At 44.9% G+C, this 64365-nt stretch overlaps 5 protein-coding genes across 8 annotated transcripts in view; all 5 read right to left on the bottom strand.

The window, feature by feature from the left end:
* The window catches only part of si:dkeyp-69b9.3 (myocardin), an 8612-nt gene extending 2512 nt beyond the window's left edge, over positions 1–6100 (bottom strand). The window contains exons 1-9 of the mRNA XM_061081541.1: positions 6046–6100; positions 3855–3908; positions 2953–3008; positions 2357–2423; positions 1545–1670; positions 1238–1434; positions 951–1091; positions 240–390; positions 1–150 (exon numbers count right to left, since the gene is read on the bottom strand). The exon at positions 1–150 is cut by the window's left edge and continues 31 nt beyond it. Of these exons, the coding sequence (XP_060937524.1) occupies positions 1–150; positions 240–390; positions 951–1091; positions 1238–1434; positions 1545–1670; positions 2357–2423; positions 2953–3008; positions 3855–3908; positions 6046–6100 (997 nt within the window). The remainder of the gene's footprint in view (positions 151–239; positions 391–950; positions 1092–1237; positions 1435–1544; positions 1671–2356; positions 2424–2952; positions 3009–3854; positions 3909–6045) is intronic.
* Positions 6101–18598: 12498 nt separating this feature from the next.
* Positions 18599–26961, bottom strand: ntd5 (ntl-dependent gene 5). The gene is made up of 8 exons (XM_061081784.1): positions 26888–26961; positions 25429–25563; positions 24758–24949; positions 20949–21072; positions 20419–20495; positions 19661–19843; positions 19281–19478; positions 18599–19102 (listed from the first exon to the last, which is right to left on the bottom strand). The coding sequence occupies exons 1-8, from the start codon at positions 26952–26954 to the stop codon at positions 18972–18974; spliced, it is 1107 nt and encodes a 368-aa protein (XP_060937767.1). The 5' UTR covers positions 26955–26961; the 3' UTR covers positions 18599–18971.
* An 829-nt stretch (positions 26962–27790) lies between these two features.
* Positions 27791–36717, bottom strand: dbpb (D site albumin promoter binding protein b). Of its 2 annotated transcripts, none has more exons than XM_061081980.1 (4): positions 36526–36717; positions 35344–35817; positions 31321–31580; positions 27791–30150 (listed from the first exon to the last, which is right to left on the bottom strand). In XM_061081980.1, the coding sequence occupies exons 1-4, from the start codon at positions 36713–36715 to the stop codon at positions 29935–29937; spliced, it is 1140 nt and encodes a 379-aa protein (XP_060937963.1). In that variant the 5' UTR covers positions 36716–36717; the 3' UTR covers positions 27791–29934. The 2 variants fall into 2 exon arrangements, with proteins under 2 accessions (XP_060937963.1, XP_060937962.1); XM_061081979.1 differs by having other exon boundaries at positions 31282–31580.
* Positions 36718–39288: 2571 nt separating this feature from the next.
* On the bottom strand, positions 39289–48685 carry si:dkeyp-69b9.6 (zinc finger protein 628). Of its 3 annotated transcripts, XM_061081978.1 has the most exons (4): positions 48253–48676; positions 47729–47846; positions 45269–45922; positions 39289–43153 (listed from the first exon to the last, which is right to left on the bottom strand). In XM_061081978.1, exons 3-4 carry the CDS (start codon positions 45483–45485, stop codon positions 40779–40781), a joined length of 2592 nt encoding a protein of 863 aa, XP_060937961.1. In that variant the 5' UTR covers positions 45486–45922; positions 47729–47846; positions 48253–48676; the 3' UTR covers positions 39289–40778. The 3 variants fall into 3 exon arrangements, with proteins under 3 accessions (XP_060937961.1, XP_060937960.1, XP_060937959.1); XM_061081977.1 differs by having other exon boundaries at positions 39289–45922; positions 47729–47843; positions 48253–48685; XM_061081976.1 differs by having other exon boundaries at positions 39289–45922; positions 48253–48685.
* An 8932-nt stretch (positions 48686–57617) lies between these two features.
* On the bottom strand, positions 57618–61347 carry LOC133014783 (protein shisa-7). The gene is made up of 5 exons (XM_061082048.1): positions 60581–61347; positions 59667–59821; positions 59205–59270; positions 58733–58918; positions 57618–58561 (listed from the first exon to the last, which is right to left on the bottom strand). Exons 1-5 carry the CDS (start codon positions 61345–61347, stop codon positions 57618–57620), a joined length of 2118 nt encoding a protein of 705 aa, XP_060938031.1.
* Between the last annotated feature and the right edge of the window lie 3018 nt (positions 61348–64365).

Raw genomic sequence — 64365 nt, forward strand, 5'->3', positions numbered from 1 at the left:
GCTGCTGCTGGTGATGTTGTTGTTGCTGCTGCTGCTGCTGGTTCTGGAGGATTTGAAGCTGGAGGATGACCTGCTGCTGCTTCAAGAGGTGGGAATAGGCGGGGTCTAAAGACTGGGTAGGGGTAGTGCTCTTCTGTTTGGCTCCTCCCGCTGAAGAAATTGATTTGATTTAGTGTTGATTTTAAACAATAAAATGCTTCTGATTGATTTTTTAGAAAAAAAAAGAAACAAACGGATACCTCCAGTGCCAGCAGCTCCTCTCTGGTCCGGAGGAATGTACTGGTGATACTTGAGTTTCCTCATTTTGGGTTTGGTGTCCCTCGGTTTCCGTGGGCGGGGGAGGTGGTTGAAGTGCAGGGAGGAGCAGGTCGGGCTGGGAGGCTGAGCTGTCTGTCGAGATGCACATTTCCCACACGTCCTTACATTGCAACTATACTGTGGTTGTGGCGAGTCATTTAAAGAACAGCGAATAAAACATCATGGAGGAATGTCAAGTCGCTTTTACGTTGTTTGACAATATTTGCCGCGTGTCAAGGTTAAACATGAAACGTAACAATGCCTCACAAAGCTCCTGATGACAGCACACGCTGCTGGTGTATGAATGCGTTAACCTATGGGGCAAATACTGAGCTACCCCAGAAGTGCAAAGTGACAGTAATGAATGCAGAGCAGCTTACAGCACAATGTGTTTGACAAAACAGAGGAGTGACCATCCTGTCGGGTTAAAGACCTCTACACGGCTCGATTATTTTTTATGTTGTATACCTGCTGTGAAAGGCTGTTACCATGACAAGCACATGGTTTTCTCAACGAAAAGGACATAATTCTGCATTTATTTGCCATTCATTTTCATTTTGAAAACAGAAGTGGTCCTTATACATTTTAATTAGCAGCTGAAGCACGTTTTTTTTTTTCTGTGACATCATTATCATGCACTAACCCCACATTACCTTTGGCAGCAGGGGGGTGGTCTGAGAGGTCAGAAACATCCCATTTGGTCTCCCAGTTGTTGCCATGGAGTTTGATTCACCCAGCGTTACAGTCATAGGTTGTCTGATGCCCTCGGTTGCCGGGAGCAACGTCAAACCAGACTAAAGGCAAAATATAATAAGACTATCAGAGTTGGCGTACGACCCCATATACACGCATCATTCACTTTTAATGTGTATATCAGAGGTTGTTTATCAGACTTTCTTTCTTTTCACATCCATCTCAAACCTCGACCCTGTTTCCTCACCTGAGCGTGAGCGGGGCTGTGGTTAAGGGGCGGGCCCACAGCTGAGAAGTCACTCAGTAATTGGTCGCCTGGGAGCCCCGGTAGAGAAGAGTAGGCCGGTGATTGGTGAACGCCATGTTGCCCAGGGGGCGAGGAGGAGGCGCAGGAGGAGATGTCATCTTCGAAGACATCAGCGGAGAGAGGGAAGGAGGCCGAACCTGAGGAGATGAAAAGTGAAAGGAGGTAAGGTCAGAGGAGGAGATTGGGTAGGTGGAGAATGTGTGTGTGTGTGTGTGTGAGAGTGTGTGTTGTCAGTGTGTTGACTCACGGTTCTCCAGGGGCAGCGTGTGTTGGTGCTGTTGCTCCACAGGTCCAGGCTGACATTGGATCCTCTCGGTGAGGTCCTGCGCGTGGCGAGCCTTCTTCTGCCTGTGGGCGCCACACACACTCCTCTCTACTGGGGGGGGAGGGAGGGAGGGAGGGAGGGATGGTGGAGTTAGGCAGGAAGAAGGGGGACAGATGGGAGATCAGTGGATGAGAGATTGGAGAGAGAGAGAGGCAACAGGATTGCAGAACATATGTGATGTGAGCATGCACAACATTGTTGCCACGGGCGATCAGTCCCAAAATCAAACCAACAGAGGCATCAAAAAATAGTAAACACTCCAGTCTACAGGGAGATGCTCAGTATTCCCCCGGATACAAACACATCCACATGGTATTTTTGAAAAGGGCAGAGAAGGACATTTTGGGAGATCAGACGGTTGTGTTATTAGAATAACAGTCTTTTCAAATTAAAAACGAGGTTAGAGGGTGGGGAGATAAAGAGGGAAAGTGAGATGACACAGTGAGATGTCAGCGCCGGAGGAAAAAAGATGACTGATCTCCGGATGGGCGGGTTTATCACATGCCGTCAATCACTGATATGTTTGAAGGCAGCTTTTAAAAAAATCAAAGTGCAGCAAGGTCATATTTCTGTTTAACTGACAGCTGATGAAACAGCGCCATATTTACACAAATCATTTCCTCGCACAACAATGGAGAGGAAATCAGCTCAGAAGTAACACAACGCTGACAGAGAGGAGGGAGACGAGGGTAAAACCGGACCCAGTAACATTTGGGTATAGATGGAGTATCTACCTTGTGTGGTTTTAGTGTTCAGACCACTAGGGGGCAACTTCTGAGTGGTACCATCTTCATTTAGACGCTGCAGCAGGAAACATCAGGTCAGAGCAAAAGCGAAAGATTAGACAGCAGGTCACTGAGGGTAAATAAAACTATACCTCGGTGTCAGTGTGAATGAAATACTAGAACACCAGGGTTTACTGATATTCACCAGTGAAACTATTATAGAGGTTGTAAGTATATATTTTGTGTTTATAAATGTATTGTATAATTACATTCCATTCACCATTCACCATCAGTATACATTGTTCATTTCTTAATAACTTACTTACAGACGATATTGATAAGTGCAGCTAAAGATTTATTCTCATTCTGTCCGATCAAATCAATCCACTCATCCTAATTCTATTCACATATTATGTGTATTGGTTTATAATGTATGTGTCGATGCGTAGATTTATTTAAATATTTGATTTAATTAATTATTAATTAACACATATTTTATTTATTTAATTTGCCAATAAAAATTTACAAATTTAAACAATCAATTAATGCTTTAAAATCAGTATTTGATGCATAGTGTGAAATCTGATGGTTGGGATGAAACTCACCAGAGCTTCACTCTGGTCTTTCTCTGTTTTTGGAGTTGGAGCAGTCGGTTTCAATCCTATGAAGACAAAGAAGACGTGGTTATGAGATGAATTCTAAATAACGAGGACATTTTCTAAAAACTGATTTCTCATTTTGCTATTTCTTTAGACAGCGTCAGCCGAGTGGGGCAGAATCGCAGCTGCACCAACAAATCTCTCTCTCAGCCTTTTAAACTCCAGCTCCTCCACGTTACAGCGTGGAGCCTGGCAGCCGCTCTCTCATGTCGGCAGGTATCAGAACGTGCAGCTCTTCTTGTGCAGCCTCTTTCAGCCTCAGACAGCCCAGTGGGACCTGGAGCCAGGTGCTGTGCCTCGCAACAAAGTAGCTGGGATTGCTTTTCATATTACTACGATATGGACTAAAATGTTAAACAATTCCACTCAGATGCAGAGGAATATAAAGGAATTTGAGCTTATGGTACAATTTATCAACTCTGTTATTGAATGATATTTGGGTACATATATTTACTTGTGATGAAATTGCCGATATATCAGTTTCATTCAAATTAAATAATGCAAGACTTGTTATAGTGCATCTCTACAATCATGATAGCTGCTTTGTGTGAGGCCCTTTTGCAGACTTGGCACTGGGCATATTTTGCATATCATGTATATTTTAGGTCATTGTGTTGTTGGATTTAAATCTATAGTTATTGCTGCCGTTGTTCAACAAGTGTTTCTGTGTAAATCACTCCAGAAGTGTATTCAAAGGAGGTAAAAGCCGGTAAATATGTGCACAGACATTGAGTGATCAATAGTCAATCATCTTTCGGTGAGAGAGGTGACTTCATTCGTATGAAATCCAACATGCAGTCATAGTGTGGATGGATCAATCACAATGTTAATGACACACATGGACTAACCAGAGTCTGCATTGATTTCACTCTGCCTCCGGTTCTGAATCCTCAACTGCAGCACTGAAAGAGAGAGAGATCAAAAAATGATGAAATATTACAGTGAGTTAGTTTATTTCCCTTCACAGGACAAATAATCTGAGACAAAAAAAATCCTGCTGACATCACAAGGTACGTGTGAGCAACAGCAGGCAACTCGGTCACTGTTAAATGATACCGCCTTGGAACTGATATCACCCCATACTTTGCGGTGCTTGTAGATTATGTATCTTCTCGCATGTCTGCAAACATCTACACTTGACCACACGTCTACGCACACATGTTAATTCAGCACGCACACACCAACAGGTGAAGTGAGGTAGGCCTGGGCCCGGACCGCCCAGTGCTTCCCTCAGTGCATGATACATTTGGTTTTGAGTTTTGAGACCTGAGAGACATGACGAGGGCAGGGGGGAGAGAGGGGTGGCGCTGTGCAGGGGGGTTGAGGGCAGCAACTATTTATCTCTCAGTATGTCTATTTCTGTTGGTCCCATCCCCCCTTCAGCTGTCCCACTCTCTCCACAAGCGTCTCATGCATCCCCTACTCCTCACGTCATCCTCATTTGTGCTGCTAACCGCACTCTTCCTGCTCTGCTGCTTCTCTGACAACTCAAAACATCTCACAAATCTGGGTTTAACAGCAGATTTGCACACTGGGCTCCGTCCGCTTAAGACATCAGAGAAGCAGTGCTTGTCAGAGGGAAGTTTTCTGTTTGGTCTCACTGTGTGTGTGTGCATGCTTGTCTGCCAACGACATGTTTGATATTTAAATTGGAGTTATAGGAAATACATCATTTTGTTTGTTTATTTCTAATTTCCGTGATGAATAATGGCCTTTTAAGTAGTTGAAGTTAAACAATTCTTTGGTTGAACTTCTTGCAGTTCAAACACATAAAAGCTGAAAAGGTTGGGAATCATGACTTCAACTTAAACAATTTTGAATTTGAACCAAGTCACATCCGAGGTCAACAATGAGATTGTTCAACTTTAAACACTGAATAAAAACTAAGACAAACTGTATCATTAACAATATCCAAAGTACATACGTTGGTTTGATAGTCTATACTCTCAGCCTGATATATATTCCTCGTGCTCAACTTCGTACATACATGTTTTCAAACCGAGCAGCTGCCGCAGAGAATCATGTTTTCCAGCAGGTGTTTGTTCACCTAAGGGACAGTCTCCATGTCATTTCCTCGCCTTTCTATTTTACTAGACGTTTGCGACAGCTGCCCGGAACCACAACAGTAGCCACTGCAACTGCTGAAGGTTGCACTCTGCAGTTCTAGGGACAGTTGTTTAATTGTGTATCAAAGTATCATGGCTGTGTCCTGAAGTTGTTGTCTTTCAGCTTAGTGAACTTCTTTTGTACACGTACAACTCAGGGATATAATTTAGAGTCGATGTCAGCTGTCGTTTCCCCCAGTGCGCTCACTTCTCATGTCACCTTCAATGATAACCTTTTAGACTGTAATCTTATATCTGCAACCTACTTTTACATTTCAAATCAAATCCACATAAGACCCATTTTACTCTGCATCAAATCTGAGAAGAGATCAAATAATCACTAATGAGTTTATTTCTTTGAAGGTCTTGCATGAACACTGTTTTCTGGCAAATGCACAACAACTTCAGATGTAGTGTGCATGACAGTTTTCTGTATTTGTGTTGTGTTCTTTTTTCATTGGGTTAAAGAAATTTAACTTCTGGTTACTACTGTTAAATTCCTAATAAAGCTCACTGATGATCTTTTGAAAAACTTTACAGCTGAGTGTCCCATATTAATGTTTTGATATTAAAATGAATACATTTCCTGGTAAAGGCCCATTGTTGTTTTTTAACAACCAACCAGCCTGTGTTTTGGTCAAAGTGCGACACAGTAACATGCAGAGATCTCTGCTGTCCTCTCGTCTATTAAAGACATCGCTGTCGGTGAGAAAAAAAAACACTAAATCCATTCACCATGATCAATACCTTCACTCTATTGACCACATGATGGACATGGTGACTGACCTGCCAATAACTTATCGTAAACAGTTCACCTCCATATATTGATGCTAATGTTGCCAATTATGCCCGAGATGTAAAGCCGGTGTTTTAGGTGAAATAGATCCTCCTCCGTGTTGATCTGGTGGAGTGGAGCCTCGGCCAGGGTCCTCACCTGAGCGGAACTTGTTCCTGATGAGAAGTGACCTCTCGGCGGCCAGCAGTGTCATGGTCGAGGGGAGGCTGCTGCAGGGGGAAGCCTGGGAGAAAGAGGAAATTCCTGGTGTCACTCGACCAGGAGGAATGAACCCTCCTCTCCTTCTGTCTCTCTCTCTGCTGGGGGACACATCAGGGGGAGCAGAGGGAGCGGGACAACGAGAGAGACAGATGCTTGTTATCCACTGATAGACACAAACCAATATTGATAGAGGCACACAAAGCGCAGCCGAGATGGATTGGGGGGGGGGAAACAGAGACGTAAAGCCTCTCAGACCTACAGGCAGACTGAGCACTGCAGTGAGAGCTGCTCTGGCAACAGCAGGCCTCCCCACAGACGGCCTGTCATAATCACACAGAGAGTCACAGAGGCCCACCCACAGAGACGGAGCTAACGACACAGAGAATTAAACAGACAAGGAGGCTTTTACAGAGACGGAGCGAGGAGCCAGAGGAACGGGAGGATGAGGAAAGTCAAGCTCGCATGAGGGACGGAGACAGAAGCCTCAGCAGATGCTCGGGCACCAGAGCTGGAGGACGTTGATCTTGACGGACAAAACCCGAAGCATCGCTGCACCACACATGTCCCTCACAAAGCAGAAAGAGCTGGGAATCTACATAAGCTGCATTAGTGCACACACACACACAACTTATTAACAATATTGATTTGAACAGGCCGGCCACAGAAGACCCAGAGGAAGCCTGTTTGAAGGGAATGGACAAACACACACAGACACACACACACACACACACGTGATGTGGAATAGCTGAGGTGATGCATACTAAATCACCAGAGTGCTCGTCCTATTCCCACTCCCATAAAGGCACACACCTGACTTATTTACAATATGAAGAGAGCAAGAGGAGGCCACTCACTCATTAATGCAGTCAAATAACAAGCAAGTGATTGAGATGTCTCGTCTGGCAGAGGCATAACTTCACAGCACTCAGAGTACTGACAACACAGGGAGAATAAAAGCAAGAAGAATGAAAGAGAATACTTACAGGAAAAGAGAGAATTGAGTCCCCCGAGGGAAATTGAAGTGGATTTAAGATTAAATTGAGGAGAGGTGCGAGATGGAGGAAGAGAGGGAAAGAGAGAGAGAGAACTTCGTAGTGCGTTTAATGACGATTTCTTCCTTTCATGTTCTTTTCATATCCTTTTTTTTTCTGCCTTTCTTTCGCCCCCCCTCTCAGTCTTTTGGTGTTCCTAAAGGAGCAGAAGGACCTGTGGTTCCTGCGTCCCCCTTATGATAGAGACTCACCCTCTCTACCTCTGCCTCGCACTCTCTGCCCCTCTCCCCCATCCGCCCCAAAGCATCCTGGATCCTTGCTGCCAACTGTGAGCGACTGTCAAACTCTCCCCCTCCCCCTGCATGGCCTCATCTCCCCCTCCTCTCCCCTACAGCAGCCATTCACTCCCCAGCCCCCCCCCCCCCCCCCCCCCCCCGACATACTGACTGACTGACTGATCCCCAGGCAGGTTCAGACAATAAGTGCTTTTCTTTGTGTTTGTTAAGTGTCAAAAGTATTCACAGATGAAGTTAGTGCGGCTGCTTAATGTGAGCGGCTGAGCTGCCACGCAATGTGACGGATAGAGAAGTGAAGGCAGGATAAAGAGATGGTTTATTACGAGGCAGCGAGAAAAAGCCCCGGAGTGTTTTGGATTCGCATCAAATCAAGTACTGCAGCAGGACTGCAGGCTCGTATATGCTGCTGTCAGGATACCTTTGGGTCAGACCTCTTAAAGTGATTTAGTGGTGTTTGCGTGCACGTACGCATGCGTGTGTGTGTGTGTGTGTGTGTGTGTGTGTGTGTGTGTGTGCGTATGAGTGTGACCTCACAGAGTGTCACAGGTCACTAAACCTGTGTGCATCAGCATAAAGTTTACAGTATGTATCAGAGCTGGAGTTTCACTTCGCTGTTCAGGCGTCCAAAACAACCTGGGTGAACATGGAGGAGAGTGTTTGTGTGTGCATGCTCTTTAACATGCGTGTGCGTGTGTGTGTGCATGTCTGTATGTGTGCATGTCTGTGTGTGTGCATGACTGTGTGTTTGTGTGTGTGTGTGTTTGCCTGTAGGCTACAGTGGGAAAGTGGGGGAAGTGAGGTTGTAGCTGGAGCACCTGTTCCGTGGATTTGACAGACAGGCCGGTGTGTGCTGGTTCAGCAGGTCGTAGAGAGGGGGGAGACACGGAGGGGTGGTAGAGAGGGTGAGACAGAGGAGACGGCAGAAAAGTTGGGGCGCAAACACTTGGGGGGGGGGGGGGCGGGTAAGTGTTTACGATGATGAGGACATGAAGAGGGCCAGAGCCGATTGGATGGGGGAAAAAAAGGAGGCCGCTGCCATTTTATCTGATGTGCAAAGAAAAAGACGGCGACGTGGAGATCCACTAATCTGAGGACGCAGCAGCAGAGATAGCGCTGCGTGGGCCAATTACAGTTGCCATGGAACAAAAATGGAACAACTAATGGAACACCAAATGAATGGGAACCTTCACTTAATACATGGTTAGAGACAGACGGCACTTTCAGGTGCCATTTACACAGCATGACTGTTTGTCGTGATTATAAAAGTGTCACCTTTGACAGCTTTTCCCACCCCTGCATTTCACACACACACACACACACACACACACACACACACGCACACATACACACACACACACGCACACATACACACACACACAAACACATACATTGACACCATGGCACATTATTGAAGGAAAGGTGATGTAATTGCTTTTTCCTCTGCTTCCCTGCACCACATCTACACCCTCTCCTCCACAGCCGGGACTCCCTTTCTGATTAACACCTGTTATCCTTCTTTCTCCACAACCCTCCCTCTCTCTCTCTCTCTCTCTCTTTCTCTCTCTCTCTCTGACACACACACACATATGCACACACACTCTCCATAGTGTTAATCCTGCTCTGTGTCTGGTGAGTGAGGAGGCCTGCACGCTGTCAACCTTCCCCTTCGAGATGTATCATATTTCTCTGTGTAATTCTGGGAACAGTAATCTTTTCATATAGGACCTCGACTTCACAAGAATCGCCGGCTAAATAGCTTAATATAGCTCGGAATGACAACACACTCCATGTGTCTGCATAGGCGATTTCATATTTATGGCTCTTTGACTGCAGAGTTTGAATGCGGCTCTCCTGTCTCCTGCTCTCCACCCTGGTCTGTGTATCCCTCCACCATTTGAGAGACAGCACAGAGAGAGAGCCAGGGCCACACAGCACATCATAGGTGTGAGTGTGCCCTCACATGGCGGGAACGTGAAACAACAAGCCATGCATGATGGACCTAGGGGAAAACAAGAAAAAGCTTTCAGGGTTAGTTTAGCTTCCCATCGTTTGGGCTCCTGTGGCAGTGATGGGACGACTGTGATGCAACAAAGCGGATACACAACACAAACATATCAAAGCACTGAACGTATCAGAGCGAATAAAAAGCAAAAACATACCAGTACAACACACTTCATTACATGTGCTGCCTCTCCCTGTTGGTTCATCACTGGGTCCTTTTCTCACCTCTCTCTCCTCTCCTCCTATACCTTTATCACTTCAATCACTTGGCCGTGTGCCTTGTGCCACTCAGAAGGCCCGCTGCCCGCTCTGCTTAACACAACTACACACACACACACACACACACACAAACACACACACACACATACACATACACACACAGCAGAGATTTCTGTCCGTCATCCATCTGTCTGTCAGTCACTACACTTTGAAGCTCTGAGCAGTCTGGATAGATCCCAACACTACACCCTGCACACACACACACACACACACACACACACACACACACACACACACACACACACACACACACACTGTACTGTACACACACACATCTCCAGCTGGACTGCTGATCCCACACATTTGGCCGGCTGAATATTCATCATGCACTGAGGACCTTGTAGCTCAGCGATGCAGCGGCCCACTGGTATTAATTAGGGGACCGGAACCTGTTATATGAGGATTTATTCTGCTTTTTTTTTTCTTGACAGCATCACTTTGATTTAATGACTGAACCCTCAGAGTGACCTTAACAATGTGTAAGTGGCTCCACAACGAGCCTCTACAAGAATGATAAGAGCAGGGGAGAGTTCACCATCTTACAGGGTACTGTTATTATGAATACAAATCCTTATGGTGTTATATGTCGTTTTAAAGATGGATAACTATCAACCAGATTTGAATGTTTGTTATTAGCTCTTTGTTTGTGAAAACACAGAGCATGTTTGATTAATAGTAACATGACTTTATTTATTTATCATGGAGAAACAAGAAGAGAACAAGTTCCTGTTCTCACATCTCTGACTGAGGAACTAACAATGTTTTCAATGTGTAATAATGGAATAAATGGGCTTTTAATATAAACGGCACAAAATCAAATTGGGATAAACTCACTTTACAAGTACAACTATTTTTATTATAATTTGTAGCTGTATAAATAGTAAAACAATATATTTTACACCTGTGAACTGTTCTGTTTCAATATATTATCCCTAAAAGGTTTTATGGGCACCTGGGTCATTTGTCTTGTATGTTGGGATCCACCTCATGTATTTGCAACCTGGCCCATAATGGTCCAGAACACAATGGTTCACATTCATTCTCAACAAGTCCATCTAAAAATAATATTTCTAAGTAAGACTTGGTCCTGAGGAGGTGTCTCTGTAGAGACGTGAGACAAAGGACAAAACTGTTCTTTCACTGTGCATGCAATGACTTCTGAAGTTCTGCTGAAGCGAACACGGGGTTGAACTTCCTTTCTTTTTGTTTCCGCTGACACCGTTTCCTCGTTAACTTGTGGCAGAGGGGAAGTAAAACAATGAGGGAGTAATGACTTGTTTTTTTCTTCTGCTGAAGCCTGGTATTAGCTCTACATGAACTTTTGGATGATTACTTACATTAACATCACAATAGGATCTGATTCTGAAGACACATTATAGTCACCAATATCACCTTCATATGAACATGTGAGTATTGACAGACCTGAAGACCTGTGTGGCCACCCTGCAGTAAATAGCATAGCTCATAACACTCTCTTACACTTCTCTCCTTCCACCGACCCTCTGGAGAAGTGAGGTTTTCTAACTAAAACACAATGGAGCTCAGTGCAGGCCTTTCACCCGAAGTGCCACAGTGTCGCTATCAGCACAATAGCCGGAGCAGGAAAAAGCAACGGGTCGGCCACGAGGACTCAGGTAGGTCATTTGAGCAATACAGTATTTAATAACTTATCTCAAGCTGCTTAGCTCTGTTAGGCTCTGTGGCTTAAATGGAGCAGAAAATTGAGAGAGTGCAAAAAACACAGGACCGTCTTACAAACTCAATTACTCCCTGGAGTCAGGCCAAGTAGTCGGCTTGCACACCCCAGCAGATATATATCGAGTATCGTCTTTTTTTAACTTTCTTCTTCTTCTTCTTCTTCTTCTTCACATAGATCTATGTCAAGTCTCTGCTTAGGTGATTAATGGAGAAAAAAGAAAATATACTCGGATAATCAACTTGAATTAGCAGAGAGATGAGGACGCTAGCGGTCATTACTGAGATATTCTTTATAGGAGAGTGAAACCTTTCTATTAAAAGCCAGATTACACATGTTAAGATTATTTTACCTGATGTATGACCACAACACCGATGTGGGAGGAGACTGAAATGAAAAATATTGATTCAGTGACAGTTTACAGTCAAAATTTAATTGAAATAAGTTAAACAGAATTCACATAAAACAAAACAATCTGAATATAGTGTTTACGTTGGAATTACGCAAACATTTGGTCAGACTCTTACTTGATATGGATTAAATACAACAACACAAGAGAAAAGCATCTTCATCCACAAAAAAAACAAAAAAACAAGTGAATGCTGAGTTCCAATAAATCAAGTGCAAATGACTCACAGTGTCTCTGACGGTAAGAAAGATAGATTACATCTCTCACATTAGATAGTGCAGCTCTTACAAATAGATCTCTTTGTACTGTATTTACACGTAGAGCAGATAATAGTTTAGGGAGTAAATAAATCACCCTTCTTCTCTGAGCACTTCAGGGTTTCATGTTGGATTGTATGGGAATGCAACTTCAAGGGGGCATGTGAGAAAACCAGTTCCTCTTTTTAACTCACATAAAAACTATGATTTCAAGCATGAACCTTCCCTTTTTTATATATGCAACTTTTTTTCATGTTAACTCAAAATCAGGTATGACTTTGAAAGCTGCGTTTTTGGCCCATTAAATGGAATAGGAATAATATACATTCATATAAATAAATCACTATTAAAAAACGTTGAAATAAATAGTGTTAGTGCTTCTGTCTTTGAAAGTGAATAGATAAGGAAAGTTTAGTGTCTTTAAGTTTCCATTTCAGACTCGGAGTTCTCCAAGTTGGACACCGTGGAGCTGTACCACTCGGCGCTCTCCTCTTCCTCCTGCACTCCTGCAACGCCGCCGCCGCCTCCGCCCCTGTCCCTTCTCTCGTTCAGCATCTCCATGGCTACTTGGTGGTACGGGTGTTTGCGCTTGGTGTGCCGCCGCAGCGTGTTGCGCTCGGCGAAGCGCGTGTGGCAAAGTTGGCACTGGTAGGGTTTCTCTCCAGTGTGGACCCGTTGGTGGCGCTGGAGCTCGCCAGCCTCCCTGAAGCGTTTGGCACAGATGGGGCACACAAAGTTCCTCTGGCCTGTGTGGATGTGCTTGTGTCTCTGTTGAAGAAAACAGCAATTTGCCATTAAATATTTTCACATTTCATAACTTATTAAAGTGGTTAAAATCATCTTTATAGACTACTTCTGCATGAAAGGTGATGCTACTGATGTTAGGATGAACCTACAGAAAACTATGGTACATGGACTGTATGTATTTACCACTTTTCCAGACTTATGGACCAAACCGCACCAAAATGCAGCCATTTCTCTACCAAATATCTTTAAACATGCACAGCCAACAGGGCAACTTGGGGTTCAATATCTTGCCCGAAGACACAGGGAATCAAACTACCGACCTTCTGGTTGGTAGACGACCCTCTCTACCTCCTAAGCCACAGCACTTCCAATGTTTAGGTTCCCTCTAACCTGCTCTGATACCAGGCAGCTATTTGCACCAGTTAAACTCTAAAAACCCACTGAATGTAACCTGCTCAGCATCAAACTTTCTCCAAACAACTGCTCCTGTCGCTCTGTATCTACTGAATGTGTAAATTAAAGTTATTATTAACAAATTAAAAAACAACTGATTACCACAACACTCAGTGGAAGGATGTGATATGAGTCTGGGAATGACTTTTGGTTGCAGATCCATTTTGTTTAACATTATGAGATTTCTCTATATTATTATTGATTTCTTAGAGAATAATCCATGAATGCTGGTAAAGATTAATCAGAGATGTTTTGTGGACTCACATCTTTGAGTGTGTGCACTTTAGTTCAGATCAGAATAAAGTGGTTCCTGAAGGGGAGTGTTGGGTCTTGGCAGAGGTTTGTGTATCGATCAGTTGATAGAAAACAAATCAAGTGTTTGGATATCATAACAGTGTAATTGGTCATTTTTCTAATTGAAAAGTCAAATACTTAAAGGTCCTAGTTTCTAAAATATCAATGTCTTCAGTTTTTTCTTTGCTTTATATTATTTTAAACTTAATATTCGGGAGTTTTAATGTTTGGCTTAGAAGATTCAGAATATCTACGTTTTCAGACTGGGAAAAAGTGAATAACTGTTTAATTTTGAAACCCCTTGGTAGAATAATCAATAATGGAAATAATCATTCATTCTCAGCGTGTTTCTGCAGCTCCAGAATGGCCAGAAGAAATCAGCTCCTCTTATTGCAATAATAATTTGAGACATCTGTTCAAGTGACGTCTGTTATTATTACCTGCAGATGGCTGGAGCGTTTGAAGGCTTTGCCGCACTGCTGGCAAACGTGAGGCTTCTTCTGCGAGTGCGTGATGGCGTGGCGCTCCAGGTCGGAGAGGTAAAAGAAGACGCGCGGGCACAGCTGGCAGTACAACACCCGGCGGGCCGCCAGAGAGTTGGGCGACGCCGCTGGAGAGAGAGGATCCAGCGGGTCGAGCAGATCCGTGGGGAGCATGGGTCCGACGGGCGGGGAGGGAGGAGCGGCCATGTTTGAGAAGTAAAGGTGGTCGTCCAGAGGTAAATGTTCCGAGTGCAGGTCGCGGGGGTCGAATCTGGACTCCGAGGCCGGGGATTGAGCGTCTGCCTCGGAGCTGGGCAGAGCTGAGGGGTCAAAGGTCATACTGGCAGACGGCAGGTGAGGAGAGGCTTCTGCAAAAGTTGATGGCTTGTCGTTTTCATTTGAGATTCCTGCGGCAGATATGGCTTCAGTTCCAGGGTTTGACTCAGCGGAGGTGGTCTGAGCACGGAGAGGGGGGGCCGTGCTGTTGTGGTCACTCTGGGGAGCAGGAGAGGACGAAGGGTCAGCAAGGGCCGACCCAGAGTTTACATGAGTCGCTCCTGACAGGACGACAGGGGGGTCACCGGGGCCCAGTCTGATGACAGGGTGGGACAGCGTGCTCAGAGGGGACCCCAGCGAGCCCACCTGACCACAGGCCAACGGGAGGGAGAGCGGCGCCGATGCTGCGGTGATCTGAGACAGCTGACCCGTCGAGGGGTCCAGGACAGCGATGGGGGTGGAGGTAGAGTCGCCCGACAAGGAGGTCACAGAGGAGAGGAGAAGGAACACGGGGGTGGAAGCACCGGGTGAGGTCTGAGCGCCGGAGAGGGGAAGCGAGAGACCCAAGGGAGCGGAGGAGAGCTGAGGAGAGGAGGAGGAGGACAGGAGGAGGATAGGAGCATGGGTTGAAGGGTTAGTGAGGATCTGGATTTGCTGACTGGGGACAGAAATCCCAGGAGGAGGGGACAGAGCAGCATCGGCCTCCTGGATCGCTTTCATGTTTGAGTCTGAGGCCTGTGAGGGATCCGAGTTCAGAAACAAACTCGTGAGGGCGTCTGGAGCGTTTTTCGGATCAGCACCAAGTGACGCTGACTCGGTTCCAGGGGCCGTATCAGAAAGTGCATTATCGAAACTTTGGCTGAGGCTCGGCTCTGCTAACTCCGACGACTCCTTTCCTTCCACCTCCGCTGAACGAGCCTGATCCGAGCTGGGATCCTCCGGCGTGGAAGCATCGACCTGCGGCACTTTCACTCCATCGGGACTGAGAGTGTACGGGATTCCCTGCTCGTCTATGAGAAGAAGGTCGTCAATGTCACAGTCTATCGAGGGGAGGGAGGCAAAGACAGAGGAAGAAAAGAAATGGGGAGACAGAAGAGAGTCTTCAAGTGTCTCTGTGTGGTGATCGTCCTCTTCTACTACGTCTCTGTCTCCGTCTCCATCGTACTCATCTACCTCCATCACCAGCGAGGTCTCACAGCCAGAATCCTCCAGACAGCCCCCACACCTCCTCTGCAGACCCTCTCCATACTTGGGTAAACTCAGGTCCAGTGGTTCCGTCTGTTCCTCCGTCCCCACCTCGCCGAACGTCTCATACGTCTCCAAGTGCAATTTTTGCAAAATCAAAGGAATATTTTTCTCAATTTCTCCCTCTGTAGTTTCATCTTTCATCATCTTCCAACTCTGTGTTTTATCTATTAGAGCTGCAGACAAATCCAAAACATCTCCCTCTCTGCACATTTTATTCCCTCTCTCGGCTTCCGTCTCGTGGAATGATTCTTCCTCATGTTCCTCTGCCTTTTGACGAGCACCTTCCTTGAGTCCAGCTCCATGTTTGACGTCAGGTATTCGGATCTCTCCTCTGTGTCTCCCTGCTCCTGATGAGGCCAGAACAGGCCTCCTGAAGTGTGTGCGAGCAAAGTCTTTGGTCCGGCTGATGGCGGAGTTGGTGATTGGCCTCTCGCACCGTGGGGGGACGACAATTTGGATCCTGATTGGCTGGCTCCGCAGAGCAGGCACTCCGGTCTTGACTGTAATTGGCCGCCTGAGCCCACCGATCTTCCTTGTTTCCTGAGAGGCTGGCTTGGAGTTCCCGCCCCCCTCCGGCTTTCTCCCATTGACTGGAGGAGCATCCTGTGTGAGGATGGTCACCGCTGCTGTGACCGGGCCTGGCTGGAGGTTACCTGGTACAGTACCCAGGGAGGGTTTGTCCTCTGAGTCCCAGCAGCCGCCTGTCACTGCCTCTGGTCCCCCTGCACACCGGCTGCCATTTTGGGCATCCAGACTGCCACTGGTCAGGACTGAAGCCAACTGAGAATCCATTTTGGGGCATACCTATTTCTATCTCTGTGAAGTGGGGAGGGGGATAGAATAATGAATTAGAAATTTAGAGTTGCAGAATGAGGAGAAAACATTTCATGAATGGCAAAGGAAGTAAACACATATCCTGTGATATCTGCCTTTTAGGGGTCAAGTGAGCAAACAGCCAATATCATCACTGTTTTTTTTTTTTTTAAATATTAAAACCACAGATTAAACTCCTTTATCTCTAACTGACTCACATGACACCTCCCTCCTCCTTCTCCTCCTCCTCCACCTCCTCTTCCTCCTCAACACGAGATGCTCCTGGTAATTGTGCTGTTACCCTGCATGATCCAAAATTACATCTCGGCTAAATTGTGAGCGATCGATCCACAGAAAGGCACCGGAGCGCAGGAGGGTCCGAGGGATGCGAGCGAGGCGACATTTCCTCCCTCGCACTTCCACCGCGATCCACATGCGATCCTAATAACAAAACGCGTCATTCTAAAAATATTATTAATTTTCCGTTAACATTTCCAGGCTGGTTTAGTTTTTTTTTGTTCAGTCTATGGGGATAAAGCGACGAGCACTGGACGAGACGCCATTACGCACGGTCCTAGGTCCGAACCGCCCGTGTGGCCGCTGTGCGCCCTGACAGCTCTCGGACCCGGGACATCTCTAACCGCAGGAGGAGCAGCAGGAGGAGCAGGAGGAGCAGGAGGAGGAGAACCGTGTTTGTTTGCAGACAACGCTTCCCCCTCCTCAGCTTCCTCGAACCCGCAGCTTCCTCGAACCCGCAGCCAGCCATTTTAAGAGCCGAGGGTCCGAGGCACCGGGAGCGCAGCCCGGCGGTTCCGGGACCAACTTCCCCCCGGAGCGCTGTCATCTCTCCCCGGCCCCACGCTGCTGCCAGAGCCGGGGCAGGACGCTCTGGATCCCGGTTCAAAAAAACTGTATACATCTGAACTGTACTCCACCCTCGCTGCATGCACAGGGACTGGCTTACCCGAGCTGCGGAGGCTTCCGGAGGACCAAATATGACTGTGCAGTGTAAAGGGTGATGCTGCGAATGCAGAGGGAGGGAGGGGTCAAGGGGAGTTGCTATGGTGTCGCAGCCTACCGGGTCCGAGCAGTGGCCATGTTCAGCCTATGAGTATGGTTGAACCTGCAGCCTGCACACTGAGAGTCTGTGTGTGTCAGTGTGTGTATGTGTGTGTGTGTGTGTGTGTCACAGGGAGGATGGAGAGAACAGGGACTCACACAGCATGTGCACTACATGAAAGAAAAGGAAACTGTTTACACACAATTTTTTTTTATTTTAAATAATTTCAACTTACAAGCCCGAAGACTTGATGCATCAGGCTGAAGAGGTCAAATCACACATCACAGGGTCACACTGAGTACATGGAGGTGTCATGGAGGAGGATGTATGTGCATTAAGCCACAGAAAAGAAACTGTTTTGACATTATTTTTTACCTCAAATCATTCAAACCTTGAGACTTCATCAGGCTGAACAGAGAGATTAAAATAGATACATGTATTTGTCCCAAACAAGCACACTGAGTGAGTATATGGGAGGGACATTTAACCTCTGCTTTTAACCCATCTGGTGCAGGACACACAGAGCAGTGAGCAGCCATGTACGGCGCCCGGGGAGCAGATGTTGGGGGAGTAAGGTGCCTTGCTCAAGGGCACTAGACTGGGTAGGGAGAATCCTCTTGGATTTTTGGACAGATCAATCCAGGTTCGTCTTTTTGATGTTTCTCCGTGGAGTCGAACCAGAGACGAACCGGAGACCTTTTCTGCCCATAGTCCAAGTTTCTGCCACTAGTCCACCGCCTCTCCCATATACTCACTCAGTACATGAAGGTATCATAACTGCTGGGGCCTGTATCATGGAAGCCTGTGATTGCATCTGTACCCTGAGTGAAGGTTGTAGTCCCGCCTGCAGTGAGATAGTGAGCAGGGGACGTGAGCATGATACCGGCCGAGTGGCCACATTCAGCCTGTGAGTATCGAACCTGCGGCCTCAGAGTCACAGAGACCAGGCAGGTGGAGAAAAAAGAACAACCCTAACAATTTTTGAAACTAACGATTTAGTAGCACTTAAATGGCACTTACTTAAAGCATTTTGTAGTTTTGCTTTATTTTTGAAGAACTTGTACTTTCTGGATTCTTGTTGTTCTTGGTTTGTACCCTCGGGGTTGAATGCACTTATTGTAAGTCGCTTTGGATAAAAGCGTCAGCTAAATGAAATGTAATGTAATGTAAAGACACATGCACTTGAAGTCATACAGATTTATACGCAATCAATAATAAAAAAAAAAGGAAACCGGTTCTACATTGTTTTTATTTCAAATCATTTAATCTTACAAGCCCTAAGACTTGATGCGTCAGGTTGAACCAGGAGAGAAATCGCGAAGTGAGATATCACAGAGTCATAAGGTTACATGAACATAACTGCTATAGCACACACTATTGTACTATATATACATAATCATCATGGAGGTCTATGATTGCATCTGGAGGAGGATGACAGATATACTGTAGGGTTATAATCCCACCTGCACACCAGCGTCCAGCCGACCATGATCGTCGAAGCAGCAGGATGGTGGAGCTCTCTGAAGGAGAACAGCTGCTGGTGGGAGTTCGGGGGGGGGTTTAGTGTTGAGTGTCGGCTGGTGGGCCGGGGTCAGAAGTGAGAGGTCGTCCCTCCACGTCAGCAGGCTGACACTCTTCGATCTCCGAGATGAGCCGATGAGGGAAGAGTTTGAACTGCAGCCATGTGGGCTCTGGAAAAAACAGAGGGAACGTGCAGGAGTGATGCAGAAGTCTCCAAATGTCAATAATGTGAATCAGAGCCTCCTAATGTTCCTCTGACTCACACAGTGAAACAGATCATAGTGTTCCGTGTGTGTGTGTGTGTGTGTGTGTGTGTGTGTGTGTGTGTGTGTTTGAGTGTGTGTTTACCCAGGTAGCATGCTGGTGGCTCCAGCTTTCCGTCGAAGCACGTTTGGATGGCAGTGAAGCTGCACGGCTGGGAAAAACGTTTGCAGTAGAACGCCACCTTTTCTCCGTGAGGCACCATGGCGTCTGTCACGTCAAAGGGCCAACGCTTCACTCCACCGATCATCACACGGCTCCTCTCAGCAGGGATGAGACAGCGAGCTGAGAGAAGGATCAACAAGGCACCAGAGTATGAATCCTTAAATTATCTTCACACATGCATATTTATATGTTTTCCAGGCATGTTCACGTGTGTCTTATTGTCACATTGGATGTATCACAGGGAGTTATAAGGCTGGTTTCTATGTGCTCAAACAAACCCCACCACCCTCCACCACTCTCACCTCTGCAGTAAGGGGGCGACGCGCTCCAGCTGCCGTTGGACAGGCAGGTGACCTTCTGGGGTCCGTCCAGGAGGAAGTTTTTCTTGCAGAGGTAGTGAATGTCAAAGCCGACCTCATATTCAGTCTTCTGCACGGCCACCACGTAGCCATGCTCCACGTCGCGCAGAGGCTGACAGTACACCGCTGAAAGAGTGTGTGGGAGGGGAGCAGATTACCAGGAAATCCACTCGTATTTCAAAAAATATGAATATGATTAACACTGGATATTTTTACCTGCATCTGACATTGACTTTAGAGTTGAACTACAGATGTAATTGCATTTTTTAACCCTTGTCATTCAGCCAGGGTCAGTTTTATTTCTCTTAGTCTGATTCGAGTTGAAAGAATTTACCAGTGAAGACTAGGCCATGTAATACCAGGATTAACCACAAGATGGCAGAAAAAGACTGCCAAAGAGAGCAGAGCATTTTGAAAGTGGACTTGCAGGGAGTGTGTGTGTGCTTCTGTCTGTCTCCATTGATTCACCCTTTCTCGCATATATGAACACACAATCACACACTTGCACACACACAAATACACACACAACGATGGGAAAGAACTCTTCAGTTTATGCTAAATGACTGACTCACACCTCACCTTCTCCTGCTAACCTTGGGAGATGCACGAAGTCACACAGAGTGCAAGGTCGATGCAACACACGCCTCTCTCACAAAAACACACACATTATTGTGCAGTGCAGCATGCTCCTGCACACTTACTTTTGCAGATGGGATGAGGATACTGCCAGGTCTGATTGTCCTGACAGAAATTTTCACTGCTCCCCACTATATCGGCTCTGCAGGACAGAAGAGAGAGAGTCAAGACGACAGACGTACAGTACTGACGGCTAAGAGAAAAAGTGATGGAGGAAATAAACTATACATTATTCTTTTTTTCTCTCTCTCTCTCTTTCTTTCAAACTGTCGAACTGTTGTGCGTGCACGGTTCTGACTGACACATCCACTCAGGCTCATCTTAGCCTGTGAGATGAGTCAGTGTGTAAAAGGGAGTCAATACACGATTAGACTGTAATGACCTAGTTAGTTCAGTGTTGAGACTGTCAGCTGGGAGATCAAAATGAATTCCCTGCCATTCATCGCTCGACACCCATCGTTACCCAACAACACCTCTCCTGCGTTCAAGGCTTCCCGTCATCTCACTTCCTCCATTTCTGCCTTCGTGCCATTTCAGGTTTTCAGAGCCTTTGCCCACGCTCGCTCACATTCTCCTCCCAGCAGCCCCCTCTCACCCAGACAAGCAGCTGTAGCGGATGGAGGTTCCTACGGTGGCGTCGCCCTGGATGCTGAAGGTGTCGATGACCTCCTCGGGCAGAGGGCAGGTCTGGGCAGCAGCAGGTTCGGCCGACTGACTCTCTGAAGGTCAGAGAGGAAAAAGCGGTTAGAGACGAGGATGAAGACAGATGAGCAGAGGTGGAGGAAGTGTTCAGATTCTTTATCTACATGAAAGAAGCAATAAAACTCTACATCATACTCAGATTCATGGATTAAAAATGCAACACAAGGAAGAGAATGCAGTAGAAAAAGCAGAGTGTCCTTGATGCAAGTGTTACACAAAAACTAACAACTGATGTTGACCTAGAAATGGGTAAGAAGCATTTGACTGTGTAGTTGCACAACGTGGACTAATTTTGCAATTAAGTATTTATCAATTGGGCTCTTTAGTGCATAACACAGAAAATTCTCTCAATTTATTTTTTGTTTGTGAATTAATGATTTCTAAAGTACTTAGTTGTCTACAAGCTGCTAACAGAGTCAAGTGGGGATATTTATATATATATATATATATTCCTCTCAAATTATTTTGATTGCATCTTTATTAAATAAGAAAATCTGAAAAGCCAGAGATGGGATGTCACTACTACTAAATGTATTAATTCTGTAGTTACAGTTAAAGTTCGAGGTACTAGTACTTTACTCAATGCAATAATAATTATACAATAAGATGCATTTGTTTACTTGTAAATACTACTACCACAATACTATGTGAATTAAATGCATCCGTATTTACAAATAACCCAATAGTTATATAGTAGATATAACATCTGCAGAACTTTTTCTTGCATTGAGTAACATTCTGCACTGCTTGGGCCAATTAAAGTAAATAGATGACTTACTAACTCAAATACTTGTTTTTTATTTCGATTACTACTTGCTGGATACCTACATGTTCCACCTCTTCTCTTCCTAAACTTGTCAGTTTGAATAGTTTTTGTTCCAATGATAGATAGATCGAAACTATTTAAAGTACATAAAGTCAACTTTGACCAGCTGGTGCACTAAGCAGATCAGAGACCAGTGAAGAAACAGTGAGGGAGGATGGAAAGATAGAAACATCCATCCATGCTACCTCGTATGACTTGTGCTACACTCAAGGTTTCTATTCTAGTGACCCACAGAGGCGTTTCACCCCAAATGTTGTTATTTAAGTTGAAAAAACCCTTCTTAGGTAATAAATCAAAGTTCGACGAGCCACAGAAACGCTGCCCAACACCTCTCCAAGCTCACAGCTATATATCTGTGATTGTGTAACACCTAGCGCTGTTCATCCCTGGAAGTTTGAGTACCTCACGCTCGTGGATATATAAATATCAAGAGTGGTGCTTGGAGAGAGGCTGCAGCGACCCGAGCTGCATCAAGCGCAGGGTTTTTTGAGCTCAACGCGGATTTGAAAGGCAGAGACAGCACTTGCCTGAGGGCTGTCTTAGGTATCTGAGGCCGACATATAAGAATGTAAAGGGACCTATGGGAGAGGGAGAGTTACGGGTCTGTTTGGCTGCAGATGAGAGCCTGAAGCCAGGTTCTGTTTTCACATACCGCCCCTCTCCTGCCTCATACTGCTGCCACCCACACAGGCTGCAGCACCAAACTGCTACCGAGAAGAACAGGTATATTAAATTCACCTTTTCCGAAAAAATTTGACAAATTGTGATTTTGAATGAGCCGCAGCGTTAAATCCATCAGATTGAGATGGAGACAGACGATGCAAAGGACCAACCAGGCGTCGTATAAACCCCCCTTTTGCTGTTTTTACTCTGTTTTACTCAGGCAAATACACACACCGACATATCTACACACCACTAACACTGAATAGCCCAGAGCTGCGTGCCTGTCCTTGGCTCTCATTGTAGAGAGAGACCTTATCAGAGGCCTCAGATGGAAGAGGATGAGAGGAGAGAGAGAGATGAGAGGAAAAGAGGATGAGAGGAGAGAGCAGCGGAGAACAGGGAACAGAAAGGCCTGGAGCAGCATGAGCAAGAAAGCTCTCTGACTCTCCTGACTGTGATCTGTCGCCCACACACACACACACACACACACACACACACACACACACACACACACACACACAAACACACACACGCACACAAACATAAACTCTGTGACACATGTGCAGTCCGCCCCCCCACACATACACATCTAATGTACACAGAAAAAACCTGCCTCCCTACCTCTCTCTCTCTCTCTCTCTAACAAACACATTTTGGTACACACACACACACACACACACACACAGCAGACACACACTCACACTGGCACACACACACAGCAGACACACACTCACACTCACACAGTGTGCACGCAGCTCTGTGCCACTTTGACAGTGATCCGCCGCCCACTGCCTCTCATCAGGCATGAAGGAGCTCGACTCACACTCTAACACATATGCAGGAGGACGCACAATACGAAACGCTCTCACACGTTCAAAACCCACCTACCTTCTGCCCGTCTCCCAGCAGGTGCATACTCTACGAGGGAGCTGAGAATCGTATCCCCTGGTTCACATCTTGGAATAGATACAGAAAGAATCTCCAGGGTGAGACCAGGACCCAGCTGGGCCGAGGACTCGTAGGGAAACAGCCTCACCGGGGCCCCAGTTGTGAGATGAAAGCACCAGGATTTAGATTCAGAGCAGCAATAAACTCTCAGGTGCTGCACGTTCATGAGATCTGTCTTTATCCTTTCATATTATTGATGGTTTTAGTTCATGTGCTGCTGTGCAACGTTATGGCACAGTGGTGAGTGTAATAAGGCTGCACAGCAAGAGCACAAATAATGCCTTCACAGTGTCCCTCTATATTTAGTGAGACGGAAAATTAAAATAATTCACCACTCCAGTATCTCAGGGCACAGTGGTTGGTCGTTAATAAACATAAATCATAGCGATCGCTCCTGTATTTTTTGGGGGAGAGAATTTACTTCAGCTGCTCGTGAGTTTGTCTGGATTTGTTCACAGCTCCACTCTGACTCGGTGGCCTAAACGAGTTCATAATTTACATGTCCTACATATTACATTCTGGGTTAATTAAGAGATGGCAAAAGTTGTATAAGCACATGAAACTTTTAGGCTTTAGCAGTTTGTGGCGTTGGATTTTTGTTTTAACTCTGATCAAGAGGATGCAGTTCACCATGGTTACATTGGGTTGGCTGTAATTTGGGTTTCTGTTGTATTTTATTGGTTTCTATAGTGTTGTATAAGATATATAGTATAGTTTATTTTCTTCACTCTTGGATAACAGCACACAAGAGAAGAGCGAAATAATGCACCACACAATAACACCTCAAACTGTGTCCAAAAAGACGGACAAACACACATAAAATCGTTTTGTGACATGTAGTGCACATACAAACATGTAATACACATGTGCATATCCATCTACGTGCACATGCGTGTGCGTTCGGCTTTCGTCGCCTCTATAAACTTAGCTACAGCTCAGGAGTAAAACCCTCTGACAGCCAATATGAACAACTACAGCTCTGGTTGCTATGGTGACGAGGAGAATAGGTCCCAGTTGTGCAATGTCTCAGTCGGAACAGTCACAGAGGGGTTTCGTTTCTGAATATCACTCTGTCGCTCTCTGCCTCTCCGTCTCTGAAGAGCTTTGTTTATTCCCTGACCATCGCTGACCTCCACATGCTGCTTTCGTTAAATAAAAGACAATATATTGAATCCGTTCCTCCAGATGTTCATTGCCTCCATGTTATGAGGATGAAGCGGAGTGAGCAACGTTTTTTTTTTTTTTTCTGATGAACTCAAACCCACCTGTGCAGACGGGCTCATCCCCGCTCCACTGTCGGTCACCCTGACAACGGCGAATAGTGGCATCCAAGCCATTGGGCAACGAGAATCCAGGCGTGCAGCGCACTTCAAGCAGGGCCGAGAAGGAGTGAGTGGGTGAGAGGAGGTGGGCCGCCGAGTTCTCACTGGAGGCCAGAGGCCAGGGACAAGTACGACCTGAGGAGAAAAGAGAGGATCCGGAGAGAGGAGAGTGAGAGAGAGAGAGAGAGCAGGAGGAAGGGAACAAAACATTTGTTTGTTGTTCTTTGTACAGCAGAAATGAAATGGTTTGCTCTAAACCACTTTAAAAGAGCACTAATGAGGTTGTATAACTAGGCTGGATCCATGCACAGTGCCCCTTTTTACAGTGTGCAGGCATAATAAAAAGCTTGTGTTCAGCGTTGGCATAGGGCATGTTTTCAGCTCCGATTTTTGTACATGACCGAGGCTTTTATTTTATTTTCCAGGAAACACACACACACCCACACAGACACAGATGTATGTTGGCACAGCTGTGTATACACACACACACACACACACACACTCTCACACATACACACACACACACCACCACACACACACACAGTGCTAATGACTGAGCCCCACTGTGGCATTCACAGTGACAATTGAGGGCACACATGCATACAAATAGTTACCTGGAGCCACACAGCTGAGGCCACACTGGCCGTCACACAGACACTGGCGCTTGCTGCCACAGTCTTTGTCGTCTTTGCAGTGCCGAGGACACGTCCTCCCTCTCTCGTCTCCCAGAAGTCTCTCCGGACACGACCCTGTTGTGATACCACACACACACACTGTCACACCGCCGCGGCAACTGTCCCTCTGTTTACCTCTGTTCTACACCATTTGTGGCCCCTTGTAAAAGTTGTAAACACACAGGGCCGTGATGGGATTTTATTGCCATTTCTGCTTTGCTTTGTGTCAGAGGGAAAGCAAAGTCAGTGTGGGTGGCCCGGGCAAACAGTTGCCACCCAGGTTGCCAGATGAGTAAGTTTAGATGGCAGCCCTTCAAATTTCAGTCTTTCTGTGGAGTGTTCAGTGAGTTCATGTTAAAGCTTCATTCTGTGGATTGTCATTAATTCATTTTCCCAGTGGAGAAAAAGTCTGACATGAAACTCACATTTGAACAGGATCTATCTACGGGGATACTCCAGTACTTACAGCCCCTCCTCATTTCCTTTACTCCACCATATGGGCTCCATCACACATTATAAACCCAGAGCCTCCACATTATACAATAATATCGACACACCCTAAATGTCCAGAACATTTGAGGGGGGAGAGGAAGGGGTCCCCCATATTTCATCTCTGAGAATGAAAACATGTGTGTTACTGTATTCACTCGGCCCACAGCACATGTGACCACAAACACATACGTAATGCGCCCATGCACGCACGATCTTCCCAGAACAGCACGGACACACAGTGTACAGTGCACAGTGTACGGAATATTAGAAATGTAATTTGTTATTGCAAATCTGAAATGAGGATATGGGAGATCTAGAATCTCCTTTGACGGTGTGTGAAGGGTCAGTGATGATCCAACACAACACAATGCATTCACCACAATACCTTAGAAACATTTACCATCACTTTGTGCAAACACGATTTGCATTTTGAGGGAAAATGACATGATTTGAATCAAAATAAAACAAGGATAAAGATGATGATAAATACATTGACTTACTTGACATGAGTAACCCTTCAGGACTGTATGCTGCTGCCAAATATTCATCTTTCATTTGTCTTAATTCACCATCAACATTATTGACTCAACTGAGAACTTTTCAATATGTGCACGAGGAGCAAAAGTACACACAGTGCACTTCATAGTCTCATTCTTAATTAATGCTAATGATTAAGTGCATCTATTTGATTAATTGCATGGTCCCAGGCCCAGTCTGCACCTTTACACCTTCATTAATCAATCTCAACCACAGCAGAAGTCGAGGTGGAAAAGTTCAACCGGTCAATAATGACGTAGAATTAATATGTGATCATTCCCCTTTGCATTCCCAGGTCCCGCTGTGTTTGCTCTGTATGCAGGGGTCAGTGTGAGTGATAAGAGTGATGTGGAGAGTCGGGGGGGCTCACCTGGAGTCTGCAGGGACACGGTTCCAGCCAGAGCCCACAGGGAGAGCAGCAGCAGAGCACAGTCCATCCTCAGAGCCAGGCCTCGGACGATATGAGGGAGGGACGCACAGACACTGCATTTTTAAGGAAAGGGGGGAACAAAGGGTGGGAGAGAGTACAAGGGTTGGGGGGGGGGGGGGAGTCACGGAGGGGGCAAGGCAGAGAGGAGGGGGTGTGTGTCGGGGGTGTGCGAGTGAGTGTGGGGAGGGGGGGCACAGGCCAGGAGCACACAACATCTGGTTCGTGTTGAGGAGTAGAGGAGTTAGGAAAATTCCAGTCTGCAGGACCTTTCACCCATTTCTGTTGGGAGAGCAGATGGGTGGGGGGCATAAACATGGCTGTTGACCCAACAACAATAATAATAAAAAAAACAGCAGCAAACAAACGAAAGATAAATGTGAGTGGAGTAAAGGAAGTGGATTTTTACCTGACGTCGTGTTTCTCCTCCAAACAGGCAGCTTGGTGTGACTTGTGTTATCATGATAAAGAGCAGACAGACTCTTATTGGCTCTTCAGAACAAAATGTTCTCTGATATTCATCTGCACTGAAGAATAAATCCCCATAAACAGGAAGTTGTAATTTAGGAAGGTATAAAATGCCCATTAAGTGTTCGAGAGGAGGAAACGCTGCTGCTGTGGGGCAAGAATGCACATTTGGAAGTGTTTGACTATAAAAGGAATGTATGGAGTGTAAACAAAACAGGGAGGAAATCAAAACAAGTCGTTCAGCGCGTACTACAGTCTGGTTATTAAGTAGCAGAGCGGAAATTTGACTGTAGAAAACTGGCTTTGATTTAAGATTCAAGCCACCCGAGCAACTCAAACCTTAAATACATGGAACACATGAGAGAAGCAGAGCAGTAGTGCATGAGAACAATCTTTTATTGGTGTTTTTTGGGAAATCTCAACTACATCCAAATAACCAGCGCCGAGTGGACTGGGCACCATGGACACCACTGATGCAGCAGGGCAGTTGTAGTTCAATTAAGAGTCACTAGATTCATCAGCCGCATCTGTGAGGATATTAGAGACTAGAATCCTGCCGGGAGAGCAAACAATCACTGATTGAGGGTGATAAAGGCTGAAATAAACCAACACGGAGCATATTGACAGTGTGCATAGTCCATACACCGCTGAGGAACAGAAGAGGACGTCGTCGAGGGGAAAAGAAAGTCTGCAATGAGCATCATGTTCAAGTTATTGAGCCTCTTTTTTTGAAATCCAAGGAGGAACAGGTGGCAGTAGTGTCCGTAGCAGAAGAGCGTCTGCAGGTCTGAGACGGGATGGAAATAACAGAGTGAGGGTTTCTCTTCTTTTTATCCAATGGAATAGTCTTTCTGAGGAACAATGAATATCAAAGACGTTTCAAGGTGCAACAGATCACGTTCATCCAACGAAAGAAAATAATTCAGTAATATAGAACAGCAATAATAAGAGGGATAATCATCATAATCATAACAATAATAATAGCAGTAATGGTACCTACTCACCATGGTCATTAAGGGGATTAAAATCACACTCTATTACTAGTCATCCCTCCCCCACGAACATAACATAGTGTACCATGGCCCTGTGCAGGTGATGTGGGTACACAGAGACGTTCATAGATACAGTATAAAGTAAGCAGTAATAATAGGAGTAAACAGTAAGGAAGGAGCAGTATTGAAAAAAGCACTACATAGCAACAAGCTTTGTGAATCAACATAGGAAATTTTGGCTTTTATTTCTCCCAGAAATCTGAGAAATTAACACCATTCCACTCGACGGGTGTTCTCGACCCATCTCCTGGAATACATCACATACACAAAATAGTATAGGCCTATCCAATATACACATCATTCCTCCCCCCTGCAATAATGCTAATTATAGTGTGTTCATAAAGTACGGTAAAGTAACGATGTGCGTTTTACTGGGAAGGTTGGATTACTATTTCAGAATACATTACAACACTGAGATTTGAGCTTTCTCTATGTACTGTCCAGGTACAAGGGAGACACCGGGACCGATTGTTTCCTGGAGGAGTTGACAGTGAACGGGGGAGGCAGCAGACAGAAAGAGAGCCTCTGGGTTTGTCCATACAGACAAATAGATATGCGGATCGGGAGGAGCAGATTTGCCCTGGGCTTCACGACAAGAGTGAAACACCAGGGAGGAGTTAAAAAGCACTCCGCTGGGATCGAGGAGATAAAAGATACAAGTATGGACTCGTGAAAGATGCACCGATCTCACATATACGGCCGAGGTATCAGGAATTTATGTGGGTGAAGTAAAGTCAATTCAAAAAGGTGAACACACATGACCGGACAAGACATGTGTTAGGATAATGCGGAGCCGTTTACATGCGTCTCTCATTCTGCCGCTCTCTCTCCCCCCCCTGCACGCCCATTCCCAGTGACAGAAACAGAACAGGAATAACCATAGAAATTAAGTGCTTGAGTAAAATCCACAAAAATGTCAAACTATACGATTCTGAGATAATTTTGCTCTCTATATTACAATTTGTTACATGCGTCCTCGCCACTGCTGCTGCATCCTGACTACAAGAATCAAGTTGAAAAATAACCATCGATGGCTGACCACCTGTGAAAACAGCTTCTGACTGGTCTATCATAAAAAGAGATTTACCATAGCTTCCCTCCCGTCTCTATGTCCCAGTCGTGTAGAAAATATACAAAATTATTCTCCAAATTTGCTCTCCCTCTAATTTTTCATAAGTATTATAAAAATATACAATTCTCCAATAACAAAACTCTTAAAAGTCACATCTGTCATCTGTTAAATTATTCTCTCCATCCATGACTTTTAAGAGCTGACACCTCAACAAGACACCTGAGCTTCAATACACAAACCTTCTCCTCGTCTTATACATTCATCATCATCATAATCATCATCATCTTCCTCATCATCATTATCCTGACCCCATTCTGTCCATCGTGCAACCCCCCCAAAAATTCAGTCTTGAATCCAGCTTATATTCCTCCTCTTCCTGATTTCGCTCCGGGCCTTCATCACTGATCAGCGAGGCGGTTCTCGTATTTACTGAGGATGTTGCGGCAGCGACCAAGTTCCTTCCGCATCTCGGCCACTTCTTGTCGGAGCGTGGCGTTCTCTCTCTCCAGGTAGGCGGCGCGCACGGTGATCTGGTTCTCTTTGAGACGGCGAGCGTCTCGGGAGCGCTTTGCCGCTTCGTTGTTTTTGTAGCGCCTGGTCCAGTACTTCTCATCCTGGAAGGGGAACAGACAAGACAGCACGTTGGGTATTTCAGCATCTGTCAGAGATCAGATCCAGTAACCAAGCTTGATGAGGTAGAACTGTGTCAATAGAAGGATCAATGAGAACTCAGAGTACTCCTGTTACTGGTAATGTGGGTGTTTGGCCATGAATGAGCGTGGGACATGTTCCTTTCACAAACCTCCTCCTCTGCACTGACTTTATGTCCGAGAGTAACTACAACATGCAAACAGCCTACATGGCTCACATCCCACTGCTGAGGAAACTGAACACAGCTTCAACACTGTTGGGTTGACTGTTGATTAATTCACACTTTTACGACTAATGTAAATGATCCAGTTTTTGAAAGCCTCTAAATAACTCTATATTCATTTTAACTGTTTTCTAAATTCTACTTTGTTGATCTAGTATTTATTGCTATTCTGCTTTCTTTGATTGCTAAAGATTTTATTGTAGAGGAAGGAAAATGATACTTAAATAAATCTTTACTTTCAGTGGTTGGTCAGTGATCTGAAACAGTGAGTCTAAATCCACCATCTTAGATAATATTATTTCAGATCGCTGGATGACCAGTGAATTAATGTATGTAAGTCGCCTTCGCTAACCCTGCAACATGTATGTATGTGTATATACAATATCTATCCATCTATCTAGCTAGGTAGCTACATCTTTCTGTTTATTTCATGTGTGTTTATTATTGCTATGCATTTGTTGTGCATTTGTAGCAAAGCAATTTCCCTGCAGGGATCAATAACCTGTTAGTCATTCTGATTATGATCAAGCTCTTACGTGAATGTGTGTAGTTTCCCTTTTGCTCAGTAAAACGTACCTAAGAATCTGCACAGCAACAATTAGTCCAGAAACCTGTCATGCAACTATCCAATCGCAAAATGCCAAAAGATTTTGGTTAAAGCTTCTCAAGTGACTGGATTTGCTGCTTTTACAGCATTTAGTTATATTATTCTATATTAAATATGTCTGGGTTTTGGACTGTTAACCACCCTTTGCTCTGATAAATTGGGATTAGCATTATGTGTTGCTTTCTGATTACATTCTGGGTTTAGACTCCTCACTTGTGCCTTCAAATGACCTGGTCCTGACCTCAGATTACTTTTGCTCCTCACCCGTGCACAGAATTCTTTTGGTGAGAGGAGATCATTCACCTTCATGTTATCAGGCACCAGGATCTTGCGGGCCTTCTTGATCATTGGCTGTGGTTTGAGCTCCTCTTCGCTGAAGGAGTGCCTCCGGGGGTCGTAGTTATGCTGGCTGGGGCTGCTGGACATAGCCATGTCCGAAGTGTCAGCATCAAACATTCCAGCCCCATCCGGTCCACTGCCGTCGGGCGTCAGCAGAGGTGGACAGGAGGACGAGGAGGAGGAGCAGGGTGACTCACACGACTCGTTCATACTCGTTTGACTCCCTGGAATTACAAGGAAGATATTTGTGTTTTAAATGCTTGTGACTGGACTACATTTAAGACAGATATTGATTCTACTGTCAAACATTAAAGGAGCTGATTACAACAGGCCAGTGTGATAATGACAGGAACACATGCAGCAGTTCACCAAGTTGACCACCAGGTGGAGGCAGAGAGCTGTGGTGTTAGTTGTTGTAAATAACAAAAACTCATTCAATCAGCTTCCATGGCCTGCACGGATTTCAAGAAGACAATTTCAAGCAAGAGTAATCAATCAAAAACAGAGGTATTATGCAGTTACTTCTACTTTTTTTAAATATTATTCTGTAACACGAATAACATCTGTTGAAAATATCTAATGTTCCTTAGGCCTTCCATACTATCTCCACATGCCATTGATATACAATGGAAAAAGTTCACTGTATATGATTTATTACAAACATAAGGACTGGCCATAATGGAAAATCCAAATCAAAACCATTGTTATGGATCATTCATTCTGCATAAGGTCATACTGCCTGTTGGAGAAAAGCAGAACTTTAGTCTTTATGTACCTGAGGATTTTGTGCAATCTCCTTAGCCAACGTCCAGAACCGAAAAACCAATACAGAAATCTAAAAGCGGACGTGTTATGTAACTTTGCACCCCTCCCCTCAAAACCAGTTTCTTTAAGTGGGGCCAATGTAGGGTTACACCTAACCCCACCCCCTTTAAAGGGATAGTTCACTGAAAAAGGAAAATTCACTCATTATCTTCTCACCACTGTGCCGATGATGTGGGGGGGTGGGTGAAGCGTTGAGTCAACAAAATACTTCTGGAGTCTCAGGGGTAAACTTTGTTAGAGCAGAATCCAATATAATTTTAGTCAATGGTGACCTAGACATCCGATGTAATAAAACAACAGAAAAACCATGACATGCCTCCATACTGCTCCTGTGGTATCATCCAAGTGTCTGAAAGCTCTGACATTCATATTCGACTCCATAAGAGGTCATTTACACTGTGTTTTAAGCCTAAAAGTCCACTGTAAGTAAATAAGCTAGGGGGCGTTAGCATGTCAGACGTTCCATGAATGCGTCTCGTAGGAAAATATCAGTGGACTTTTAGGCTAAAAACTTGAGTAAATGACCTTGTTTCAAATCGAATATGAATGTCGGGGCTTGTGGACACTTGGACGACAACACACGAGGAGTATGGAGGCATGTTGTGTTTTTTCTGTTGTTTTACCCCTTAAACTCCAGAAGTGTTTTGTGGACTTAGTGCTGAGTAGATGAGTGAATTTTCATTTTTCAGTGAACTATCCCTTTAAGGTTCTATGCACATCAATGGGGGGACTTCTCTTCCCTTGAGAGGAAAAACACTCCCCTAAATCCTTCCTATAGGATGTGTACACCAACAGACCAATCAGCATCTCTCCTACTAATATAAACATATTCAACAGAATAAAATCAATCAACACTTTAGACTTAATTTAAAAGTTATCTCAACTTATGAAATCACAATATATGGGGAAAACAGAGCACATTGATTTAAGCTCAGGAATAGATGAAGACATGACAGGATATTAACACCACAACCCAGAACAATGACCACAGAAGTGCATCAAAACCATCTAATCGAAACCCGAAGACGTTCTTCTCCTCAAAGATGATAATTAAATTAGACTGACGATGTGGAAACCCCATAAGCAATATAAAAGGAGCATAATAAGTCCTCAAGTAGTAGGAGGAGCAGGCCGTTTTTTGGTTGGAAAAACCAAACCCAGCCCCTCTATCTATGATACTGTACATGTTGGCACCTTCTAAACATGTTATCTGAAGAGCCATAAGCAGCGATCACATGGGTAAAGGCTGTGTAAGGACCAGGTAATATGAGGGCATGTTCTCACACCAGCTGCTCATGACAGTGCAAACTGTTCCTACATGATGTTCCTCTGCTCCACAGCGACAGTGCCACCTTAACACTAACAAACAAGCAGGAGGGCATCTCCAAGAGGAAGTCAAGCGTCCTCCATACAACCAAATATAATGTTAAAATTTGGTTTGGATGGAAAGAAAATATTTATATTCTCTGCCTGTGACTAAACCAGGAGGTTTAAATTATTCATCCCTCCTTAAACCCACCAACCACCTGGTGCAGTGTTTTGCTGGAATGAGAACGGGCAAACCCTGAGCGCCTAGCGGAACATGGCGGCCCCTCTCTCCGCTTTTTTGGAAAGATCTGGAACGCAGACCTGCAAAGTGGATTTGGTGCAATTTTGTCCACATGTCTTCAACCTTCAGAGAGCTTGAGGGTTTTTCCCGCCCGAGAGAAACGGTCCAATATGTTTTTGCATACCTTCCAGGACTCGTACAACAGCATTCCAAGAAGAAGGGAAGCCCGTGAGAAAGTCAATTGTTTCCCTAGTCTATCTTAAGTACTTATTATATTTAAATGAGTTCAGATGTTGTTTGGTTTAATATTTATGAATCAGATGTTGTTTTGACGCCTCTATAATACTACAGCTTCTCTTGTCTTATATCGTGGGAGATGAGAATTACAACATTGGCAAAATCGCCTCAGCCCAAAACGTATAGACCCAACAGTATTTTGTTTTTAAACAGCACAATCGTTTTATGAAAATACAAGACTTGATATAAAATGGGTTTTAATCTGAATGCATGGGCCCTTATCATGTAATATAAAGTCATTATCAGAACACGCACTTTGTCACGGACGGGCTGATTTGAAGGTTCTGCATCAGTATCCCACACAGTGTAAAAAACTCCTCTTGATATCAGTGCGCTTCATGTCATTCAATGGGGATCAAATGTTCGGTTTGAAGTCCAGCAGCACAGTGGAACTCTTCCTGTTGCTTCAGTGTGTCTCCTCCCCCCCCGTGGACTCCTCCTACATGTCTGGTGGCCCTGCCTCTAGTCCTCTCACTCCAGTACTCGCTGCACGTGTACTGACGCGTGCACATGGCTGTGGCGTGTGAAGTGGGGAGAGATTTAAAGACACGCAACCGCAAACACTCCACACGCGCACACACACACACACACACACACACACACACACAATCTCTCTCTCTCTCTCTCCTCTCGCTCTCTCTCTCTCTTAGTGCTGCTCCTGTGACCCTGCTGCACATAAATAATTGGCTGGGAGTGAATGCTGATTGTGTTGTGCACTGCAGAACACTGATCACATGCCAAACTGAGACCAAACCTCCTCGTCAACCCCGACGAAATTGACTCATCAAATAGCTCAGGGCTTAGGCTGCACGTTTCTGTCCTTCACCTCTCTCTCAGTCTTGTTTCTCCACATTTCCCCGATACCAACTTTGAACCCAGCGCCCTGCTGCAAAGTGAAAAGTACATTTCGGTCGGTGTTTAACAGCCCTTCGTGAACTCTGTGTTTTCTCTGTCAGGTTGACTTTGCGTCTAGAGCCATGTGACTGTATCTGCTTGCCTTCAGGTTGACCCCACAGCACAGAAAAAGAATGCTTTGTCAACATGGCAGAATAACCTCAAAGAGGAGTTGAAGTTGTGAATAAATAGCCCATGGGAACAATTCAAACACCACATAACCTTGGTTGCATCTCAACCAATACTGCATTGTAGGGTCTACTGGTGTCATATCAGTGGCAGGGGACTATTTGTCTCTTGCGGCTTGTCGACCTCCATGATACTGTTGTTGTGAGTTAAAACCTTGAAGAATGACATGTCCTTGTTTATCTTTTTGCCCCCTGGTTCAAATGTTTATCTATTCCCTGGAGATCAAAACTCACCATGCAGACAGTCGGTTCCTCCTGCGAGGCTCTGCGGCTGGGCCACCTCCAAGCCAATGAGCGATGGAGAGGAAGAGGGCGAAGAAGACGAGGAGCAAGCCGGGGACGATGGCGGTAGGCACTGGGAACTTTGGCTGGGCACGGCGGACGGGGAGCTCTGCGAGGGGATCTTGGCCGAACTGGAGCTGTTGTTGTTATGCATGGCGCCCATTCCGTTTTCGGTGAGGAACTCCTCCAAGTCCATGTACTGCAGCTGGAAGAGGCCCCCATCTGCCGGCAGTGTGCGATCCCAAAGGAGAGGCCCCAGGAACTGGTTGAAAGGTCCTCCTCCATTTCCACCACTACCACCACTACCAGCACCACCACCAGCACTACCAGCAGCAGCACCACCACCAACGCCATTACTGTTATTACTGCTGACTATTCCACTGTTGTTCCTCGGGGAGTCCTCATCCAGATCCGGTCGGTCTTTATCTGCCAGAGAGAAGAGCCATGGTTAGATCAGGGTGAAGATGAAGACAAACAGCTTTTGGTGTGGTTTCATCTCTAAGTACACAAAGTTCCTCTGGTAAATGGATGCTAACACCAACTCTATAGTCAGACAGAACTAAATGAGGCAGCATGTGTACTCATAAGATGCACTTCTGCAAAATCTGCCTCTCTTTCTATCTCCCATTCACACTCACAGATGGACCAGATGGCAGCTGAATTGCGGCATTAAGGGGGAGCTGAAACCAATTTGTTGCCATAACATATAAGTAAGCTCCTCGGCAAATCTCACAATGGCTGAAGATAAGTTTCTGGCCAGGACGCATGCCTGCACAGAACTCCAGCTGAACCAAAACATGTTATCGCTCTGTGTAATCTGGATCTTAATTTGAGAATCGCTGCAGGGATTATAATCCAGGTGACTACTCAGGAGGATCACGGGGGAGTCATCACGAACGTTGTGGGATGGTTGAATCATTTTTGTGTAAAAATATGCACCAGGAAATATGACAAATGCTATTTGTTACATAAAGTGCTACATGTTTGTATTACAGTAGCAGTGGGTGGGAACGGAGAGGAGTATGACTTATTCAGGCTCTGCCATCGGGTTTATAGTGGAGATGGAGTGTGTCAGGTGACCGTGGTGCACGTTCAACATCAACAACAATGTCAACAACTCGTCGGCTTTCTCACCTTTTGCATCGCTGGGGTTTTTTAAACGCTGCTCCCCCTTCATGGGGTGCTGCAGGAGGGACTTGAGCCCGGCCATGGGGTTGAGGTGGCCCCCTGTGATGGAGCCTGCAGGCTGGGTGCAACTTCCAAACTGTGGGCTGGCTCCGGCTGGGAGGTCGGGGGTGGGGGGCTGAGCGAGCTGCCTGGACATCCTGGACCAGACGGGGGCGCAGAGAGACACCCGAGGGGGGGGTGGGGGGGTCACTTGGAAGGGGGCGCGGGTATCCGAGTGGAGCACCTACCAATGGGACCAGTAGGCTGCTGGATGACTCTGCATGTGTTTGCAAGGAGGGGTGAGGGAGGGGAGAAAGGGGGAGAGAGACACACGTAGTTTTGAGAAGTGTTCATTCGGAATAGAGCAACCATTGTACTGTACAAGTCTACGAGCGGTGCACCCATGACAGTTTTATGACACTTTGAAAACTTCAATGAAATCGTACGCAACTTTTTTTTACCTTTGCTCCTGTGGTTGCGAGTTCCTTATGTGCACGCAGGAATATTCTCATCGAAGTATTCCATCGCAGCCTTGGAGTTGTTTCAAAGTGTGCAGGGGGGGCTCGGGGCTGTTATTCCCGGGAGGAGGAGGAGCAGAGTGGGAGGAACAGCCACACCATCCGAGGAGAAACACTCTCTCCACACAAAATAAACAGCACTTCTTGCAAAAAGACGTGAAAAATGTCACCGAGAGAAGGAGAGGGAGAAAAATGTCTCAATTCAAAAAACTTGTCCAAATGTCCAAAGCTCAAAAAAAAAAAACAAGACTCCGCAAGAGAAATGGAGGTGAAGAGAAGTGAAGGCTCCGTCAGAGCAAAACACCGAGAGAGGCTCGGTGTGCACGGAACAACGCGCACACGCACACGCACGCACACGGCGGCTGAGCTGGTCAGATGACAAGCTGTCTGCTCGGTGCTGTTCTGCTGTCCGTGCGTCGGGAGGAGGAGGAGGAGGAAGAGGAGGAGGAAGAGGAGGGGGGGGGGTCGTTTCCTCTTTCTCTCTGTCTGTACTCTCGTGCACCCGGTGGATCCGGTCACGGGCGCACGGGCTCGGGGGTCTGTGTGTGCACGCTCCACCGTGTCCTCTCTCTCTCTCTCTCTCTCTCTCCCTCTCTCTCTCTCTTCTCCCTCTCTCTCACTCTCTCTCTCTCCCTCTCTCTCTCTCTCTCTCTCTCTGCCTCCCCTCACGCACGCGCGCGCGCTCGCTCGCTCCCTCAGCTGGAACGGACACGGGCGGCTCACGTGACGTCACGCCTCTCTCGCGGATGGGAGCCAGCGGAGCGGCGGGAGGGGGGCGTGGCTCCCGGGGCTCCGGTGCACATTATTTATGAGACAACCCCCCCCCCCCCTCTCCCTCCCTCCCTCCCGTGCCACATGTCGAGGAGCGGCAGCTGTTTGTTTTGTCTGACAGGTATGGGGGGGGGCCACGTGTACCGGCCCCCCCTCATAACCCGCCCCTGTCATCCCCGTGACTGACGTGTTTACGTTGAGGCTTTCTGCCCCCCCGCTATAAGAGCCTGCTGCTGGCTTCCTGTGAGAACCGGGCGGCGCTGCTCGGCTCTTCCACTCTCCTCCCTGTAATCCACAGAACACGTGACGCGCTGTTCCATCAGGCCGCGGCACGTGGCCTCCCGGCGCACAATAGCTGCTGCCGCTCACGTGTGTCAGGCACGCGGGGAGCGGCCCTCCCATTGGCCGCCGCGGGATCGAGGCTCCGCCCACGACGCGCGGCGATTGGGCAAAAATAGGTCGCACCGCCCCGCCCCCTCGGGCTGTCTCCGTGCATGCCCCCCCTGCCGCGTGAGGGAAGTTCGAAACACAGGAAGCGCGCGTGCTGTCTGCTCCTCCGGCGGCGTACAGGTGCACAAGCGCGTGCACGACACCGTGCGCGCCGCAGGAATTCACCTCCTCGTCTCGCGTGCAGGAGCTGACACGTAAAGAGCTGCGGCCTCCCCCCCGCTGCAGAGGGTCGTGGGGGGATATTAACACCAAACATGAATGTTATTATATCTGTGCTGTCAACAAGGCTACACACACACACACATGGGTTTATGTTTTATTAGACTGTAATTATCAACCCCTCAAGCAGCTGTAAGTATAACTCATCATAGTTGATGAGTGTAAAGCAGAGAGACGACTTGTGGCTTTAATATCACTAGAACACATCTTATACACCATGTTGTTACTTGTGTTCTGACTGAATCATAACATTGTGGTTGAAGTCACTCGTGAAAGTATCAAAAACTCAAATGCAGCCGTATTCTCCATCATGAACCCCCTGAACTGGAATCACAGGGCGAGATTAGACTCACAAATAATCTGATTTTCTAATCCAATTAATTTATACTTTTCAAATACAATTGAAAAAATGACATGTTTTGCCTTTCATTCTTTAATCACAAGACTGTTTGCGTAGCTAAATTTAACCGCACATTAATTACTCACTGGTGCTCAAGCATTTCTTTTGCTTTGTGCCCTTAGTGTTGTGAACAGCAGCAGTCACACAGTTCATACTCTCTCTCTCTCCCTTCCACTCCCTGTCAGAGCAGAATCCATGTGACTGCCTCACCAGGCCGAGAGTACAGTACGATGAGGTGCTTACTGCCACCTGGTGGGGCTAGGAGGGAACTTGTACACAGTTATTTATCCCAAGCAGTGATGTGAAATATTGTGAATCTAAATGATTGAAAATTGTGAAATTATCTTGGAGAAATCTGGCCAATAACAGGGATGCCTTGAATGAAATTTATTAGTATATCAACTACATCCTGAAATCCATTTAATCCACAGAGTGATATGAAATTCACATAGGACATTAAGCTATATATAGCATTGTAAAACTTCAATACTGACTTTGGTAACAGTTACATCTTACGTGTGTTAGGTGACTAGCAGTTTTGTATCATATTCTGGAGTTGCAGTAGGTGACTTTGAATCAGAAAAGAAAGGAAAACAAATGATTACACTTAAGGTTTATTCATTGCTGAAATATAATCAACTACTAACTTCTCAGTAAATAATGTGATAGAAATCTACTAAAAACTATTATTTTTCTTTAGAAGAAAAAAAAAACAAAGGCTTGACAGGGGTATGACAATTTCATATGTGAATAAAGTGACAAAATGTACTTAAAACTTATTTTTCTTTAGAAGAAAAAAAAACAAGGCTTGACAGTAATAATATGATTGCAACTCAGCAAAAAAGTAAAAAGGTAAAAGGGGTTAAGTATAAGATTGGTATGAAAACTGATTGGGTTACACACAAATACATGGAATATTACTTTTGTTTCTATCATGATAGGTCCATGTCTTAACACGCCGTGAAGTACAGTAGAAATAATCATTGCTAAAAAGAGCATACAAATAACATGAGATAAACATGTGTTACAGTCCACTTGTTTAACCAGTTCTCAATCTCTTGGTATAAAAGCTAGGAATATCTCAAACAAATGCAGTAAAGTGAACATAATAAGCAAGGCGTTAATAAGTTTCTTCATTTTGGCAGGAGAGGGATCCTTGTAATGCTAATTACCAGCAAATTTGACATTTTATCTATATGTGATTAAATCACTAGGGAATATAGAGTAACTTTCAAATCAAGTTTTACACTACAAACTTTCGGGGATATACTGAATAAACCATCACATACTGTAGGAGTGATTTTACAACCTCAGCAAAAAACTTGACCAGAGAACAAACATGCACTGACAAACTATTAACAAAGGTCTTTGTCTCCATGTCCCTAATCCTAATAAATGCACTTTACATTAAAAAAATTCCTCAGAGCCTCTACGTGAACAACAACAAGACAGAGTACACAGCAGAGACGTTTATCATACAGCAAAATGTAGCAGGGATTCTAGTTATGGGAAAGATAGATACATTAGCAGGTCATTTCAACTAAACTTGTCTAGTAACTGCACAGTGTCAGCCAAGCATAGTGTCAATGCACTTAAGGGGTTAATGATCCTATGCAAACAGTCACGTCTTTAAAGACATCTTCCAATATAAACTGGAAGAATATCTGGTGATATTTTATTGGATGCTCTACAGTAGTTGTTAACACACTCATTCTAAAAGTCAGCAGAAAACATGTCAACAGAGACACGAGGCATATTCTCCTCAAGGCAGTGGATGCCTTTTCATGTCCCTTTTTTTCTCACCTTCCTATTTTAAACCTGAAATATCCCTCTTATATGCCAATATTCAGATGCTAACTTGTTCAGTATCTGTACGGTTCCTGTAGGAGTGGCATCTCCTCCTGACCCTGGAAGGCCTCTCTCTCTCCTGGTCTTTTTGAAAGCCTAAGCATCTTATCATCAGCTCGCTGCAGTCCTTTAGCCCTGCGGCGGCAGGACACCTTGTGCCTGTGGAGAAGTGTAGCATTCCAGAAGCGAGCAGAGCAGCGTCGACAGGAGAAAGTCCCTTTGGCACGATGGGAGGCCCGATGGACGAAGGCCGCCAAGGGCGTGTGAGACTGTTTCCCACATACACTGCAGCTCAGTCGCTCCTGAGTGGTCGAGACTTTTTGTGAATGTTTAACTGCCATGTGGACTAGGAGTCCCGCTTTGCGGGAAAACACAGAATTGGGGCATATAGGACAGCCAAAACGTTTCACAGGGACTTTGAGAGATGACAGGATCTGCACCTTCATCCCCCCAGTGTTGACAAGCTTGTACCCACCACCACCTGATCCTTCTCCACGCCTAATTGTCAAACGAAGAGAGCCTTGCTTTTTATTCAACTTTCCTCTTATTGTACAACTTATCTTTCTCTTCTTTTTGCTTCCATCATATCTGTCTAAATCTTGGGAATCCCATTTATTTTCCCTCCAATCTCTCCTGTCGGACTTTTTTTTTTTCTTCTTGAATCGTCTCATATCGTCATGTGATAACTGGTTGCTGCAGTCAAGGTGTTGGTGGGACTGGGTGTCTGACTGATGATGGAGATGATGGTGGGAGTGATGATGATGGTGATGCAGATGATGATGTTCAGTAGAGGGCAGTTCCGTAAGGGGCTGGAACGGGGCTGTGGTGTGAAGGGTACGGCTACGGGATCCAGCTGGGTATATGTGCTCTCCTTTCACCCCAGCTGGGGAATGTGGGTGGTGGGGGGGCATGATTGTGGAGTTTGGAGGCAGAGGCTGCGAATAAGATGGAGCATTTGAGGCTGAAGGCTGGGCTGCTGCAGCATCATAAAAGAGGGGGGAGTAACCACCGGGAGGTTGTGGGGGTGCCTGTTGGTGGCTATGAGTCACAACACTGAGACTCTGCCCTCCATGACCCTCTGTGGGAGGAGCCAGCTGTAGCAGGACATTGGTGGCAGCTTCGCTCTCTGATGTTGACTGATTAACATCACTCCCACCTCGGTTGTCTCCAGACCCACTACTGCCTTCTTGTGGGTTGGATGTGTCCGCCCGGGTCATCCCATGCTGTGACTGCCTGTGTCTTGTGAGGCTATTGGAGTAGGCAAATGCTTTCCCACATACCTCACAGCAGAAGAGCTTTTCACCCCCGCCTTCATGAACCGTCTGGTGGTGAGCAGTCAGATGGAAATGATGGCGGAAAGACTTCCAACATATAGCACAGGTGTACAGTCGAGGTGGAGGCGGGGCTTGTGGTTGGGGTGGGGGTGGAGGCTGTGGCAGGGGGTTGGTGTCTTGAGGCTTGACATCTTGAGAGTAGGAGTAATAGGAGGAGGTGCTTGGTGCTTGGTTCTGGCTCCTTTCCTGGCCCACGCTACATTGAGGGTTTGGGTTAAAGCTGTTGAGGTTCTCCGGAGCTGGTGTGGTGGGCACCTCTTCCAGCTCCCCTTTCTGGTGGAGCTTGCTGTGCCTCCTGAGGCTCTGGGAGTAACCAAACTCTTTCCCACAAATGCTGCATTTGTAATTCTTTGCCCCAGAGTGGACTGTTTGATGCTTGCTAAGGTGAAACGCCTCTCTGAAGTACTTTCCACAAACAGTGCAGTGATGGGGCTTTTCTCCAGTGTGGATGCGGTCGTGCCTGCGTAAGGTCTCACGGCGTGCGAATCCCTTACCACAGACACTGCAGAGGTGAGTGCGTGGGAGCCCACTGGGCCCCATTCTGGGGGTGTACTGCCTACGTTTGGGGGGCTGTCCACCAGCTGCAGGATCTTTCTTAGCTCTGGGTTTACGCGGACGTTTTGGTTTGGAAGGAGGATTCTGTGGGTTGCTGCTCATAGCCTCCTGGCTCCCACCACCTCTGAAATTCTTATCCATACCAGAGGTGGATGAAGGTGAGCCCAAAGGACCTAAACCAAGACCACCTAGCAGACCTCCTATGATGTCTCCCCTATCATCCCCTCTATTTCCACTGTTACTAGCTGCTGTAATCGCAGAGATTGCATTATTGACAGAGCTAGTGACATCATCCTCTGAGTCATCCAGTAGAGAAGAAAGGGGCAGGTGGGGCTGTTGCTGAGGATGGTGGTGCTGGCTGTGGCTCTGTGAATGTGGATGCAGTGTTGGGGCCAAGGGTGCCTTTCTCAGAGCTGGGCCCGGCATCCCACTTCCACAGGGGGAGGCACCAGAGTAGCATGGAGATGGATTACCTTGAGAACGGTGGTCATCATGGTAGCCTGTGTAACGATTCCGAGAGTAGTCAGTGGGGTATTTACCATCTGTTCTGTCCCTTTCATTTGAATTCCCTCCCCTTCCAGACTGAAACAGACCATCACATCCTAAACTTGATTTTGGCTCTCCTTCCCCCACAATGATAACACCATCTTCTTCCTCAGTTTTCCCATAAATAACCCCTCTATTGCTCTGATAAGTCCCCCCTCCTCCATTACCTCCTCCACCTCCTCCCCCAACTCTCTCTTCACCATCAGCTCCTGTCTTGCCGCCCCGTTGTTTAGGTCCCCTACCGGGCTTGCCGCAGGTGCCTGAGGCAGCATGGTTGAGAAGAGATGTGCTCTCACGGAAGGCACGGCCACAGGCGGGACATCGGAAAGGCTTTTCCTCATGTATCTTCTCATGGCGTGTCAGTGACTCTCTACGATTAAAAGCCCGAGAGCACGTGGAGCAGCCATATGGGCGGGCTGAAGAGTGTAAAACTCCATGTTGCAGGAGGTGCCCTTTTTTCTTAAAGGCTTTGCTACAATCAGGGCAATGGAATACTTTGTCTGGGCTAGAACAAGAATCGGATGAGGGTTGGATAGTTTCTTGGGTCGAATGGGGAAGGCTTGGGTCAGACTGTGTTTCATCCTGTGCTTTAATGTGAATAGGGTTTGGCCCAGTATTGGTACTAGTGCTAGAACCTGCTGTGGTTGGCTCATGCATGCGTAAGTGCCTGCGAAGGCTTGAAAGGTGAGGAAAGCTTTTGGCACACTCCCCACAGCTATAAAGGGGCTCTGTGTCTGACTCTGTGGGGTTGGGCTGCAATAAGCTCTGGTTATCAGATTTAGAATGGTGAGAATCATTAGTAACCAGTACTGAGGCAGCAGTGGAAGAGGGTGCAGAGGAGGAGGAGGAGGAAACTACGGATGAGGATGAAGATGATGAAGCAAGAAGGGATGATGGGTCTCCACCCATATTTGACATACCAACCCCACTCCCAATTAAAGCTGGTGGCTGACCATGACTTAGTCCTCCATTACTACTAGCACTGGGATTACTGTGGCTGCTGTGCCCATGGCTGCTGCTGCTATTACTATTGTTTTCAGATTTTCTCTGTGGCAAATAACCAGCCATAGCTTTCTTTCTTCTACTGCTGTGGCTACCACTGCTACTACTTCCACCTCCAGTACTTTCCCCTTTACCATCGTCTTTACATAAGGATAAATGAAGGGGGAGATGGAGGGGCAAACCTGCTTCCTGCTGCATTAGAGAAGCTATCTGATTTGAAGAAAGTACAGGGATGCCCTGAAAGTCAAAGCCACTGAGTGATGAGGGTTGGGGGCCAGGGTGAAGCGGGTGGTGAGGATGAGAATGAGAGTGAGGGTGAGAAAGGGTGTGAGGTGGGAGCTGCTGCTGCTGCAGGGGAGGCTGCTGTGGTGTGTGCTGTGGGTGGCTAGAAGAGTGGCTATGCAAGTGAGAGGAATGCAAAGCAGGAGGCGGAGCGAGACTAGTACTAGGCTCCCCACCAGTCTGACTTAAACCAATGCCTAAGTGATTATGTGTTCCCTGTTGAACAAGAAATTGCTCTAAACTAGCATTAGCAGGGACCCCAGACAGGAAATACTGATTAGCAGCTAACATGCAACTAAATTGTTGGTGAAGGCTCCGTGCATCAGACTGGGCCCCAACTAACTGGTGTCCCAAAGAGCTGACTGCACTGCTGCTAGAGGGGTTATTAGAGGTGGCCACAGAGGTTGAAGGAGAAGGAGAGGAGGAGGAGGGACCAGGTGATGCTTGGGGGACAGAGAGGCCAGGATGCAGAGGAGGAGGGGGTGGAGGTGCTGATGTTACTAATCCTCCTAATCCCCCAGCACTCCCACTACTGCTACTTCCCCCAGCAAAGTGCTCAAAGCGGCCTACACTTGGGTGTAACTGCTCCTGTGCTAGTGCTGCCTCAGACGGGTGGAAAGAGCGCAGGAACTGTGGGTAGACTGAAGAATGGCTTGAGCTGCTGCTGCTCATCTTGCTTGACTTTGAACGAGAGCTTTGAGATGAAGAAGGCTGTTGTTGTAAAGGTGGGGGAGGAGGGGCACTCATCTTGGCAAAAATGGAGGCAGAATCAGAAAAGGCGTTACCTCTAGACCCCTGCAGGGGGCCCAAGCCAAGTCCAGACAGAAGGGCTCCAGAAGACTCAGCCTGCTGATGCTGCTGCTGCTGGAGTTGATGCTGGTGAAGTTGAACTTGCTGTTGATGCTGAAGTTGTCGATCTAAACCAAGGCCTTTGAACTGGTGGGCCTGGTGCCCACTTAACATCTCTATAATGTCCAAATTATACTTTCCAAATTGGAACATTTCCCACTCACTGGCACATGGGGGTGCAGGGGCCAAACCTCCAGCACTAGGAGCGGCAAACAATGATCCCACCACTGACTGGTGAAAGACAAACTTTACCCAAAGGTTGAGTTTTGCTACTTTTTCAGAACGACTTGAATGTCACCTCAAATCTAAAATTCCTTTCTCCAGATTGTTTACTTCTGGTGCTGCTACTCCCACTTGATCATCCACGGCCCGCACTCTACTTCCAAAACGAGTGGGGTAGCCAGGAAGATGAGTTTATGATCAAAGGGTAAAGTGTCTTTTTTACAAGTAGACAAGTTCCACCTAATTTCAAAATTGCTTAGAATAGCTCTATTGAGAAGCAGTTCTTGTTGCCTTTGAGTTACAGCGTTGACATTTTCCTTCATTTATGCAAGTTTCCTCATCCGTGTTCAGCGGAGAAGCTCTTAAAGCTGAAAGAAAACAAAATTCAAACAGACACGACAGTCATAGAGGGGAACAGTGCTATGAGTCATAATACTTTACTTACTATGCATTCAACAGCAGGTTAGAGGCTAATAAGTGATTGTACTGGGTTTTTATATATTCAATTTCATACTACAAATATTTTACATTCAACGTTTTTTATGACTAGATCTATTCTGCTATTTGCCTACCTCATACTTCTTATTGTCTTGAGCCAGTTCATATATTTATGTTGGGTGAAGACATACAAATCTCAGCAATTCCAATTTGAATCTTTTATATTAACTTACCATGATATCAGACCTGTTGCCAATTCTTTTTTTATCAGTACTATGGAGGCAAAAGTTATTTTCAACATTCTTATTGTTTATACATATAGCTCTTAATGGCAGGTTTCGGTGCTTGTATTCTGCCAGTACCAAATATTTATTAGATGAGACTAAGGCAAAACACAATGAGGCATGGCAGTGTTTGATGAAAAACCACATTATAGAGCAGAAGTTTCACTTTTGGTAAATTGCAGGTGTATCTGTACGTGGCTGCTAATTTGGATTATGCCCACACTACTTAAACCGGTGGAATCCCTGCTACATTTGACCACTTGCACTGTCACACTTGTGGATAACATGACTTCTAGTTATTACTTCAGGGAAGTTCACTATTTTCCTACTGTACATTATGTGATAACAGAAAGGTGAAAAAAATGCCTTTGCCAACTTTAAGCCGTTTAAATACCACTTCTCAAACTAAAATCTGTCTTTCAAATAACATAAGGTTAAAAAAAGACTGGCTACATTGCAGCCTGGCTTTTGAATTTTCTTTAAAAAATACTTTAGTGGCTTTTATAGTTTAACTGATTTACATTTTGACAAAACCAATTATCACAATGGTAGAGACTAGAAACATCTAGCTTCCCTTCTCATATTTCTGCATACCTCAAATTGGAACAATGTCAGTCCCTTATCCAGGTTTTCCATTTCAGCATAAACACATTCATTAGTCATTAGTGTTTAACTTGACGTCAGGAAGAAGCAAATGCAGGTCGACCTGTCCAGCAAAAAAATGTTAATTATGTTCATACGATGCTTAGGCTAAATGTTTTTTGGAACCCTCAACTGCACCATATAGGCGCCTTTGACTTTTCTCCATTCTTTTTTTAGTTTTGTTCAGTTATTACTAGACAGACCAACACGGTACAATATTGAGCCCATTATAAAACTGTCAGTTTCCTTTTTAGCGTAGAATCGGTGGACATAGAATGAAAATCTCTGTTCTTTTGTTTCATAGATGTCTTCAAAGGGCTATTTGCAGTGGGCATAATGGCGGGTAAATACAGTGTCATGTGCTGTGCATTACCTTACCATGGGTCAAGAGGATGATTTAACAGCAGATATTAAATTAAATCCATTCAAACTGCACATACTTCAGGCTAATTACAATTCATCCTTGGACAATGGTTCATTTTTATTTATAGTCATAGCACTTTGCTGCATGGTTGCTACCTGTTCAGATACTAAACCGATCCTCTTGTGTGCAATAACTATTAAGATTAATTATAACTCATCTAACACCAACTACCAACAATATTGTGAGGTTAAATATAAGCTATTTAACTAGAGAGCCACTTTTCATCTGCAGAAATGGCGAGGAGAGCAGGTCTAACTGTTGCATTAAGTTGCGAGTTGTTTGATTCCCGTTAGGATGGATAGTATGAAGCTCCTTCACCTGCACTGGCTCCAGAAGCATCACTCACTTTTTTAATCTGGCTTTTGCTCACCTTGTGAACATCTTACCGTTTCCTCTGATCGCTGCGATGAAGCTGGGGGGGCAGCGAGCTCCTCTGGCCGATGCGGGAGAGAATCTATCGAGTGTTCGGCCGCTTCTCATGTTACTGTAGATCAGCGATTCCTGCTGAAGAAGGGACAGAAAAACATGCTGAAGGAAAAACACTCGTGTGGATCCAGACTCCGCTGCACAATGTAAACACGAGCAGTGATAACGGAGGCACTCGAGGCGGCATCCTGAGACATAAACACTGCGAGGGGGGGGGGAAGGAAAAACATGGGAAGAGCTAGAATGCAGAAGTTGAAGGTTTCTCCGCGGATCATATTCACACCGTCTCCCCGGGTTTAGCAGCCCGGCGCCGGCCACACACAGTCCACTAACCCCGCACACGACCACCAGGGCTGCCGCTGCTGCTGCTAGCGTTAGCCGTCGACCCGACCCGACATTAGAAGCTCGCAGGCGGCCATTAACATCACGAAGCCCGGTGCTAGCACGTCCATCTGAGAAAGTTCTATCCGCGGGGAATGTTTACCTTCGCGTCCGGTGGCGGGAGCTCGGCTGCGGGTGGATGAGGCCTGTCACGCCTTCTTCTTCTTCTGGGCCGCCTAGCTAGCAGCCGCCGCTTCCATTTCTGCGTGCTGTTTTCCAGTCGATAGCCGGAGCCATTTTCAGTGATGCTGAGCTCGGTGTGCTTCCCGAAATCCACTTCCTCCGGCTTCAGCTTCCTCCTCCACGCTTCATCTCGACGGGCTGCGCCGGCGGGAGCTGTTCGGAACGAGGCTGTCGACGGACGCGAGGGATTCGGACGCTCGGTGGCGATATTTTTGGGTAAAAGTGAGTGACGTGTGCTCCCTGAACATTGGTCCTTTCCGGCCCTTGTAATATTTCCGGGTAGCAGCTGTGGGGCTCACGACGGATTCACCGTTTGGTTGCACGCTGGGTTAAAGCGAGGGTCCGGTAATGGTGCACATTCACACTCACACTCATTCACACACACACACACACACACACACACACACACACACACACACACACACACACAGCACCAAGTCCAACACAACTACACAACACAAAACAAAACAACAGTCTCCGTGGGAGGTTAAAGACTTTTCTCCAGGCTGCTGTGGCTGATTCCCCGCGGGCCTTTGGTGCTCTAGGGAAATTATATATGCAAACTGTACATGTTACAAAATAAAATAAGTTTGAAAGAAAAAATACATGAGATTTTTTTTTTTTAAATGTATAAATGTCTCAATCTTTTATTTTGTCCTCAGAAGGACAGGATGCTAAATAATATTTATGGAGGTGGAACACTCAATACGATAATTAATAACCAATACAGCACAGTTTAATACACTGTAGTTAAGTGAGGATAAATCAAAACCGGTGTAATTACAAGTTAACATCAGTTAACTCTATAATCACATTTAACAGATATACATTAAATGTATATTTGCCATGATAAATCTTTGTCTTTTTCAACAGAACCAGTTTTCCTGGTATTCAAACTACTTGGCAAGTTGCTTTTTACTCCACTGCAATAACCTGTAAAGTTAGTTACTAGGCAAATTATGATTTACGTCCGGTAATGGTGCACGCTCACATTCACACTCACACACACATACACACAGCACCAAGTCCAACACAACGACACTACACAACACAAAACATCAGTCTCCATGGGAGGTTAAGGACTTTTCTCCGGGCTACTGTGACTGATTTCCTGGGGCCTTTGGTGCTCTAGGGCAATTTTATATGCAAACTGTAACTGTTACAAAATAAAATAAAAGTTTGAAAGAAAAACTACATGCGATTAAGTGAATTTTTTTTTATAAATGTCTCAATCTTTTATTTTGTCCTCAGAAAGACATGATGCTAAATAATATTTATGGAGGTGGAACACTCAATACGGTAATAACCAATACAGCACAGTTTAAGACACAGTAGTTAAGTGAGGATAAATCAAAACCGATGTAATTACAAGTTAATATCAGTTAACTCTATAATCACATTTAAAAGATATGCATTAAATTTATATTTGCTATGACAAATCTTTGCCTTTTTCAGCAGAACCAGTTTTCCTGGTATTCAAACTACTTGGCAAGTTGCTTTTTACTTCACTGCAATAACCTGTAAAGTTAGTTACTAGGCAAATTATGATTTATGTCCGGTAATGGTGCACACTCACATTCACACTCACACTCACACACACATACACACACAAACACACAGCACCAAGTCCAACACAACACAAAACAACAGTCTCTATGGGAGGTTAAAGACTTTTCTCCAGGGTGCTGTGACTGATTCCCTGGGGGCCTTTGGTGCTCTAGGGAAATTATATATGCAAACTGTAATTGTTACAAAATAAAATAAAAGTTTGAAAGAAAAAATACATAGGATTAAATGATTTTTTTTTAATAAATGTCTCAATCTTTTATTTGGTCCTCAGAAAGACATGATGCTAAATAATATTTATGGAGGTGGAACCCTCAATACGATAATAACCAATACAGCACATTTTAATACACTGTAGTTAAGTGAGTATAAATCAAAACCGATGTAATTACAAGTTAATATCAGTTAACTCTATAATCACATTTAACAGATATGCATTACATTTTATTTTGCTAGGACAAATCTTTACCTTTTTCAACAGAACCAGTTTTCCTGGTATTCAAACTACTTGGCAAGTTGCTTTTTTCTCCACTGCAATAACCTGTAAAGTTAGCTTCTAGGGAAATTATGATTTATGTCCGGTAATGGTGCACACTCACATTCACACTCACACACACATACACACTGCACCAAGTCCAACACAACGACACAACACAAAACAACACTCTCTATGGGAGTTTAAATACTTTTCTCCGGGCTGCTGTAGCTGATTCCCCGCGGGCCTCTGGTGCTCTAGGGAAATTATATATGCAAACTGTACCTGTTGCAAAATAAAATAAAAGTTTGAAAGAAAAAATACATGCAATTAAGTGATTTTTTTTTTTTTAAATGTCTCAATCTTTTATTTTGTCCTCAGAAAGACATGATGCTAAATAATGTTTATGGAGGTGGAACACTCAATACGATAATAACCAATACAGCACAGTTTAAGACACTGTAGCTAAGTGATGATAAATCAAAATTGATGTAATTACAAGTTAACTCTATAATCACATTTAACAGATATGTATTCAATTTATATTTGCTATGACAAATCTTTGCCTTTTTCAACAGAACCAGTTTTCCTGGTATTCAAACTTGTTGGCAAGTTGCTTTTTTCTCCACTGCAATAACCTGTAAAGTAAGCTTTTAGGCAAATTATGATTTACATATAAATATATTGTGGGTTTAAAAAATATGATGTGCTTTTACAATGAAAGATTCAACTACATGACAGTAATACTCTCTTTCTCAACCCACATTAGTAAACTGCTACCTACATATAAATGCATCTGTAATAACAACCCAACAACTGTATGAGCGGCTATAAATATGTACGGTTACATATTTCTTATTTAAGTAACAATATAACTGCAGGACCTTTAATAAAAATGGGACATTTATATTTTTGCAATACTGCTTCTTATATATAATTTTCTTTCCCCTCTCTTTATGACTCAGGTTGTATGTTTGGGCTCATTCTCATGCTGCAGAATTGTGAGAGCAACCAGAGCCGAACATCTAAACCCCAGCCCTATAGGAACATGTTAAATGTGGAACGTCTGCATAATGAACTGCATCGTCTGGGTGGGCTCGTGGCGGTAAAATCCGTGATGATAGCTGCCATGATAGCACATCATTGCATCCCATTCCTGTATCTGTATATATATTCTCCGTATGTGATTTATGTATGTATGTCAGTGAGGTGTTTAAGTGTTAACTGTAAAAGCTACTGGATGATCTGAACTTCCCTCGGGATTAATAAAGTATCCATCTATCTATCTATCTATGTGCCAGACATCCAGGTTGTGACCCCATTAGTGTTCATATTTTCAATAGGTATTCAGTCTGAGTTGATATACCTCACAGACATATGAATAAAATATATGTAAATGAATTGAAGAATGGAAAAGCACCTCTGAAATACTTTGAATAAACCTTAAGAACAACATTAAAAGTACATTTGATATCATTAAAGGGAAATCTACACCACTTCCAGTCAGTCTTCTGTCTGGTTTTTGTCTTCACTGTTTTATCTTGATATTTAAAACATGGGATACGAAAACACACTTATACTTCTAAGAACAAATAACAGCAACAGAGATTTTCCATTAAATGTTTCTTAATGTTATTAATGGGGATACATATATGCATATAGAAAAATCATTGCTGATCCATTCCCAGTCTCAGTTTTTCTTCATTCACAATAAAACTACCTAAGGGAACAGCTGTAAATCGACAAACAGCATTGTTGGATCAATATAGTGATTAAGTCCCATGTTATGTTTGATAATTATCATATTATAAGTTGTGTTCTTCTAAAGCTGTGAGAAAGAAGTGGTTTAAAACACAGGTACAAAGCCTCAGGCTGAATTAAAATGCAATCATTTCAATCACAGAGACGTGAATAATTTCATCTCCCTGATTTTTAAGGATGGTTAATCATGCCTGGGTTAAGATTCTAATCACGTGCATGAACAACGTAGGACACAGAATATTTGGATCCGGACAATCAAAGGCCCTGAAATCCTGAATTCGCTCACACACACATTTTTGGTTTGAATGTGAAATAAAATCTTCATTCATGTTGGCTCTCTCAGTTGCAGTATGTGACTGCTCATAAACTGAGCATCATTTGTGGAAAACAGGTTCTCACTTCAGCAGATGTATGTTGCATCCGCTCATATAGTGTGTGTGAATGGTGGCAGGTGTTGGACTGTGTGGGCAGGTTATCAGCCATGAACAACCGTTAGGAATTAGTGCCATTAGAGTTATGTTCCGCTTCTCTAGTAAACTCGTCATATGCTACACTTCCTGTGTTGGTAGCAGTTTAAGGGTTATAAAAAATTACACTCAAGATTAAAACCTTCAGTGACTCTTTTGTGTCAGAGCCGAGGAGCCACTGAACCTCCTGCTGGTGAAATGGGAAAATTACAAATATTACAGTCTTTGCAGTGTACGGTGCATCCTCGGCCGGCATTCACTGCCTAAATCTAACATATTGTTTTACCCCTCTTGTACGTCAATTTGAAATGATTTGTACATCTGTTCTTTTTTATTTAAGCCTGTATACATCTCAGTGCAATAAATGCATTCACAGGAGGATTTATATATGATCTCTGTAACCCTGATCCCACAGTTTGTACAGTGTGATATAACTCCGGCGCCCCAGTGCTTCACATTATATGAGGACAGTTTCCCCTTTTCTTTTAATTTAAAAGCACAGCTGTCCACTCCCACTGGTGCTATATGGTCGTACTGTGGCTTACACAATATCTCGCAGCCTGGTGAGAGGGGGATTTTATCAAAAGCTCTGTGTGCTCACTATCCTACTGAAGGATTTTTATCAATATATATTCTTGTTTCTTTATAATGTAACATCCCGGTTGGAAACTTGACCTAAAGTGAGTGAGACATATTGGCAAAAATAGAGAAACTACCTCAGGCCATCCAGCAGTTCAGGCATGTTCTTCCATAATAACCATCAATGTCAAGTGGCACAAAATGCGGGCTATGATAAGTGGATTATTTAAAGTTTATTTTACCTGTATTTCATTTGGATGTATTCATATTCTGCTACTTCAAAATTCATCTCCACTCCAAGTCATAGGAAAATAATGTACTTCTGACTCCTCTGCATTAACCTGTAAAGTTAGGTACTTGGCAGATTATGATTTAACATATAAATATATTATGGGTTTAAAAAATATGATGTGCTGTTATATTGATAGAATTAGCTATGACAGTAATAATCTCTTCCTTTACCAACAATAGTAAATGCTACCTGCATATAAATGCATCTGTAATAACAACCCAACAACTGTATGAGCGGCGTTAAGTATGTACTTTATATGTTTTTATTTAAGTTACATTTTCACAGCAAGACTTTTATTTACAATGGGACATTTATATTTTTGCAATATTGCTACTAAGTAAAATAACCATAATAAGAATAAGTTTTAATTTCTCCACTGAAAATGTCTGTGTTGCTCCACATTTCCTGCTGAAATTAAACTTCACGAGTTAACCATGTGTTTTAAATCAAGAAGAAACTCAATTTAATAGATTTTTATAGAAAATTACTTCTGCTCAAGATAGTCCAGAATTAGCATTGTGCAACCAGTCAACATCAATATTGATTTCAGATCTATATTATTGATCTTAGACGGAGAGGTCTGACAACAAGACACTTCATAATAAATAGGACCTATGTTTCCCTCAGAGATTAATAATGTATAATTAAAAACATGTATGAGCCTGGTTTGCACAGAGTTAATTAATTATTAAATGTTCCATGTACTCAGATATATTTAACCTTCACTTATAAGTAAAGTAAAAAAAAAAAAAAGGAATGTCATGCTCCATAATGAATGACAAAACATGTTTATTTTTCCACCAACTTTATTATACAAATTCTCTGTAAGTCACTGTCGTATCCAAGGGGATCAAATGCATCAAGCAATAAGAAAAGGGTTGTTTTGTAATTTATAGGCATGAAAATAAATCCATGAATTTCATTACCGGACATTGTGTCAGATCGTACAATTCACTGTAAGCAATGCTTTACATTTCAGGTGGCCATGAACCATCCCCACTCTTAATGAATTCCTCGTGGTAAAAACACACACCATATTCATTCATTTCTTTCTGAACTCGTCTGTGTATTTGTTCTCAGTTGTGAAAAAGAAATCACCCCTGTAGCCATGTAGGAGGCTACAACAATAGAAAGACAACAAAATGCTATGAGTTTGGCACTGTACAATTCAATAAATACTAACACATAGTTTGCGGAATCCTCAAATTAATGTCGAAGAGATCACTCAAAATATTCTGATTGTACTAGCTATACAAAATACGATACTTGCACAAATTAGATTAACCATTTATAAAAGTGTGACGATGAGTCTTGATGGATATGGCTTGTGAGATATTACAGACTTTGCTACAGACCTTGTTGTGGCTCTATTAAAAAATCTAAAACTACTTTATGTCATCTGTCCTAATTCCCTGAAAAAGACACTGCGCTCAAAGGTTTCCGTCAGACCTCAGGTTTTTCTCCCAAGGTTTATAGTAAACATTCAACCGAACACACATACATTATGGCATCAAGGGTTTTTTGTGTGATCAACCCATAACAAGTTGATGGGTCAGGCTGCTGCAGAGGAGACAAGGGACTGTCTCTCACCTGGTGGCGTTACTAACGTCCGGCCTGTCCCAAACGCCTCCGCCCCTCACAGGCTGTTATAACGTCGTCATTCGTTCAGAAGGCTGCAGATTATTTCAATCGATGTGTTTTGTAACCAGTGTGGAAACCGATGAGTTATCACTTGAGATCAAGGAGTCATAAGGCCGATGTCTAGACACAGTACATACAGCTGGAGAAACTGGCCATAGAAGCATGGGTGACCTTAAAATCCGGGCATACTGTAAAATGCCTCTCAATGAAATGGAGCGGGCATGCATCAAGATTTAGAATGTTTTTTTTTAGACTTGAATTTATGACCAGATGTATGAAAAACTAGTCATGAGAACGCTAGTTATCTAAAAACAATAAACACTTAAATCCCACCAAGTAAAAGAACATCACACCATAAGATAATTGTTAATAATAACCATAACAGTTATAATAATTATTAATAATAACACTCCATCATATTCAGAACAACTACATTTAGCACTGTGTATAGGAAGATTGTCCGAATGAAGTCTGTAGTTGGTGTTGATCAGCGTTTAAATCTCTGTATCCCTCCACATGACTGAACAAAAACCGAGCTGGAACACGTTCCTCCATTGATCTGTGTAATTCCCTCTGACTTCTGTCGATTTAAAGAAAACTCCTCCGCTCTCAGTACAACCTCTGGATACGCTGATCAGTCACACCTCCAGCCGTGCTCGTACAGAATGTAAACCTCAAGGACGCGATACAAAGCAGGGTCTCGTATCTGGTGCAAATATCAGGGGGTAGATTTGTGCAAAGTTTTGTCTCCGTCTCTCTTTGAACTGTGCTTTGATTGCTCTTGTTTTTTGTACACATTAATACTCAATACATCATGACGATATCAACACGAAATCAAGAGAAAGAGATAGCATCTTATATGGACCACAGATATCACATACTACAGTATATAGGATAGGATAGCCCTTAGTATTGATAAGCGTCGTTATTGATGTGTTTTTTTTTGTTTTTTTTTTCTCTTTTCTCGTTTTAAACTCGTACTGGCTGAAGTGCGTTATGATACAGCAAGGTCCTCGTCTGGAGGAAGGGGAGGGGTTTCCTAACCACCCGAGTGTCTCATGGCTGCAGGAGCCACGCAGGAGGAGACGGCCTCGGTCTGCCCTCTCTCCTGACTCAGAGGTTTGTTTGTGTGGTTTTCTTTTGGCTCGCTCAGAAGCCGATCCTTTGACTGTAAAAAATATCACTGACTCGTGTAATTTGTCACCTTGTGAGAAGAATAAAATGGTGATTGTCAGACCAGCTTCTTCTGTGGTATTCTCTTTGTATCTCCATAAATGGCTTTGAAGGACAGTTGTGTAAGTGCAACCCCTGTGTCATGGTCTATTCACTTGTGCTCTGTGGAAAAACCTTTGCTCCTCAACCTACATGTAGGCAAGTTGCCCTTTTATTGGTAAACTGAACACGTCATTCTGTTTTGTAATCTCTTGACTCGTGTGTGTTAATGTCAAGATTTTGTATAAATATGAATCTTCTGTCTGATGGCTCTTTATCATTTGGTAGCCCACTGGTCTTACAGGTTGGGAAACACTGATGGGAAAACTTACCCATAATGTAGTGTAACATCAGCTTACACTTGGGCAGTGTAACAGTGATCAGAGTGTGAGGTCCTCTGGGGTTTTGTGTTAAGGTCACATGGAAAACTAGGCAACCCAGGCGTCAGATTGGTAGTGTGGGTACGTCCGCAGCTCAGATCGGGCGCAGAGTCCCGCCAGTGGCGTCAGGCTGCTGTGTCCCAGTCAGTAAACAGCCGCCACCTTGTCCGCTTGTTTACAGAGGAAGCAACATAAAAGCAGTTCTGTCTCCCTGTGTCCGGACGAGGTTGGTTGAGCAGAGTCTCAGATCTCAAAAAAAAAGGAAAAAGAACCTCACCAGGCACACGGTTCATTCAGACTCATCTGGTCCACGAGGCTCTTTACCTGTGAGATTCAGTTAAAAAGAAAGTCGTAGATGGCGAAGGGCTGGGCGGGTTGACAGTCGAGCAGGTGATTGGCTCAATTCTCGATGAATTTCTGTGACACAATATTTCCACGTGGTCCTCCTCCTCATCAACCTCTTTTTTTTATGTCATCTGGTTCCCTATCTAATATGGCTCCTGAGTACTTCTTGAAAAACATATATATATTTATATATATATATATATATAAAAACAAAGCATGAACGACACCTCTATTGGTTTTGTTTCTCCCTTCTTGTCAGTCTCTCTACAAGTAATGGCACCGCTGTATATGGCAATATGGCAAATTCTGTTACAAAATATGGCTGATGTAGGCTATCACATAATTGGAACAGATATTCCCCAGCTAGATTTTTAATTAAGTAATCATATTTAAGCTATTTAATTACAAGATAACACTAATTTGAATAGCCTAAACACATTATACTGTTACTATACTTTATACTTCTAGTTGTTTTTCTTGTCGTTGTATATCTAGTAGTTAAATGCAGAAAGGTGATCTATTCCCATGCCTTACATGAGGAGTAAACTCCACATTAGTCAGGCTCCCTCACACCGTCACCTCGTTTTTACTCCCTGTCCGGATCCCCTGACTGCCTCCCCCACTTCCTGCTGACCCCCCGCCGCCCCCGCCGCCCCCACCACCCGGTATGAAATGTAGCTGCTCAATGGTGTTCTGCCTTTTCGCTGCAAACGCCATCCTCCTGGCGCTGTGGCCCCCTAGTGTTCCCGTTCCCATGACGACCCCGGCCCCGGGCGTCTCCCCTGCCCAGCCCATGCCTCCGCTCATGTGGCCCGTCATCGGAGCGTTCCTCTCCTGCTCTCTTCCGGACGTGGGGTGAGAGTTCATCTTGATCATGTGGTGCCGGTCCAGGGAGGGTGTGGCGCAGACGTTCTGCTGGGACTGGGCCTTCTGCTGGCGCGGCAGCGTGGGGACGTTCCCCCCTGTGTGGGCGTATGGATCCCCAACCCCCATACCTCCAACCCCCATCCTGTCTTCCATGTGGTCTGGTGACATGAGATGCCGCTCCTGTCTATCCTGTCTCTCCTGCCGGTCCTGGGCCTTGCGGGTGAGGGTCTGTGTGTTCGAGTTCTTATTGGAGGCCACCATGGCTTTGTAGTACTGGTGTTGCTGGTTCTTGGACATCCGGGACAGAGTGCCTGTGTTACCAGGGACGTCACCCATGTTGAGCAGCTGATCATTGGACTTCACTTTTCTTGGTTGTTTGGACAGAGTATCGTAGTTGGAGTTGATGTACTGTGGTTCCGGGGGATCCAAGGGGTAAGGATTGGGGGTAGGTGAGGCGGGCATACCAGATGGCGGCGGTGGGATCCATGGGCGAGCTGCGTGCCTGGGGAGGGTTCCTCTCCCACCTAGGGTGTAGTCTCCGCCCCAGTGGAGGTGATGCTGGGAGGACTGGAGGGCCGGCTGGGCTGTGTGAGGCCGGCGCTTGGTGGTGCAGTAACCAGACGAGTACTCATCGAGACCTTTTTCTGAGAGACAAACAAAACCAGAGTAAATAGAATCAGCAGATAATTTACGAATCCTGCACTTTATGCCACAGAGTCACCGTTCTTCAGTGCTCATTCGACAACACTGTCAAGGGAGTGAGGGGCAGACATGCTGGAACATTTGTCCTTGTTTCTCAAAATGAAGGAACTCACCGAGGCGTTTGAGCGAGGAGTATCTGTTGAGCTCTGGCTTGGTGGCGCTCTCATAGGAGGGAGGCAGCTGAGCCAGGTTGTGCAGGGAGTGGTGGAAGGACGGCTGGGATTTGGTGTTGTTGTGTTTACTGGAGAGCAGGGTGCCTCCAGCTGCCAGCTGAGCATTGTTCATCCGCGGGGTGCGCTCTGCGGAGACCACAGGGAGAAAACCGCTGTGTGTTAAATGAGGTTCGCCCCCCCCGGATATCGCGCCCTGCACGTAGCAGCGTGTGTGAATCCGCTAACATTCACTGGGACACACAGATTTTTAACTCTCGCTTTCAAATCTTACACAAGCGACCAAAGCTAAGATAATCGTTATTACCCGTTGGGATGAATGAGAGCTTAAGACGAACCTGAATTAAAGTAAATGAAGCATTGTGGTGATAACATGTCATTTATTCAGGTGCCAGGCTTTCAGCAGCTGCCTTACCGATCGTTGCGGTGTGTTTGGGACTCAAGCCTGACGATTGGATGAAATTGTGCTGCAAATTGCCCACTGTAGGAAGAGAAGAACAGAAGGTAATCAGCTCGCAAAATGGATGTCAGGCAGTTTCAAGCTAATATGGTATTTTAGCAGTTATGCCTTCACCTGTATCATTTACCTACATATGATCATATAAGGCTTATATTTAATAAACATTTCTGTCTCCTGTGCCTTGTACTTGAATTCTGGTGTGGAGAGTTAAGAGAGATACCGAGGATACAGATCTCTATATATTACACACCACCTTCAAGGATACTTAATTTCCTTGTCTCAAAAATATCTTAGAGATGAGACAATCACACACACAAATTCCTCTGCATACAAAGGATGCAGTGACAAAAGCTCTGATTGTGCGTCAAATTGTGCTATTCACTGTGCTGTATGCTGTGAAAAGCCCTGCACCCTCACATCTGTTGTCCTTGGTGGGAACTCCTGGGGCATAAAGATTTTTTGGAGGTCTCCCCAGCGTCCCATGTCCGTCCCCCACAGTCAGAGCCACGCTGTTGTTCCTCTCATCCTGCTGAACCGGACTGGACTGGTGCCGCAACATGTCCACCAGGGCTCTGGTGGGAAAACAAACAAAGACATGAAGGAAACGTGAGATTAAACGTGACAATAATTGCCTGGCTGTGATATCAAATCAGTTTCTACCAACATTATAAAACCATTGTAATTTATGATTTAAGATTAGGATAATTTTGTGGTTGATTAGTTTTTTCCAATATCTTATTTTGGACATGAGATCGGTTTTTATTTGATCAGCGAAAGCTCAACCATGTTCATGAGAGGATAGAAGCAAAATAACAAAGACTTTATTTATTTTAAAGTATTAAAATAAATAGTCTTTGTTATTTTAATTATTTTAATTTATAAACATCAATCTTCAATTTTCCAATTATATAATGCATTTGATTTATACAGGAATCAGCCGTTATCTTTTTTACAATCAACCTGCTCGTAGTCTGAAATATGAATTCCTCTATAATTATAAAACTGTTTCTTAAAAAATATTTTAATAATATTATTTTAGTCATTCAAAGAATAGTCCACCATTACATATTGTTCTACTGTCATGATCCTCCCCCGGCCAATGAAAAATGTAACTTATACAAAAATGCGCACATATATTGTTAAGTTTATGGGCCATATATTAGACAACCAGAGGAAATGAAAACCGCAGCAGCCCCTATATGAAGATCAAATATGTTTTAACTAATGACTAACAACATGATTCTTAGCCCAGAATTAATCTAGTCCATTTATGGAAACCTAAAGACCTCATTTCATTACAGTATTCACGTATGGAATGAAAGAAAGCTCACCTGGGCATGTTGAGGTCCCTCTGGTTGGCCTCCTGTTGCACCTTGTTGAAGACCACCTTGATGCCCACGGCGACCGCCACCATGAACACGATCACGCCGCCGATGACGAAGCCCGTGTTGTGGCTCTGTTGCTTCAGCGGGTCGAAGTCTGGGTCGGGACCTAGCTCATCTGATAAATCCATGGTGTCCGTCTGTGGCTTGGCCCAGTCTGGAGAGTCATAGTTTCTACAGCTGGCCTGGTCCAGTTGCCGGGTACGCTCTGGACAGCAGAACCGGTAATGGCAGGTTCCGCAGCAGACGACGAAGCTGTCCTTGGAGCAGTTGAAGGCGGTGTCAAAGTGTCCCATCACGTCGTAATACCCCCGACATACATCCATCCATCCGTCCATCAGATGTGGTCGAGGGTGCGGTATCAGGGCTGCGCCTAAGGGAGGAGCCAGGGCGTTCGCTGTAGTCACAGTCTTGGGTATCATGACCTGGGGCAGGGGCCTTGGAGGCGCCTCGAGAACTCCCTCTGAGGTCTCTGGAAATGTCTCAGCCTTCTTGGTCCGGCCTTGGAGAGCAGCTGGCCTGAGATTGGCCTGGATGGCGAGGAGCAGGAGCGAGGGGCTGGGGACCGTCATGGGCTCCTCTGTGAACGGCCTCCCTGAGGGGTCTGTGTGCTGAGGAGGGAAGGACGGAGAGGTCTCCACAACAGTGGTAATTGGGGCAGTAAGGAGGGAGAGCAGGGAGACAGCGAGGACTCGGAGATTGGTGGTGGGCGTCATTTTTACATGACTAAGAGATCTATTTTCTGTTGTTGAGTCAATGCAGTTACAACGCTGTATCCGCTTGTGCAGTTTAACCCACTAGAATGCCATGTGAAATATTCAGGAAGCATGCACACCCTTCTGAATATTGATTGCGTATCAGTCGTTTCATTCAGCGAGGTTCGACGGAGAAATGTGGAAAAAAAGGTGGTTTTGTTTTGGCGGAGTGATTATATTATGTAATAAGAGAAAAGGCCAGGAACAGTAAAAATGGAAACACTATCAAAATCAGTTTCGTAGGAACAGTTGAATTAAAACTGTTTTAATTTACTGCTAGAGAGGAACTGTGTAATGACTTCATCAGGAGCACCTCTCGAGTCTACAGCACTAAAATGGATGCAGCTCTGTAAAGACGACAAGCTGAAAACAAAAATCGTCATGCTTTTAGTCTGTAACGTCTTCTCCTGCACGTCCCACTGAGCAAAACTACATGTATCTGACGCACTGTGCTGAATGGAAATATATCTTGCGAGCACAAAGCCCTGTAGTATTCCCTAGCAAATATTTTTTAATCAAATATGGCAGTCCCATACATTCCTGTGCTGACTGTGGCACATGAACAATAGCCTATGGCCGGTGCTTTGTCAAATGTAAACAGTTATATCTATTTTGTTCACTCCTGGACGACTATTTCAGTCCGGCACTGCATACATTCAGAATTGGCACTTGTTTAAGATGTGAGAGATTATTTTCTGGAAAAATTACTGAAATCTACATCTCTTTTCATACATTTTTTGACATTGTAAACAATCGAATTGAAATAAAACCGCTGTCCATTAATGGTGCCTGGTTCCTCTGTAGCAGGGACTTATCTCCATGTTCGTCTCTACTGAGCACATCTATAGATACACTATGTACTTTATCTCGATCTTTTCTGTTGTCGGATTAATGTGCAGCCATACTCGCCTGGCACATACTGTTGCTGTGATTGGGACGGGGGTGATAATGAGCCAGGCTCAGCTTAAGTGCTAGAAGACTGTAACAACTGAAAATCAGGAGTAAGCATAAACCAAGGGAACGATTCCCGGCCTGTGAAGCACATTGCAAAACCAGGCAGATGTCGCTGGTTTTTAAACGCTCTGCATTCAGCTTTTAGGCACAAAATAACTCATTAGATATGAACTGAATGGCACAGCGCGTCTCCATGTGACATGTCTCTTTAAGCAAAAATTATTCTTGATTTGTCTCCGAGGTTCAAAGAATATCACTTTTGTTGAGAAATATGTAAATGTGTGAAGTGATTGTGTTGGAGGTGTTGGCAATAATAGACAGAGGCAGATCTGTCTCCCACAGAAATTATAATTATATGTAATTATCAAAAACGTCCCTATCTGTAGCAGAGGATGTAGGCACAGATGGGGGAGACAGAATGCTCAAATCACCGAGGGCTCCACTTGGTTCAGTTACATGCTCCTCTAACCTTCGGAGGAGAGTTCAGCAGAGGAAAAACGAGAGACTCGAAAGCAGCAGTTCTCCTACTGACTAATGTTCCGAGAGGAGAACCTGTCTTCTTGTCGACTCGAAACGTTCTGCTTGATCTCCAGAAACAAGCCTGGTACGTGTTGTCCGAGTGTCCAACTGCAACACAAACGAGAGACGTGATTAGAAAGAATCTCTTCCACCTCTTCTCCTCACTTATTGACACCTGTTCATATGTGCACACGACACTGTCATTTTGTATTAATTGCATTATGTGCGTTTGTGCATTGTGGGTGTGTTAGTGTGTGTGTGTGTGTTGGCTGCAGGAGGAACACGCTCCTGAAAAGCCAGCGATGGAGAAAAAGGGAGAGAGAAAGGGAGCAGAGGGATAAATGCAGGGTAGGGATTTAAATGAGCAAAGAGATTGTGGCGAGCGGGGAAGAGCCAGAGGTATAGATGCAGAGACGACCGTGAGTGGGAGGGCGGTGAGTGGGTGGCACAGAATCAAGTACATTTCTCCCAGCACTTACCAATACAACATAGCACATCACACAAACAGCACCGCCAAACAGATCTGCAAATACAGTGCGTGCCACACACAAAAAGAGTGCTAATCAGGGGCTGCTGTTAGAACACTTAGAGAGGGAGAATATGAAACTGTACAAAAGCTTTGTTTGTTGGTGTGTGTGTGTGTGTTTGTGCGTGTGTGTGCGTGTGTGTGTGAGGGACTATAGTAGACATTCTGTAAACCTCCTTGTAGTCAGCCTCTGCCTCCCCTTTTATTCCTCTTGCTCCCTCCTTCTCCTCTTTCTCCCTCGTTCTGCCTTTCTCTCATTCTCAGATTCTGTGCGTGGGTTGAGGCAGCTAACTCTCTCAGAATAGCACTGCAGCTCTGTCTGTGTGTGTGTGTGTGTGTGTGAGTGAAAGCGGCAGTGAAAGAGAAGGGAGGCAGAATCCAATCTACACCCATTAACCAGAACCGGATTCTCAAATTCACATCTGCCTTGTCTCTTGCTCGGTGAGATGACACTGACGGCTACACGCTGTCATCTTCCAGCCATGCTCAACTTCCATCTTTTTTCTTCTTTTTTTTTTTTTTGCTCTGACTCACTTCACTACATGAGGATTTTCTGGTCAAATACCCAGGCCATCGTAAACCCCCCCCCCAATAAATGTGCAGTTTCAATGCAAATTCATCTGAGAAACAGTCATTCAGATTATTGCATTCCCGTCATTCTGCAGCCAAGAGCCCCAAAAGTCTAATTTCACATCTTTGCAGCAACACAACAAACAAAGGCAGCAAAATGTTCTTGTAACTATCCCTGAGTGTGTTAGCGAGAGAGAGAAAGAGATATAGAGAGAGAGAGAGAGAGAGAGAGAGAGAGAGAGAGAGAGAGAGAGAGAGAGAGAGAGAGAGAGAAAGAGAGAGAGAGAGAGAGAGAGAGAGCTGTGAAGATGCATTCCTGAGTTACATGGCCACTGGAGGGAGGACAAAACCATTTCCAACACATTTCCTGGCATTGTGCTAGAGCAATTGTGCTTGTGTGTGTGCATGTG

The sequence above is a fragment of the Limanda limanda genome, chromosome 11 (assembly GCF_963576545.1).
Source record: "Limanda limanda chromosome 11, fLimLim1.1, whole genome shotgun sequence".
Classification (NCBI taxonomy): domain Eukaryota; kingdom Metazoa; phylum Chordata; class Actinopteri; order Pleuronectiformes; family Pleuronectidae; genus Limanda; species Limanda limanda.

Bases quoted from the DNA above. Each gene is read 5' to 3' on its own strand.
- ntd5 (XM_061081784.1), bottom strand. From the start codon at position 26,954: ATGGACTGTGCTCTGCTGCTGCTCTCCCTGTGGGCTCTGGCTGGAACC. The intron at 20,496-20,948 runs GTGAGAGGGGGC...TCTGTCCTGCAG, and splicing joins CGCTACAGCTGCTTGTCTGG to AGCCGATATAGTGGGGAGCA. The intron at 19,103-19,280 runs GTAAACACACAC...TGTTTTTTCCAG, and splicing joins GCCACCAGCATGCTACCTGG to AGCCCACATGGCTGCAGTTC.
- dbpb (XM_061081979.1), bottom strand. From the start codon at position 36,715: ATGTCCAGGCAGCTCGCTCAGCCCCCCACCCCCGACCTCCCAGCCGGA. The intron at 35,818-36,525 runs GTGAGAAAGCCG...TCTCTCTGGCAG, and splicing joins AAACCCCAGCGATGCAAAAG to ATAAAGACCGACCGGATCTG. The intron at 31,581-35,343 runs GTGAGTTTTGAT...TTGTAATTCCAG, and splicing joins AGGAACCGACTGTCTGCATG to GGAGTCAAACGAGTATGAAC.
- si:dkeyp-69b9.6 (XM_061081977.1), bottom strand. From the start codon at position 45,485: ATGTTCCAATTTGGAAAGTATAATTTGGACATTATAGAGATGTTAAGT.
- LOC133014783 (XM_061082048.1), bottom strand. From the start codon at position 61,347: ATGACGCCCACCACCAATCTCCGAGTCCTCGCTGTCTCCCTGCTCTCC. The intron at 59,271-59,666 runs GTGAGGGTGCAG...CTCTTCCTACAG, and splicing joins TCCCACCAAGGACAACAGAT to TGGGCAATTTGCAGCACAAT. The intron at 58,919-59,204 runs GTAAGGCAGCTG...TGGTCTCCGCAG, and splicing joins CAAACACACCGCAACGATCG to AGCGCACCCCGCGGATGAAC.